General features: G+C 50.9%; 2 protein-coding genes and 1 long non-coding RNA gene across 5 annotated transcripts; 2 read left to right on the top strand and 1 right to left on the bottom strand.

Moving 5' to 3' along the window:
* The first annotated feature begins 4,121 nt into the window (after nt 1–4,121).
* Nucleotides 4,122–52,125, top strand: GATAD2B (GATA zinc finger domain containing 2B). 3 transcript variants are annotated; one of them, XR_003255922.1, is made up of 12 exons: nt 21,243–21,313; nt 31,098–31,427; nt 37,763–37,892; nt 38,168–38,299; nt 38,668–38,799; nt 41,645–41,815; nt 43,925–44,240; nt 46,140–46,342; nt 47,472–47,582; nt 48,520–48,637; nt 49,436–49,791; nt 49,955–52,125. XR_003255922.1 is itself a non-coding variant. In XM_026080874.1 (11 exons), the coding sequence occupies exons 1-11, from the start codon at nt 4,389–4,391 to the stop codon at nt 49,567–49,569; spliced, it is 1,788 nt and encodes a 595-aa protein (XP_025936659.1). In that variant the 5' UTR covers nt 4,122–4,388; the 3' UTR covers nt 49,570–49,883. The 3 variants fall into 3 exon arrangements, 2 of the variants coding, with proteins under 2 accessions (XP_025936659.1, XP_025936658.1); XM_026080874.1 differs by lacking the exons at nt 21,243–21,313; nt 49,955–52,125 and adding an exon at nt 4,122–4,399 and having other exon boundaries at nt 49,436–49,883; XM_026080873.1 differs by lacking the exon at nt 49,955–52,125 and having other exon boundaries at nt 49,436–49,883.
* LOC112973228 lies at nt 31,437–34,239 on the top strand. The gene is made up of 2 exons (XR_003255923.1): nt 31,437–32,194; nt 32,330–34,239. It is a non-coding gene; the product is annotated as an uncharacterized LOC112973228 (long non-coding RNA).
* Nucleotides 52,126–53,997: 1,872 nt separating the features above from the next.
* On the bottom strand, nt 53,998–56,326 carry SLC27A3 (solute carrier family 27 member 3). Its single transcript, XM_026080905.1, has 9 exons — nt 56,050–56,326; nt 55,809–55,967; nt 55,611–55,735; nt 55,365–55,559; nt 55,170–55,260; nt 54,891–55,089; nt 54,710–54,807; nt 54,494–54,624; nt 53,998–54,411 (listed from the first exon to the last, which is right to left on the bottom strand). Exons 1-9 carry the CDS (start codon nt 56,324–56,326, stop codon nt 54,235–54,237), a joined length of 1,452 nt encoding a protein of 483 aa, XP_025936690.1. The 3' UTR covers nt 53,998–54,234.
* Nucleotides 56,327–56,624: the final 298 nt, after the last annotated feature.

Below are 56,624 nucleotides of genomic sequence, written 5' to 3'. Positions count from 1 at the left end.
GGGGGGGGGGGGGGGGGGGGGAACGTGCTCCGTCTGGTTCCCGTTGCGTGTGCGTGCGTGGGGTCCCCGGGGGAGAAGGTACGGGGAGGTGGGTGGCTCCTAGTCATAAGGAGCCACGGGATGGGATGGGAGCAGCAGTCTCCTCCTGCCACATCACCCCCCCCCACGTGGTGGGGGTCACAGGGGTGTGGGTTCCCCCCCTTTTCCTACGGATTTGGGGCTGGGTACAGTCTCTTCAGCGCTGCCATGGAGCCTGCTTCGGCGGGGAGCGTTTGTGCGAGCTGTTCCTCTAGCCCTGCCAGGAGAGCTGGGGATCTTTGCCCTTCGTGGTGGGGGGCCGTGGGGCAGACTGCTCCCCTTCCTCATCCGGGGGGACGCCTCGTTCCCCTTTGTTCCCTCCTCTTTTGTTGGGCTTCAGGAACAATTATTATTTGCTTCTGCATTACTGTTTTGGCATTTCCCCATTCCCTTGTTACGGTGGTGGTGGGAATTGGTGATTGTCTTTCCCTGCTTCGGTCTGCTCTCATTTGGGAAATCCAGGTTTTCTGTCCTGAGGGATTCTGCCTTCTTTCTTTGCGCCCTTCCGGATGCTGCTTCCCCACATTAAAAACAGGAGAGGGACAGCCAAGAAAACTTTCACCTCTCTGCTTTAACACCAAGCAGGAGAGTCCAGTAACTGCCTAGTTCCCTTCCTGTGGCTGTGCGCTGCCCCCTCCCATGTGGGCAGCGTGAGGAGCCGTGCCCGCACCCCTGCCCGTTTTGGTGTGGAGCAGGGGGGCAGCCGAGCGGTGGGGAGGATGCGCTGGGTTCATCTCAGGATCCGAGCGGAGCCTGGGAGGATGGCTTCGGTGCTGAAAAAGCTGCTTCTCGGGAGATCTGGGCATAGGCCCTTCCTAAGCGTTGGAAATCTGGGTGGCACAGTTTCTTTCCCCTTTCCTCAGTTTCCCAAAATAAGGGTGTTTGAGCAGTTTAAAATTGCTCTCCCTTCTTCTGTATTCCTGGTTCGAAATAAGGGTCTCTTTGACGGGGGGGAGGGGGAGACTTTGACAGGAAGAGGAGGAGGAGGTGATGGTGGTTTGGGCAAGCGGAGGGTAGCTGAAAGCAGGGAGGAAGAGCGACAGCATATGGATGCGATCTTATTGATTTGCTTTAACTGACTTGCCTTCCTCGCCTTCTGTTTGCTTAAATCCCCCCCTCCCTCCCCAAAAGGGAATTTTTTTGAGCCTGTCTTGACTACTGACAACCTGGAGGAGGAAGGGGGGGATGAGTCTGTGCGGGGAACTGCGTCCTTGTGGAAGAAGGTGTGGGAGGTTTTGACTCTTATTTCTCAGTGTTCCTTGGTGGGGGGAGGGTTAGGATTGCAACAACAAGCRGTTCGAGAGGACGGTGGTTTTAAAGGATTGTGCATGGTTGACTAAAGGCGAATGAGCGTGTTCCTCCTTTTGGCTGTGCAGGGAGCCAAGGGCTGCCTGTAGTATTTTGTCTGTCTAGGTGTGCTGGGAGTGCTCCCCTTCCCTTGAAATTCTGGCAGTCCGCGTGCGCTGTTCCCTGGTTGCTCACGTAACCGAATTTTAAATGGCCCACGCGCTGCTGCTGTCATTGGTGGCAAATACTACTCAGCTTAAACATCTGTACGTGGACATCTGCGTCGCTCGGTTCGGTCTCCGCGCCCCTCGCGTGCTGCCTGGCCGGGGTGCTCTTTGTGCCCTGTCTGCCCTCGGGTTAAAGCCGCATCTTCGGCATGTCTGGACAGGGTTGCAGCCCGTTGTGCGCAGCAGAGTTCATATCCCCTTGGACAGATGTCTGTAGGAATCGGTGTGTCTAGCTCTGATTTAGGAGCATGCTTGGAATTTGTTGCATTCCTTGTTCTCTTGGTCACAGAAGAGTTACTAATCATCTGCTGATGGAAAATGGAAGCTTTAGGAGCTTAAAAGGCCTCTTTGGACTGGTGACCTGCTTTCTGAGTAGTTAAGGTCTTCAGCACTAGGTGCAACCTTAGCTTCAGTGCTTTTCCTGATCACGAGGCCGCCTGAAACTGAGTGTGACACGCAGCTGACAGGGAGCATCCATCTTTGCAGGGCTGTGGTTTGCCTTTACCTAGTATGGCCTGGCTTCCTGTTTAGATGTCTAAATGGTTTCTGTGAATTCTGACAATCGGCTTGGAACGAGCGGCTCCTCGCGAGGCTCCGACTGCTCGCACAAAGGAGCCACTGCTCTGTCTTCTTGCAAACACATCTGGGAGGGGGAGAGCAGAAATATCTACTCAGCAGAGTTAATTAAACTTAAGATGCTCTTGAAAGTGTCTTTTCTGCCAATGTTTTCTTCTGGGGAAGAGACACAGGGCTTATGATAAGCCACTTAGAATATGCACAGGGTTTAAAATTAGAGGTGTGTTTCCTGGATTCATTCACTTAGTTTCTTTCATCACTCGCTAGTCCCTTCAGCATTTCGGAAAAAACAACCGGTGAGGCTTTTTTGTGCGATTCCTTGCTAGCTTCAGCTCTTGGGTGGGGGGAGAACAAAGCACAATGAACTGCTGCTCCCTGATGCGCTGACCTCTACGGGGAGGGGGATGTTTAAAGCATACTGTTATACTGAGGTCCTTGCATACCTTATAACTTGCTCCTTTTTTTGCAGCCAGTTTATAAGGAATGTGAGCCTTTGTCTAGCAAGCGGTCCCACTGGTCCCAGGTTGGAAAGAGTCCTGTTGCATAGCATCCTGAGCCATGTTAACTCGTAAGAATTGCTGCTATTGGATTTTTTAAACATTTTGGCAATAAAAAGAGCTAAGGATACGGAAAGAAAAATCCATGGTTTTTTTACAGCCCAGTCTATTACCCTATGGAGGATGACTTTTGTTTTTAAAGGGGCATTTGGTTCAGAAAGTGCTGCTCTGCTCTGAGAGTTGCCAGGTGCCATTTGAAGCTGCTCGTGTATAAGTATTGAACCCGCAGCTCCACGTAATGTTTGTATTGAGGCACAACAGCAAAATGTTTCTGTTGTAGTAAAAAAAAAAAAAAAAAAAAAAAAGGCTATAAATCTAATCCCAGTGTAAAGCTACCCACCTCTTGCTCGCAGAAATTCAACCTATCAGACAATGCCACATGCTGTTGCAGTTTTATAGCATTGGATAAACCACTGAAAGATGCATAAGAAACTTCGTTTTGCACATAGCTGTAGTGCGTTCTCTTGTGCTGAAACCTCGCTGGCGCTTCTGTGTGCACATTTAAAGTGTGAACGCAGTTTGAGGATCCATTTGCTTCTTCTAATTCTGTAACTCTTAAATGCCGCTAGCAATCCCTTCACAGAAAGCAGCGTTTTTTTGGTAGCTCCAAAAGTATTGAGAGACAATAGCCAGACTCACGTATTTCTTAATCTCCTTAATCTCAAGATAGTTCAGAGAAGCCCGGTTAGAGATCACTGGGGTTGCGTTTACAGTGATTTTTGTTTGCGGATTTTTTTTTTTAACAGCTGGGATGTTGTATTGCTATTCCATAAGTTAGTTTACATAATCTTGGTGCAATACCCAAAACAATAGGGCCTAGGCAATAGGAGGTTGCAATGATTCCATATTTCTTTCTTTTACTACTATTGGCTAAACTTTAAGTAGTTTCTCTTGATCAATTTTAAGTGTCAATATAGTAATTCAGGTAACTTTCTGTTAAAAAATGAAAATAAAATCATAAATATTGTCAGGGTACACCAGACCCTTTCTTAGCAATTGTGAATGAGTCATTAAGAGAATGTGAGTGTCAACCTCTAAAACAGCAGGTAGCTGATACATCTGGGTGGGAAAAGGCGTATTTTGCCATGGCATGTTCTTAGTGTAAGAAGTGGAGTTGAAACTTATCTGGGTCATTTGAAAAAATATATATATACTTTTTTTTTTTAAACTGAAGAACATCATTAATTTGAAATTGGGACTATGAAGTAGTGTAGTGAAAGATTCCGATGCATTTTCAGAGCACTTAAACCTGTGCAGTGTAGCCATCGGCGTCGCGTTTTTGAAGCTGGCCAAGGTGGTGGTGTGGAATGGGACGTCCCAGGTTGCCCGTGTTCTCCATGTGTCTAACGCTCACAGTGCGCTCCAGTGCAATTTGGGTGGACTACCATATTTTTACTGTGACAACACCATTTCCGGAGCTGTGGTGTCTCTCCAGGAAAGCTGTTTTTACTGCTGCTGGCTCAGGCTTCTCTCTCCTTGCTCTCCTTAAGTGACTGCTGTAATGGATCTCCTGCTCCACCTTCTTGCTTTTGACACAGTGGAAGCAGCAGAGTAAGGTTTCAAGTTTGTCAGTGAGTCCGGGCCAGGAGCAACAAAGCTTCATTTCCGGAGGGATGCTGGTGGCCCACTGAGACGGCAGATCTGCCAGCCACCGCTCCGTCCCATGCAGAGAAGGTGAGAAAGCCTCAGGATATGGGGTGTTTTTTTGTGTTTTTTTTTTTTTTGTTAGCTGAAAATTAATGAACATGATGCTTAGATAACCTAAACCGGAATTAGGTGCCTGGTGGTTGTTCTGGTGTGCTCTGGCTATCGATAACGTAGCTGAGGCTAATAGTGACTCTTCCCCCGGCATTCCTAACTGAATACAACATACCTGCAAGGCGTCACTTGTGTGTCGGAGGCATGGGCTGAAAAGCACGTTTTTATGCTCTTTTCTGGACCTCAAGCTAAACTGAAAGCTAAACTTCAAATATTGCTGTGCTCAAAATATATCAAACCTGATTTGGAGCAGAATAATTTCCCTGGATAATTAGGCAGAGGGTAGAACTTACCCCAGTGTAATAGTGTTGTCTAGGCCCAATTCTGTGGCTTAAATCAGTGGGCTGTACGGACGGATGAACATCATCTGGGGAGCAAAGCAGGCGCGCGTGCAGCTGGGACACTCGCGGGGAGAGGGGCACCGCTGGGGTGTCGGGAGGGAAGGGTGAGCTGCTGAGGGCTTGTGCTCTGGGCGCGATGGAAAGCTCGGCGAGAGCGTTGGTACCGTCGTCGAGCTGGTCTGCTTTTTCATCTATTATTTCCTTGGAGGGGTTCCTTTTCCTTTGCCGTCTCCTAATCAGATGCTGAAATTCTTGAAGAATGCCGTTAAAATCTTATTCATTGGAATCAAGGAACACTGAAGTGGTTTCAGGTTGTATTCTCACTGATTTCCCCCCACACCCCTTTCCGTGTGCCCCATATAAATGGGGAAATGAGCTCTATGCAAATGCACGTAGCCAACAGAAGAGTAAGGTTCTCCCCCCTGGTTTGTTTTAACAATTCTTGGTGCTGCTTGTAACAAAACAAAGTCGTGTTTTCAAGCAGAGCTCTGGCCTATGCGCTGATAGTACTGTTCTGAGATACAAGGGCTTCCTTATTGTGACTAATAAATTCCCTCCTTTCGTCTGCCTCGTACGGTACAACAGCAGAGAGGCAGCGGTTATCCCAGGTAGTGTTTTTTAGTGCTTTAGCTTTGTCATGGGCTTCGTTAGACTCATAGTCCTCGGAAAGCTCGTCCCCATCCATGGGAAATGAATGTGTAAGGAATGTTGAGGAAGAGACTACAGCGTTGGGATTTATTCTTTTTTATTCTCCTTGATTTTGTTACAAACATGGCATATCGTTTATAATTGCTCACTCTAAGCCCTTGGAAAAAAGGGTTTATTTAAGACAGTGTGTTGAGGAAAGAGGGATAATGGTAAACTTCAGATTGCAATTAGTTTTGTAACTCTGTCCCTTGAACATGGAATATTATCTGGTTATTTGTGATAATGGTATCCAGAATATGTCTGAAATCCTTCTGAAGACTAGCATCAGTATTTGGAATTCAAGTGCCATATAAATGTGAGGGTGTTAGAAGAGCAGCTTCCAAGCCTCCTGTCTAAAATTAGAATGAAGAACTGTGCTGAAGTGCAGAGGAATCTATAAAGAACCTCAGGGGCTTTTTTTCCACGCAGCCTTAGCGAAGTGGGAGTCAATATGACCATTTCGTATCGGTCCTACGGCTTAGGCTAGAAGTTCTGCGGAGCCGCATCCATTTTGTTTTATTTTTAATTGAAGTCTTTCAGCTTTACAGTGGCAGCAGGTATTTCCAGCTAGGTGGTGCCTACCAAGGCAGGCTTTTAAGTGCATAAATGGCTTAATAGTATTTCCCTGGATGTAGGGTGTTACTGTCCAGATCCGAGTGTTTCACTTCTTGGGGTGAGCCTGAAATTGCCCAGTCCCCACGCTAGATTAGGGACAGTCCTTGCTTGCGCAGCGATCATGAGGCCCGTCTCGTTCCTGGAGGTCCGAGCACCCCGCCGGATGATTGAAGGAGCCACGAGAGGGGAGAAATGCATTAAAAGAACATTAAGGTTGTGACCGAAGATGAAAGCTAAAGGGATTCTCGGCTAAGGCTGAAATGGACTGTGTCTCCTCCGGCACCTCGGCGCGACAGGGAGGAAGGGGGAAAGGTGTCCTGTTGTGCGCAGAGGCATTGGAGGAGCTGTGGTAGAATTTGCCCTTAACTGCACATTTCCTTGCTTTTATTGGTTTTCATCGCAGCAGTTGGCATTCTCCTAGCAGTTCTTTTCCTGTGTAAATTTTTCATGCCTTTTCTTTAAAGGCAAACATTGCTGCTGTTGAATATGCAAATGTCTTGTACTGTAGGTGGAGTGACTGGTGCCCGCTGCCTCTGAGCATGCTTGCTGCCGGAGCTGCGCATCCACGGCTCTCGGCGCTGGTGGCAAAATAGCAGCTCTGCACAGCCGCGCCGTTCTTCTGGGTGGGGAAAGGAGGTGATAACGATAATACGGTAATTTGTGGTCGTGTCCTCTTCAGTTTAACTGAGGAGTTAAAATGCCTTAAACGGTAGCATTTTAACATCCGCCTGGAGTTCGTGCCTGGTGAAGTCCGTAGTAGCGCTGCTCCTCCTGACCCCACCACGGTTCAACGCGGTGTTCTGGGGCACGTTGCAAAATGGTCAAAAAAAATGGGGCAAAAAGCCCCAACCACCTGAAGCTAGTAAGTGTGTTTTTCCAGAGGATCCTGGGTGTAGGCCTCATTTTCTCAGAAATCTTAGAAAATGAATGCGAGAGTCCCATTTCTTTGAAAACGGTCCTTAACCAAAACCTGTCTGTCATCTTGGAAAAAAGGAAACCACCGTTTATTGCTTGTTTTCCATCTCTTGTACGTCAACTTTTGGTTATGCCCTATACTAAGTATCAGAGTAGAGCACCTGTGTTTTTTGATATGAGAAGATAAAACATTGAAATTCTACATTTCATTCATTTAATGTGCTAGTTCAGCATCATGGGCTTAGAAGCATTATCTTTACCAAACCTGCATAAAGATGAGTATTTTCAAACAGGCAACTGGAAGGGAGCAAGAAACCTTTCTCTATAGGGTGTCTTAAAACGGTGCCTTTCTCTGTCCAACTGTTGGAGCCTTAAATTTTGGTCTCGGATGGACGTTCCTGCCTTCAAGCCACACAAGTCCCTGTAGTCTGTCTTCTAGGGAGCAGCCGGGTGCCTCTCTCCTCTCCCCAATGTGGAGATGTCCCAAGAAGCAAACTAGGGAAATAGTGTCCCGGAGGAAAGAGGCCTGAACGCTCTCTGCTCTTGTGCCAAGCCAACGTGTTGGGCCGCTTCTTATCCCTCTTCCCCTCACGTGTCCGAATACCTTCTTGTTGTGCCCTTTCCAACAAGGAATCTATGGAGTCGGGTTTTCTTCAGGTTCTTAGCTCTGCTGCAAGGAAGGAGGATGTGTTCTTGCTGTGCTTAAAATGCCTCTTGTCCGAGGCTGACGGTGACTCTCCTCTTCCCCCCAAACTGCTCGAGCTGGTGAAGTGCTCTAGAGTTCATGCTGGTTCCCTGCTCTGCAGCGCGCGTGGGAAACTTTCTCATCGGCATCCCTGCCCGAACGCTGGCTGTGCGTGGCGCTCCGCGCTACTTTGGTATCGAGTCCTACATTCGAGGAGTATGGGAGACATTAAGTGAGATGGATAACCTGAAATTCTCCTGGAGACAAGATTTTTATTGCTGACAAGTTCTTGGTTTAACAGTTTGCTTGTCTTTTTTTTTCTTTTCCTGACTGCCTAACACAGTTTGTATGAGAAGAAAGATAATTCACTTTAATGAATTATAAAACTTGTTTCACTGCAGTGGGTCTTCATTTTTCCTTTTGTCTGCAGCAGAGTCACTGTTTGAGTAGAATAAAATTAACTTAATCTCTGAAAAGACAAAAGAACTGAAACTCCTTGCTGCTGAGAGGACTTGAGGGAGGGAGGAGACAGGACATTATCTCGAAGGCCCCGTATGCTCTGCCAATCATAATGTTTTGGATTTTTTTTGTTATCTAGCTTTTTAAATTTAAACACTTTGCCATTTAAAAATGATTTATGTGTACATGTATAAAACGCTTTTTTGCTTTTCCAGTCAATGTGAGCTGTATGCAGGTATCCAGAAACAAGCCGGATAGAGTTGATGAAACTGTCTGTTGCGTATTTACAAATATCTGCAGTTGTAGTCTTTCGCTTTTACGCTCTGGCTATCAAGTGTTTTTAGTAATGAACTAAAATACTTGATGAAAAAGTTACTTTCCCTTTATGCTGCAGTAACTTGCTGTTTTATCACAGGGAGTTTTTAGAAAAACGCTGTAATGCGCGTGCGAAGCTTGGACCGCTTTCCCTTTGCCTTAGTTACGTAGCCCAAGGAAGGTCCGTCTCGGGGCTGCGAGGCTGGGGAGTGGGGCCCTTAGACCCGAAAACGTGCTCGCGGGTCAGCCCAGCGGCTCCCGGTTTTAAGTTGCCTTTAAACGGCGGCTCGTGCCGATCCACCGGACTCTGCGCTGAAGCGCTGGGTGCCGCCAGCGCAGGTGGAGACGAAGCCGCCGCCGTGTCGGAGCGATGCTCTCGGCGTGCCAAGCGAACGTCTTCGCAGCACGCCCCGGAGAGCGCCCTCGCCTGCCTCGGTAACCCACCAGGAGGGGACGAGCTTCAGGTTTCTTGTTTTTAAGAGGAAATTTTGAGTGAAAGGAAATCGATCAGACAGATGCAGACTTTGAGAGAGTTTCAAAATGGTTGCTTAGTAATAGTCCCTTGTTGTTGAATAAGTCCAAATCTAATGCATTTTCCCCTTCTATGAATCATTCCCTAACTTGCTTGTTATTAAAGTCCCTGATTCTAATTTAATTTTGGAGACTTGACAATTTTAAATACCTACTAGTGCTGTGTGATTCTGAATTGGCATTTCAATAGCTTATTGTTTCAGGGTTTGCAACAATTTCAACAAACTCGCGGCCGTATGGAAGAAAGCCGTGTTTAAATATGCACAAATACAGTCACTGGAGTATCTCTGCTTTGAATTCGGAGGCATCATTTCTAGAATTCCTCCTGGTTTAATGTAACGCTGTATATTTAGTAGCCCTGTAACGACACATGCAGCAGAGGCATGAGAGGATGCGTATCCATTACAATATACCTTTATGCTGCAAGAGGGGAAAGATGCTGGTATACTTGCTTTTAAGAGTGTCTTTAAGGGAAGGTCAGATCCTGAAAGTCTGCTGTTTAGCAATGCAGTTTTACACTACTTATCTTTTGGGTTCAGCTATGTTTAACCAGCGCATTTCGGTGAGATTTGGATAGATTGAAGCAACGATAGGTTAGGAAGCTTGTTGCAAGTCACCAAGGACGTCTTAATAAATTGCTGGGCACCACACGCGGTTTCTGATGCTTCCTTGGTGTGCTGGCGTGTCGACTTTCCTGATGGCTTGCGAGTCGGGTTCATTTGGCCCACCAGCAGCCGTCAGACGTCTCGCTTTCTCTTTCCTGTGCGTGTTTTTGTTGCCTGTGTGGGTTTTTTTGGTTTTTTTTAATCACGCTTACATTTTTATGCTAATGATGCTTGGTTTTTCACTCTCGTTTAGTCTGCTCCTCCAAAGTTTGTGGACCTGCAGTGTTGCTCTGTACACCAGTGGCTAGTTTTACAGTGCAGCGCTGACCCTTACTGAAAACAAGTGGACTCAGAAGTCAGCAGCTACTGGACGTTGTCGGCTTCCCACACTCTGTGGTGAGGATAGAAATAGGACGGCTGTCCATTCATCTTCCTGTGGGATAACACTGCTATGAAAATATTACATTGCGAGTAGTTCTTGTTGTCATGGACTGCTACCAGTCCGTGAAAATTGCCGTGGATATTAAAACCAAGGGTGTGAGGGGAACTAACCTTGGCATTATGCTGAAAATTTCTAAGGAGATAAGCAAGTCAAAGGACATATTTAAGCCTTGTTTGTGTTGTATTTTAGAGAGTATTTATAATTTCCGAGGGGTTAACCCCAGACCTGAACTGAACTGAAGTAATAGGGTTACGCCAGTGATGACTAGCCCTTCCAGAATAAAATAACTTTGGATTATGCTGAGGCAGTCCTGGCTATCTGTTCCTGCTGAACGTTGCTCTGCTTCATGCAAGTTTGCTGGTGAAACCTTGTTTTCACTTAACCAATTCCTTTGCTTTGAGATGTCAGGCTTTGAAGTTGCATTGAATGGGAGTTTAGGTTTCTAGTTTAAAAAAATTTCTCTGCTTTCCTCATGTAGTTGTGTTCCAATTTTACCAAAACATTTTTCAAATTACTTAGTGTAAGTCTGAAGCTGTGTTATGATGATGATGATCACTTGCTTGTTATTAGTTAATGACAAGGAAGGAAAAAGTCCAAAAAACATGAAGAAGAGGGAAGGGGGGAGTGGGGTTCGGGATCCCTCTCTTTTGGAAGAGAAAGGCAGCTCAAATGACAGATTTATAACCTAAGGACACCTCAGGTGGGGAATAAGCAGCGAGGGAACAGAAGAGTTCTCGTGCAATGCGCCCTGTTCTGATGGATTGCTTTACTGCCGAAAATCATCCTGTTTGGGTCCTGCTATATTTGAGACTTTCCTGTGTTCCTCGCCATAGTGAAGATCAGCGCTTGGATAATGCTCCACTGCACCAGATTTTTTCAGAAAAATAATTAGGAGGGATTTATAGTTTTTTAGATGTGTCGAGGTTAATTACAAGTAGCAACAATACAACTCTCTATCCTGACCTGCATTTTATTACTTCGGTTCTTCTGTGGAATCTCCCCTCAAGATTCAGCCTAAGATTTAGGCAGTGCTAACAAATGATGTTGCCGTATCCCTGTCCTTCAGTGATACTGGGATGTTATTGTTTTGAATTGCTGTCTTTATTACTATTCTTATATTTACAACACCAGCTGTCTGTTGCTGGATGTTTTGTTCTGGTTGAATTTAAAATTTAATAGAATTATTGTAATTAACTCTCTTTCATCCTCCTCAAAAACTGTCATGACATCTACTGCTCTTTTGAGTTGTGGGCTTTCTTCCTGTTGTAATTTCATGAGATATGTTTGTATATGAAGGCAGGCTTCGTGCTGTCTTCACACCAGGTGTCGGAAGTCTTCTGGGCTACGTCTCGTTATGAATGTGTACCTTCAAACCTAGCTGTTCTGTGTATCCGGACCCCTCTCCGGTGTGGCTGAACGCGAGAGACTCGGCTGGCCCCTGTCCCGGCGACGGGAACATCGGCCACCTTTGTCGCTTATTTTGGGGTTGTGATATCGTCGTTGTTTTGTGGGCTGGTGCGCAGCATCCAAACTGAGCTAACTCTTGCCCTGCCGTTACTTATGTGCAGTGAGATGTTAGTCCTTTGAAAAGTGACTGTATAAATTAAACTTGCCAAGTATTTAGTCCCAATAAATTAACTCTAAGTGATCACATCTGGTATATCCTACTCTTCTGGTCAGCTACCTCTCTCTTACCTTTCTGATTAGTTACCTGGGAAAACTTGAAGGTTTGTCGCGCTCGAGACCCTTGCCACCTGTCCTTTGTGTATTATATATAAGAATCACTGTAAAAGCATAAATGAAGAGAATACAAGGACTTCTGGGCTAATCACCCAGCAGAGCAGGCAGGAATCAGGAGAGATTTCTCAGCTATGGATCACCTGCAGATAATGAATTGGGTTCGGGAAACAGAGCTGCATAAAAGCAGCTATTGTTAGCACTTTTGCAGACTTAGTCAAAGGCCTTTTCATAGTGGAAATAGAAGCACCCAGAGGATGGGTCCTTATGAAAGGACCCCAAAATTCAATTAAATGAATAGTTCAGTGATGTTTTACCAATACCTTTCCCCTCCTGGTCATAAAGATCTTTCAGAAACCTTGGAAGGGCAGGATAAAGGAGGGGGCAGTAGGAGAGATGTAAAGCATCTCAGCCAACCCCAATTTGTGGAAAACAGTTTTATCTTTGCTGAATCTCTGCAAGCCTTAAAACAATGATCAAAGGTCTGGAGGAAGGTGAGGAGTATGGAAAAGTGTGAAACAGTCTTTAAAATCAGAGAATGGAAATGGCTGAGGACAGGGAAAAACTGCTGAAGAAACTTTTTGCTTTGGTGGGTCGATGTAGATGAAGAGGTGAGATAAAGAAGGCTGAGTGTAGGATGGAGATTTCCCTAGGGGGAACTAGGTTTTAGAGAACTAGGTGTTTAAGGTAGTGTAATCTCCTTGATACCGGCTCCCTTTTCTCCATGACATAGTGAAGAAATAAAAAGCTGCACATGCAAGACTGGGCAGAGATTCTCCCTGCAGCTCAGAGCAAAGTGTAAATACTGGTATATCATTGCAAACCAGAATGAGAACAAGCCTTCCGAAGATGGGAAACTGGTGCATTGATCATCTGGCCGTATTAAACTTAAGCGTTATTTCAGTTTCTACAATGTGCCTGATGTAAACTCGGAGCTAAGATATGCAATGTATGAAATCAGAGTCTTGGATGTAAATTGACACAATGCTAGCTCTTCAAACCATCAAAAGATAGGTCAGTTTTTTTAACTTATGTCAAGGACAAACAGCTTTAAGTCTTTTTTAACCACCTATATTGCAGTAGCTTCCAGAAAGATATGTTGGGGTTTGTGTATGTTCATTGTAGCTAAAAATCAAGCTGCTTTTACTTATCCTTCCAGCTTGAAGTACCCAGCTTTGAAATCCTTGGCTGGGGGTGAGATGGAAAAATAACTTGTTCAGCAAGCATCAAATACGGACTCGGTTTGGGGGAAATAAATTTCAGATGTGAAGACCCAGCTGACAATACATTGCTTAGGTACGAGTGTTTAGAGAGAGCCAGCAAAAACATCTCAATTCAGAGTTTAAACTGAGGAGAGGGTCAGTTTTTCTGCAGTCAGGCCCAAGCAGGGCTCTGTGGCAGATAAGGCCGGTCTGTGGAGGGAAATGAAAAGTCGGGGCGGTGATGTACGAGAGGGGCAATGCCGATGAAACGGCTAGCAGCCTCCAGTGCCGGCTGAACTTGGGAAGCGTCTTCTGGCTACTGCCAGGTTGGTCTTCTCAGGGACTGGTCTAGGAACAGCCATGGCACGGCTGCTGCGTGCTGTGGAAGGAGAAGGTTGTCGTTTTGGTAAGAGCTTGTAGTTGGGAGGAGACCGCGAGGAAGCGCTCTTTGCTCTTCCGCTAGGTAGATGGCTCCCGTATTTCTAGCGTCCAAGCAGATGCTGTCGGGTAGGAAGCTGGTGGAAGGCGAGGGAGAGCTCTGTGGGGGAAGCCGCCTAAGGGGCTCTAAGGAGCCCATCTCCGGGCGGATGGGCTGCATGGGTGGGTGATGACGTGAACCGTGGCGCATCTCAGGGGCCGAGGGCTTCTTCCAGAGGCCTCCGCTTCCTAACGTGATATATTCTTGGAGGGACACAATCCTTCCCCCCGCCCAGGTTCCCAAAACATATAGTTTCTTCAAGCAGAACAACAAATCTTGGTTAAGATTTCTGAAGGATTCTGAACTGTTCTAAATAACATATTTGGACTGTCTTTTAAAGTGCTGATTTCTTATTCTGTGATTCACTCCTCCCTCCTGTCTTCAGCGACCTGGCACTTGGTCTGCTGTTCAACACTTTCAGTGGACACGTAGCCTGAAAATGAATCTTATTGGGGCCCAAATGACCACCTCATTAGTTTATAAATCTATGGTAACTACCATGTAATTACAGCCTAATTAGTTATTTCCCCCTTTGTAAACTAAATTGTTCCATTTTATCTAATAAGGCAAACTCGGATAGTACCATTGCTTACAGTGGTGTTGAAACTCTGGTTTAATTACCAGATTCTCTGCAGCCCGTAGGTTGACTAAATACATGATAGTTACTGAGTATTACAGATTACATGGTTGTTTGTGCACTGTGTAATAGGTTTATTTTTAGAAGATGATTTGATAATGCTTTCAGCATGTAAAACCAGTGAAACCTGTGTGTGCTATCTTGAAAAAGATGTAATTTGCAAGTTGGTCACTTAGGCTTGCTCCGCAAATAAATGAAATATAGTACCAATATTTAATTACATTCAGGGAGTCTCTCCAAATTTACTATAGCACTCTTGTTAACCTTTGATTATCACAATCTTGTAATTTGCAACCAAAACCAGAATGTCCCATTTCACCAGGTATTTCAGCTTATGTTAACGCAAACAATTTCCATCCAAACTGTTGACACACTGGATTGCTATTTTGTGTTTTGCAAACAAAACTTTGTGCAAGGTTTTGAAGTAATCTGTTGGTTCATCGGCTTTGGAAAATACTTGAACATACTCATTAATGGAGTGGATTTTGGACAAGTCTGTTTGCAGTAAAGGGTGCAGCATGGGGAGACTGGTGAGCCTTAGGTCTTTGACTTGGATAGGATAAGAATAAGTGATAAAATGTATTGAAAATATATTATGAAAACAATAAGCGTGTTCAAAATCTGTTCCAAACCTGCTTTTTAACCTATTACCAGTGCCTGCCAGAAGTGTAAAAGTAGGAGTTTGTGCGCGGTGAGCGTCAGCAGCGCAGCCGGCTCTGCGTCGCTTTCTCATTCACGCGCCCCATTCTGACTTGCGAAGACATGGGCAATATTGGCTTTATTTCTGCTGTAGGCTTTAGAAAAAAACAGAATTCAATATTCACATCAGTTCTGTGGGTGTGGGGTTTTTCTGTTTGTTTGTTTTTAAGTTGATTATGAAAAGTTGCTTGCGGCTTAGTCAACAAAGTCGGACTAAGAGAGATGTGACCTGTCTCTGTCCTTGTTGCTTTCTGAGGAACTGCTTGGTATGCTGGAAACTTAAAATACGTGCTAATCCTTTAATGAGGCCTCAAACCTGTCAAGATCACGCTCACTACTTGGCTACCTTACTTCAGTACCATGCTAGATCAGGCAAGAACAGCACAATTGCACAAATCTATAAAGCATAATGGTCAAAATGTTTTATTAGAATTGATTATAAACAGTTTGTGGGTGCTGCTAGTCATAGCTCAGTTCCATATGTGAGGCTGAAAAAGAAACGGAGATAGCTATTATTAAAGCTATATGGAAGACTCTTCTTACTATAGCCAAAGGATGGATTTGCTATAGGTGGATGCAAAAAGACTTGCATTTGAGCAGCAATTTTTCCCCTGTTGATTTTTTTTTTTGTAGTATTTAAAGAAAACCCTACGTAATATGGGACATGTAGACTTCTGCTCTTTGAGCTGTTCAGTGCAAATTGTGGAGCAAGTCTTTCTTATGGTATAAATTTCTTTGGAAATTGATTAGAAGCCTGTCTCTGTGGGTTTCTGAATTGAAGGCACCTGAGCTGAAGTGTGAGCAACTGTTGCTGGTATAAATGGATAGGTTGAGAAATGGGGTTGAGGGTTTCATGGTTTGTCTTCTCTTCTCCCCTACTGCCTCGCTGACCTTAAAGTGTCTTACTTGAACAGTTCTGCGTTCTGTTTAGTGTTGAGGATCGATTTGTTCGGACACTGCTTTGGAAATGCAATTCAGCAACTAAAGAGAGTAAAAATAATCTACTGGATTTGTGTATTATAAGTAAGAGTAGCTAAAGCATGAAATACGATGAATCTCATTCTACATCTGGATGTGCAAGACCGTGTGTGTTTTGGTGTCAGTAGCAGCTGGGTACCAGTGTCTGAAAGTAAATGTGCTCCAGTGCCGCTCTCCTTTACACCAAAGTTGTTGGTGGCTTGTTCCTTTTTGGGAGAATGATACGGATTGAGAAGTCAGGAGTGTATTTAACCTCTGTTGGTAGATGTTAACCTGAAAGTGCCAATGCCGTATTTATCGTGAAAGCGGTGAAGACCTGTTGTAAACGCATTATAAGCTAATGTCCTCTTAACTAATTCATGTTGCTGAATTTGCATCCAGCTTCAGGACAGTGGGTTTTGATAGGCTGAAGCTCCCAGCAGATGTTTTCTGGGAACAGCTGTTGAGAACAAGTCTGCTGTAGTTTGCGCTGTGTTGCCTCATGGTGGCCAAATATTCTTTTGCTACCTTGCTATTTTTGTACCAAATAGTTGTAGGACTTTATTCTGGTGGTGAAACAGTCTTGGTAAGAGCAGGGTTCATGGGTGTTCAGTGGCTGGAGGAGGTTGGCTCACAGTTCTCAGGAATCTCACAGGCTTTTTTTACACCACTGAGTAAATTTTCATGGTCATGAGGTTCCTCAGATGCCCACAGCTTTTATGTTGCTTCCTAATCATGAAGTTACCTCTCATCCAGTCACTCTCTATGAGGTCATTTCTGACTCTTTCTCCGCGTGGCCTTCGGTTCCGTTCGCTTCCTTTCTTGCATTTCATCTTCAGTCATTTGCTTCCACCTGTAGAATTCAGAGCATCATTTCCTCTGAAATAGGGATCCTGCTTTTCTTTAGCCCTATACAAAGCATTGTGTAGGTGTGCTGCAATACGAGGAGCTACGGGAATTTGTCTTTGAAACTTAGTTTTACACACATGTAGTACTTCAGCTTAAGGCTTGATTAAATCTGCTTTCTCTGTAGGAGTCCAATCTCAGGTAAAGTGAGTGGGTTGAGTGGCACCTGTATGTGTTTTGAAGACGTGGGCATCACTAGATACCCTGGGCGATGCTCCGAACTCCGCAGGTACCATCTCTTTGTATCTCCATGTATGCATTAGTCTGAGTAAGAATGCTCAAAGGGAGATGACAGGCTTGGGTCTAGGTGCTCTTTGGGGAGGACCACAGGAGATGAGACTRGCAGGCCAGCGTGTCTCGGCTGTGTGCTTGAAAACGACTGGGGCAGCGAAACCTGACTAGAGGGGGAATGGGGTGTCCGAGGTCCTGTACAGCGGCCTGAACGAGTGGGGAACAACCGCCGGCTGGCCAAAACTCTGGTGTCCTAGTTTTAGGAGGGACAGGCGGGGAAGGGTTGGTGGTAGACACAGCAGCAAAATGGTGAGACCCCAGAGCTGAAGCCTTCAAAGGCCTTGGAGCCCTAGCCTGGGAGGCCTGGGGCCTCAAGGCTTGGTGTGGCGGACCTCTGATGAGAGAGGAGTGCAGACCTCGCTAGGAGGAGGCTGGATCATTTATTTCTGGATAAGAAGGGAAATCAAATCCAAACCAACAGCTAGGATGTCTGAAACCATCTGGATGTCTGAAACCAGGTGGCTCAGGACAGCATAGTCGGAGAGCGGACTGATGGGGTGGGATTGGGCTCCAGACTCCGTGGCGTTTGTTCTCTTGGTGTTGGGAGATGCCCTTCTCCGAGGAGCAGGGATGCATCTGTGTGTGCTGCTAGTTCACCCTTGGACCGTGGTTGCGTGGCTTGGGCTGTCCTGGCTCCGCGGAGGTTTCTGAGCTCTGCCGACGTTACGGGCGTTGAGAGAAGGGAGGCTGCGCGCCCGTGAGATGAGTGGAGGAAAGAGGTGCCGCTCCTCCGTGGTCCGTCTCCTCCGGCAGCGCCCCGTGCTCAGGGAGCGCTGCTGGGACCTGGCCGTGCAGGTGCGATCCCACATCTGGGAGATGTTTCGAGGATGCAGCGATAGACCGGGGCCAAGGCGAGCGGCGCGCCGTCCCCGGCAGGCTCCTGGGGGCGGCAGGTCTGCGGCGGGTCGCCGCCGCTGCCGAGGGCGTCTTGGGAAGCGCCGAGCTGCCGCCGCGCCACGGAGGAAACGGTTTGACGCCTTCCACGATCCGACGCTCCGGCGAAGCGGCTTCCCCCGGCCTCGGGTCCGAGGGTGCCGAGGAGGCGCCAGCCGCCGGGGCCGAGGGCTCCGCTCCTGGGGCGGTGTCTCTACCGACCGATTCTCCATGTTGATGGAATCTCTCTCTTTTTTTTTTTTATCTACCTATATCTTATTTTGTAATATTTTATTTCCTCCAGTTTCAAACTATGTCCATGATTCATTCAGCCACTCCCCGAATAGATTTTACTTTTATGATAGTCTCTTGAAATGCCAATATAAACAAGGTAAGTAGGGCTGCCAAAAAACAATTTTCTCCTTTATTATGCTACCTTTTCAATTCTAATTAACTTTTTTTTTTAAAAAAAAAAAGGCTGTTTTGGGACCTAAACAGTTAAAATAACATTGGAGGAAAAGAGCTCTCATGAATGAAGACAAAGTTTGGCGAGGTGCCAGGAGCTGCTGGCGCGGTGGGGGAGGGGGGCGGCAGCTAACTGACTTTTATACCACAAACGACTTAAAAAAAAATTAAGAGATAATTCCATGTCCTGAGGTTACAAACCGGCTGCAACTGGTTTTTTTTCTTTCTTTTTTTTTTTCCTTTTCCCCTGCCCCCGCTAGGCATCATGGGTAAAAGTAAGCATCCCCCTTTTCTTTTGTTTAATATAACAGTACAGCGCATGATTGGCAGGGAAGTGCCCGTTTTGAGACAGGGTTTCTGCAGGTCCCCAGAGGGGGATGGCACGCGGGGCCGCCCATGCTCTTCGGAGAGGGCTCCTCGTAAAAAAGGCGCTCTCGCTCTCCCTCCCTCCCTCCCCCGGCTCGCTCGCCTCTCTCTTTCCCCCCTTCTTTTCTCTCTGTCTCTAATTTTCTTGACAACTAGAGGAGGCAGCAGGAATATTGTACCTGTAAGTATTCTTTAGACTGTCCTTTTTTTTTCTTTTTTTTTTTAACAGACAAAAGGCTCTTTGTGGATTATCAGATCTGCTTTTTCTCTCCTTTTTTTTTTTTTTTAACATGAGTTTGGAAGCTAAATGTAATGTCTTTACAGAATATTTTAAGGAGAAAACTAGCACTGTTGCTTGTATTTGCTGTTGGAGCGGTTCCCTCCCCCCTTTCCCCCTACCCTGCAAAAAAAATCCCACCTCCGCTCAGGTTCCTCGGCGCTAGCATCGGTATTCGCGTGCAGTTGCTGAATGCGACCCTCCCCGGGCTAAAGCTGCACGGGAAGGCTTATTTCGGGTATTAAAAAAAAAAAAAAAATTCTTTTGTCTGTAGTGCTGATGGTTTGATGTAATAGCTTCCCCCCCCCTTTTTTCCCCCCCCCTTTTCATGTCAGCTCCAGCCCCTCTCCGTGAATGGAGGCAGCCAGCTGACGGCGAGCGCTGGCCCGGCGCCAGGCGGGAGCTGCGTGTGCGTGTGCAGTGTACACAGCGCACAAAGGGAAGGCCTGCAGTCGAGGAAATCACGGGCTATTATATAAGGGAGCCTGCGTCATCCCTGCTTGCTCAGGCTGACGGATGGGGAGTAGAGGTGGAGGAGGATTAAGGCGACCGCTCTCTCCCCCCACCCCCCGCTCTGTTTTGCCCCGCTTTATTTTTCAATGACCGGTTTCGTCGAGGGTGGGGAGGTGTTTCCGAGCTTTCCCCAAAACGTGCCATTGCAGCCAAATTCCTCGTGAAGCAGGGGGAATATATATATATGTATTTTTTCCCCCCTTGGGGGTGGGGGGGCAAAAAGCATCTCTTTTCCCCCCCCCCAGTCTGCCAAGCTCCGCTTGTGCTCTGGAGGGGTGACGCGTAAGGAGTGTCGTGGTGGATACAGCAGCTTTGCTTGCTCCTGGAACTCTTTCTAATAAATCAACCTTGCTAAAAACGAGAACTCGGGAATGGCAGATAAGAGCGTAAATATTATCATTTGCTCCCTCTCCTTTTCCTTGATGGTTGTCGGTGATTGGAAAAGAAGTACTTTTTTGCATACCATCTGCTCCACACAGTTAGGTTCGTACTGTACAAAAGTCAACACATGGCAGCAAAATTATAGCGTGTTCTGAGCTTCCAGGCGCCTGGACRGGGCCGATTTGGGTTCGTTCTGCTGGGGCTGGTGTTGTGTTTCATTAGCTGTTAACTGCCGTGCAATTCCTATACTCCACTGCAGTTATGGGCATTTTGCTCAGTGAGAGCGAGTTGATTTAGAAGTTGTAATATTGTCTTACCGACCACGGCGATTCTGTCCATTCATTTTTATTTGCTTTCTAGATGTGTTGTACCTCTCGGAGCTCGAATTTGTGGGAGAAAGGAGAATTAAGCATGCACGTTAATGAATAGAAGTGTCGTAACGTTGCTGTTGTCTTTATGCGAGTACTTACGTTTGCTCTGATCATTCAGATCTGAGGAACTGGTTAGGAAGGGAAAACAGCGGAACTGTTTAACGAGTTTGCGCTGAAATGACTATAAGAATTTATGGTCTGCTGCAATCTAGAGACAGCTCCCTGATTCTGTTGAAAACTAGTCTCACGGTTTGTCTTCTAAAATATTTCCTTTGTCTTATTTTTGACTCTTGTGTATCTAAATAGTAGTGAAAAACCCTTGCTTAACCCCCCAATTTATGAATGACTTCTTTTTTTTCTGTAACACTTGGTGAATTTTTAAAGAATCTGTCAGTGATTTTCTCTTTGTTAAGGGTCTGTTTAGGATTGTGTGTTTCTTTAGACTGATGCATGTTCTGTTCTTGATAAAATCTTTGTGATAGGCCTACATGTTTTCTTTCTTACCTGCAAAAAAATTCCTTCACGCAGTTGTAGCATAGTATTTCTCTTTGCAGCTTACACAATAATACGAACTGAGTGTAGTATTTCTTGACAACTTACAATCTGTAGCATCAGGATTCAAAGAGCAGCACGTTTTTATTTGATAGCGTTTTTTTTTGTGTGTGTGTGTCAGTGTTCTTGCAGATCTCTCTTCAGACTGCCTAGCCGTTAAGTCATAATTACCTTTTTGGGTTATTATCCTTTTTATAGTATTGTATGGAAATGCTCGTCTTGGGAGCCAGCCATTTTGTGTGTGCTGTGTTGAAATGCATTTTACGACATAGATGTTGGTTTGTATTCAGCCTAGATGGAAGTTAAGATGTTGTAGCGTTGCATATGTCAGGCTCTCGTGAGCCCCTAGACAAATGATTTCATCATACGGTGCTGGTTAGCTGCCCCAGCAGGTTCAGAATGAGAAGCCAAAATGTGTGAAATCTTTAGTTTACATATGGGCTTGTTCTGTTTTTWAAGTGTGCAACTGGAATATTGGAAGTCAGATGTGCGAAAGTGGCTTTTGAACAGCAAGACTGGAGCGTATTAAGGTAAGTTGGACCTTGTTTCATTAGTGTGTATAAATATGATTTCTGCTCCATAAGCTTACCAGAATAGGCCAAATCCAGCTGAAGATTTAAACAGCTTTTATTCCATTGATATACTATTTTTAAATATATTAAGTAAGATATGGCACAATTCTTGTTGTTTCAAGTTACCAAGATGGTGGCAGAGCTTTTTGGATTGATATCTCCCTAATCAGTTAGTTGTGCACCATTGAAAAACATAACGCTTTTCACCAGCCTGTGCCTAGGCTGGGTGCACAGCTCAAGTTTTCTTTCTCTGCAAATATTATGGATAATGTGGGAATGCTGTTTTTGAATTGAATGTTGGTGCAAATACCTGAGTGGCCGAGTCAAGAAGCTGCTATAGCACAGTGTTAAGTCTTTTGTATGTGAGTAGAGCGGGTTACTTCTTTTCCCCAAACCCTGTATGTTACGAATGTATTTGTTCTAGTAATCCAACTTGTTTGCTTTTTTTTGAACTAATACAGCTCCAAATGCTTCTGAATTGTGTTTGAAGTGTCTGTTTTCCCTTGGGTTTTATTTAATCGGCCATGTGAGTGTGCGTGCGCGCGCATGTGTGTACATGCACTGCTTCTGAAGTCTCTGCTCCCCGTGGGGTTGAATCCATTTGGCTGTGTAGTTCCTGTTGGTGAACTGGGGCAAAATCTTGTATGCTGTTGTCTGAAATCGAGGCTAAAGTTGGAAGCAATGCGGAGACGCTGATTTGGGCTGAGAGTCCGGCACTCCTCAAATGGCAGAAGGGAGATTTTGCTACTGGGCGTCTCACTCTTGCTCCCCTGGGTTGCCTGTGCTAAGGGTCTGCTTCGATAGCGTGGAAGAGCAAAAATACTGGGATTTACTGAACATTGCAGTCTCATTTACTGGACGCGCGTGTCAGCGACTGAAGGATTGGGTCCTTCTCGTTGAAGATGGTGACTGAAACCTGTTCTTGTCTGTTTGGAAATTAGGGGCTTCTCTGCCCTTCCACGCAGCATCACTCACTCGGCAGTGCCTGCGCTTTTGGAAGGGACGTTGCTGTATGTTTCTGTGCTTTCTTCCCTATCGGGCTGGAAAAAAAGGTGGCCTGTTCTTCCGAGGCATCGTGAAGGTGTGGTGGGCTTTGCACGTGGATGAGCTTGCGCTCGCTGCCCTTGGGAAGAGCAGAAATTAGTCTCTTGCAAAATAGTCCTCTCAAAGTGTTTAGGATGCTTCCAATCTCCTGAAATTATTGTAGAGGCCTGTCTACAGCTACGTTCTGTTCTCACTTCTCTATTAGTGGCATTGGCAGTTGTCCTTTACCACTACTTCCTACTAGGAGTTTTCAGATAACATTTTCAAAGGACTGTGCAAACTTATTCCTCATTTAAGCATTGCTGTGTTTCTTTTGGTACCAGTCCTCTCTTTCCCTTTTCCATAGGGGTCTAACCAGACGCTAGTGGCCTGCTTGCTTTGTGGATTTTCGCTCCTATGTGGATATATACATACGCATGAACATGTGTGCGTAATACGTTCGCGCGTACTCCATCGCTCCCGCAAAATGCTCAGTGTCTGCTGGGTCTGACCACCGCACTGTAATGCAGAGGGGGGTTAGCAGGATGCTGTTACTGGGAGCCCGAGGTTCCTACCGGCCTCCTGGACAAGTAATCTGCGTAGATAAACTACCCAGAGCAACTTCCTCGCTGCTGCTCTCTCCCTCTTCGCCGGAGCTGGGCGATTCAGCGTGCTTTAGGGGTCTCCTTGTGCCCTGTGGAGCACCGCGAGTGCCCTAAACCGGGGGAGGACCGATGGATGTGCTTGTGGCGCTTAGTCCTCCGAGAAGGGTCGGCTGGGCCAGCGCTGTCTTCTCCACTTACCTGGCTTGGCGTTGCCAGGGCCAGGCCTCCACGTTGATGCAACTGTCCAAAGTTGCCTCATTAACCCTGTCTGTGCATCCGCCGCTTACAGAGGCGATTCCTTACCTGAATGGTGAAGGAACGAGAGCAAAGATAAACGTGAGCTCCGCATGTAGCACATCTCCCTTGGCTCCGCGTCGCGCTGCGCGCGGGTCCCTCGGACGTGCTGCCCGGCCGGTGACGTGGCGCCTCTTGCCGAGGCCTTGCTGCTTCCCTTTGTGGAAGACCAGTGGCTTCCTGAGGAACGGCACGAGGGCCGGCCTCTGGTTTGTGCTTCTCTTCTCCGTCACGGACGCTCACGCTCCCTGCCTTGGAGGCAGGAGCCCGGGTAGGCAGCCCTGCTGCTGGCGACGTCTGCGCGACAGCTCTGCTCGTAGTGACTCCTTGTGCTGCTTGAGCAGAGATGACTAAGGAAGGTGGAAACCGCTTGTTATTGGGTGGGGGAGGAGGGACTGGTGAGACCTGGTGTCGCTGGAGACACGTGGCCAGGGAATTTTTTCCTTTAAGAAATGTCAGGCTTGGTCTGTTGAGGAGTCCGTCTTACCTCTGGTGTCCATGACGGTGGCCAGTATAAACAGCCTCACAGGAAGGCATCAGTAACGTTGCCAAAAGTATTTTGGAGTACTCTGCAAAACGTTTTCGTCCTTGCTGGTTCGGAGAGGAGGCAGCTTTGAGATTCCTCACGGCGTTGTCCGTAGAGGAGGAGGAAAGGAGGAAATCGTTTGCTTTGCCTGGCTTGAGGATGGAGCAGCAGAGCGTCCCGCCTGCAGCAACGCCTTGGTCTTGGCTGATGCATGCTTCATGGGATGATCCTGCACGGCCGACGGGCACCTGGAGGAGGGCGGGAAGCCCAGGCCGAGGAGCTCGAAGTCCTGCAGTGGAAGGTGTCTGGGCTTCCTGCCGCAGCTTCTGGGCGTCCTGGCCTTGGCCTCAGCTTCTCTCTACCAGTTCTTGGACCCCTGGATGAGAAGGGGGAAGTGTAGGTTGCACCTCGCAGTCTGGATCATATTCAAAGGTATAAACTGGAGAGTTTCTGTCTCTGTTTTTTCTGCACCTGCAAGCACTGGTCTGAAGCCTCCCTCTCTGCCCTTAGAGAGGTCGGGCGATGCCTGTTCCTACAGGAGATTGTTGATCATGTGCCATTTTGTTTTCTAAAGTTTTCTTTCTGGGTGTTGCCAGTAGTTGGTCGGGTAGATAGAACAGCACAGACTGTCAAGCGGAGACGTTTTCATGGTTTTCTTTCAGCTTCGTGTGTAAGCTTGCCCATCGATTAGTTCTAGAGGGTCTGAGTATTGGGTGGATGGTGCGGTTGGTCATGTAGGACTCGAGGAAGGCAAAGCTGTGGGTTAACAAAATGAAGGAGCTCTGAAAAGAGCATGTGATGGGGTTGTCATGTTCTGGAGCTCCAGCTTCACTGAATAAGCTCAAGTTGAAGCTCACTTTCGCTACTGCTGCCAACTTTCTGTTGCTCGGTGCCATCTTCAAGTAAATCTCAGAATGACACTTAATCTGTACAGCCTTGTATAGGTTGCATGTTAAGAATTGTGTATAACTAGTCCCTAGATATACTTGCTTCTCTAGTATAATATTCATTTTTTAGCTGAGCTCACTTGTTCCAGCTTTTAAAATAGTGGGCTTTTTTTTTTTTGCATGGTGTGTGCAATTGTGGGTGCTGTATCAAATATAAATAGAAAATTGGGCTGCTGCTTTGTTTGTCTGGGAATGGAAAACCTGTATTTCTAGCACCAGAGAAGTGAAACTGCCTAAAGCTAAAAGAACATATAGAAGAGCACATGATGCTGAAACTAATGACTGCCTTGCCACTGACTGTGCTGCACTTCAGCTAAACGACCTGCGCATCTGCACGGGCTGCCTCGGTGGTGGGTCTCTGCGTGCTAGGCCGCTGGGTGCGCGCTTTCGCCAAAATTTGCTTAGCTTGGCTCCTTCCACTTCTCCCCTCACCTATAAATCTGCCAGCTGCTGTTGCGTTCTTGTACTGAACTGCCACACAGAACAAGGCAATATTCTGCCTGGTATCTAATGCACCTGCGGGGACACTGTGAACCAGAATGAAGCTGGGTTGCAGAGGCTGAAAACCAGTGAAGCTGCGGCTCAAGGTGGCAGGGGCTGCGGAGAGGAAGGCTCCTGCGCTTGTAAGCCAGGAAGGGTTGTGGAAACTGGCTGATGCTAGATGACGGCAGAGAGTGGAGAAAGAGGTCTGGAGTTAGGCTAGGCGGCAATAATATTTAGCACATGCTGAAGTGTAGGATTCGGGGTCCCGAAGTCTTTGGTAAGAGCGTCTGTGCATCAAGTGACCGTCTATTTACGTAAGGAAGTTACTGACAGTGGGTRGAGAACAAGGATGATGTTCCCGTTACCGTTTTGCGCGGCTTGTTTTCCAGGTTTGCCTTCTAGGAATCTGAGCAAAAAGCCCTTTTGGAGCAGTTTTTCCTCCAGCGTCTGGAGAGGAGGAAAGACACGGCCAGTCTTGTCTTGCACGCTCTCCAGCTGAAGATGTTGCGTTTCGCGTAGCTTTTCCTCAAAGAGGGAGTGTAGTCAGTGCCTCGGGAGGAAGATTGACGATGAGCAAAAAGAGCAAATGGGTCGTGGTAAGGAGGAGGAGTAGACTCGGGAGGTGGGAATCACTGTCGGTACTTGCCATGCCTCTAACTTCTGCCCCGAGTCTTTGCAGGCTGAGCTGAGCAGGGTGTCTTGCCTTCTCGTCTGGCCTCCTTCTCCYGAGGAGTCTCTTAACTTCTGAATGTTGGTTCCAAACTGACGCTGGCGTTTTGTAGATAGTCAGTAAAGCCTGCTCACCTACAGAGGTGCAATTGGAGATAATTACAGCCTGTATCAAGTCAGAAACAAAACAGGTTTTATAGCTCTTCTGTTTTCCCTTAGGGGATTTTGCCACCATTTGAGGAGTTTGTTCCCCCCCATTTATAAGTTCCTTTAGGGAAGTGAAATGGAGAGCCTACTTCCCTGGATGCACAAGAACTCTGGGAGTGATTTATGGGAAGATTGCTGGAGTGGGTGGCAGGAGACAGGTCTGAATCATCTGGTCTGTGTTACTGTGTTGATGGTGATGTGCTCTGGTGCCCATTGCCTCTTGTCATTCAGGTGCGACTCGAACGCAAGCGTATTGTCTAATGCAGCTGAATGGCGTGATTTGAGGTGTCTCCATGTGCATCCCCTTAGAGTGGTCCTATTCCTGTCCAATTTAACCCAGCTGACTTCTGAAAGGCCTCTCAAATTCAGAGGGGAAGAATTCTGCTCTTGCTCCAGTTTATAATTCCAGATTACTGATAAAGAGCTAGATCTTCAATAGCCAGTCCTTGGTTTCAAAATCACTCGCAAGTCAAACTGGAGAGGTTTAATCTCTGTTTTTAATTTGGGTTACTTTGACACAAAGCAGATGAATACTGAAGTTCTTAACTGTCTGACCTTCAGACTTGTTAAATAGCCAGCGGTTTAAAGGATTCCTGTCCATTTCTGCTAATTTTGGATCAAGTAGAACGCTCTCCTCTGGCTTGCCCTTTCCTGCTGTTCAGCTGAGGAAAGGGGAAGGTGTTCTGGAAATTCCTAGGACTCCTAGTAAAGCTGCAGTTTCTCCCTCCCTCCCTTCCCCCATCCTCRCAACTGAGTGTTAACACTGAAGGGCCCCATTCAATAAAGAATCCAAAGCCTAACTTAATTTTTATTGAATCTGGCTGAAAGTGCATGCTCCTTACCAAGCCTGGAATGTCTCTTCTTGAAAGGATTAAATAGCTATGGTACCCATTTCTGACGACGGAGGTTTTGATTTGTTTCTCGTAAAGAAGCCACTTACTTCAAAGGGGAGGGCTTTTTGAAACCCTTGAGATACCATCTACTCACGTCTTTGCGAGCAGGGGTTTGCTCATGGCACGCTGAGTTCCCTTCCTCCCGTAGCAGGTAGGTCTCTATATGGTAACCGATGCTGTCAAAATCCAGCCGACTGTTGGCCATAGCGTTTTGGAGGCTRATGTATTCTTTCATTTCAGCGCTTGTGGGCCAAAACATTGATTTCCCACTTCTGATGTGTTCCCGCTGACTTCCAGGTCCCATGACACAGTGTTTCCTTAACTTGCCAAAARGTGAACTGCTCTTTCTGTGACTCTGTGCTAGTGGCTCACAGCAAAGCTGGAAGATCGCGGGAAAGCTGTGCGTCTTGGGGATGTGGTAGCGCTCTTGTGATAGAGCAGCATCACTAGGTCCGTGCGAAAGAGGTACACCAAAACTCACTTCGCTCAGCTCTGAAACGATGGGAAAGGTAGGCTGTCTGGGCCAGCCCTTTCCCGTTGGGAACAGGAGGTGGAACGGAGACCTTCTGACTTGCAGAGAGGCTGAGGAAAGGCATCGTTCTCCTTGCACAGCGCTGCTGTGTTCCCTTTGCGGACTCGCTGGTGGTGGCAGCGTTGCTTTTGGCACATGCTCCAGCTGAGCTGGAGGCTCTGGAGAAGACACCTGGCTGCTGTGCTGCTCCAGCATGGCTCTTCCCTCCGCCGCATGGCACAAGCACCAGGATGAACGCATCCTAACCGCCCTTCCTGGCCCGAGACCCACACCAGAGCCTGGCTACTGCCGAGCCTGACTCGAGCGCAATAACTCACGAGGGCGCCTGTGCTGTTTGGGACGGCTGCTCCCAGTACCTCCATCGCTGGCTTCCTTTCCTTCACTGACTCCGATTTGTGAGAGGTGTTACGCTCCGCGCCGCTGTGCTCTTGCAGGCAGCACTTTGCAACTTCCTTCTACTTCAAGGTGCGCAGAGGCAGCTCCAGAATAGCAGTTACTCGCCGGTAATTTCATTCTGTTTTCCCATGTAGCAGTTCAAACTGACAGTGTCTGAGGTGGATCTTTAAAGGAAACAAACAGCCTGGAAACACTGGGAGAGCTGTGCTTTAGCTTGCTTAAATAACCGTCTCCAAAGGGCGGCTGTTCTGTCTGAAACGCCATCAGTGCGCGGCGGAAATATAATCYGCAGGACAGGAGAGCTCACTTCTTGACCACAACAATCAAGTGTCTGTCCATGACAGCATCATGGAAAAGAGACACCTTGAGGTGCAGGCTTTTCTTTTCTTTTCTTTTTTTTTTAAAACAGGTAAATTTTTACTAAGCTCCAGTGGGTTTTTTTTCCTTGCATAGGTGCATCTTGCTGCCCTTCTGATGTCCAGGAACAGATCGTTGTGTCTTCAGGAAGTCTGAATCTCCTCTGTGCACTCTAGCATTGTTTTATTTTTCTGCTTGCCAGCAAATATTATGGCTATATTTGTCTTAGTGCCAGAACATGTGACATGAAATATCTATGTGCATGAAGCAGTGCAAGGTTTTTGAGTACCAAGACATAATTCAGTGAAATTGCTTCAGATTGCTTGTCAGTTAAGGTGGTATCAACTTTCCTATGCTCTGTGTGTGTGTTTTAAGAGTGCATCCAGTTTACATCCCAATATGGAGCCCGTTTAACAGGGATGATACGGCTTTTCAATAGGGAAGTGCCTGCAGAGTGACTTTGCTCACGGCTGGCTACGTGCTATTATCTAGGGAGGTTTGGTTAATATGTCCTAAAGCAAACAGTGAAGGCTGCCGCTCTAGTGACAGCTGGTTAGAAGGTRTGGATGCTCCCTTTCCATGCATCAGCCTCTGGCTGCCAAGCGTCTGGACTCCTTGCTCCTCCTTACCTGCTTTCATCTCCCAAGAGCGTTAAGTGGAGGAAGCTATCACGGAGGCCCTTTTGCTGCCGCGTTACTTGGAGCGAGGCGTTTTCGCAGCAGCTGGCTCCAGCGCTGGGTACGGGGAGGGTTCTTGCTGTCCCGTGGTGTCTTAAATAACCCACCAGCGCTCGCGTCTTCAATTTAACCTGGGGTCAATTGTTGGGGATGGGAGTGGAGAGCCGCATTTCATGCGTCTTCCAAAGCGCCTCCTGAGCTTGTCCGTGCTTGCCTTTCTATATTTGGTTACAGTATACMTGAATTCTCCTGCAGAGAGACTAGACTGTTGAAGATGTCTAAGGTGTTCACTCGTAATATGGCAACCTGTCTGAGATCAGACCAGTGCCAGAGGGGTGGTTGGATTTTTTTTTTTCTATTGCATTGCAAATTTTCACTTGTTTTCTTGCTGCCTAAGGTGACTGTACCCCGTCGTTAACAGAGTAATGCTTCTGTGACACAGCTCGTATCCCTGAAACCATATTGCTGCCTTGATGCTGTAGCTTGACTTGTGTGAGGGCTGTACTTTTAAACGCATATAATTATAGGGGATTTATAACTGATCCAGAACAATGTCTCCCTGGCAGAAATTTGGCTTTGTGAGGCTTTATCTTGTGAGTGACTTGAAGCCAAATTTAGTAATGGCTGTACAGGCTCCACCTTAAGAGAGTATGTAGTAGCAGAGGTGACTGAGATTCGGGTGCTTTGGCATCATCTTTTTGTTCAGAGCATGCAGACATTAATAATAAAGTGAATGGAAACGAGACTGAATGCGTGAACTAATCTCTTTCCCTGTGCTCTATATAGCTGCCTTGGCATCACGTTACAGTATGCCCAAATAATTGGGCTCCCTCTGGCAGCTGCCAGGGAGCTCAAAATGTCCGATTCTTCAGGGCCGCGCTCGCAGCCTGGCGTGGAGGAGGACACTTGGGGCCACGACTCCGGCTCCTTCTTTGTCTGTCTCGCGCGCGTGGCGAAACGCTTTTCTYTGCGGCTCGCTTCCTCCCGCGCGCTGCCGTAAGCTGTTGGCGCCCAGAACCCGGTGGGAAAAGTTGCYGGTGTTCTCGCCGTTCCTCCCTTTAATTCGTATTGCTTTAAACCCCCGTGTTGTTTGTCGTCGCCCCCCGCCCCGATCTGCTCGTCGGTACGTAAAGACCCTCCGAGCTGCTCCGTCTGGGCAGCCCGTCGGAAGTGGGCCCTCTTTGCAGGCGGAGATCTCTCGACTTTCTCGTAGCCGTCTTCCGAGCAGCCTGGGAGCGGGAAGATCGGATGATGCTGGGCGCCGGGGCTCAGCCCCTCCGCTGCGTCTGCTGGCCCCGGGGCATTCCTGCACCTGGAGGAGAGGCCGGCTCAGCCGGGAAGGGAAGCGAGGAGCGAGAGTGGGTGGGGACCGGACCGTCTGGCGCGCGTTAACCTCTTCGGTGGGAAGGAAGGGAAGGTGYGCCGCGTTCCTCCCGGACTGGCAGGATAACTTAACTGAAGAGCAGGTGACTGCAGCAAAATGGCATGGTAGGGGATTCTCTTTACTTTCAAAGAGGAAAAGTTTTGTGCCTGCCTCTCGTTAGAGGAAGATTCAGAGCATTCGGTCCTCATCCGAGGAGCTTTCTTCAAAGGAAAAAGCATTCTGCCCTCCCCACCACCGGAACACCCCCCCCGCCCCCCAATCTGTTTTTCTTTCTGGTACGAAAGCCCTTAGCACGGGCTGTGTCTCCGAATGATTTTGGTGTTTTTCAGCTTCCCTTTCTAGTAAATCTTGCCGTGCAGTAGGCAGCCGCCTTTTAGTGTCGGACGAGGGCTTGTGCCCCTGTTCTCAGGGGCTCCAGGGTGCTCTCGCCATTCAGGTGTGTGCGGTTAATCTGCGYCGCTTGGGAAACTCCCTGTCTGGCTGGTTTGGGATTGGGAACAGAAGCGCGCAACATGCTGTTAACAGGTTAATGCATGCACGCGCGTGGGAGGTCAGCGCTCCGGGCACCGCATCAGTGGTACGCTCTTCCCGGGAAAGCAGGGCGCAGAGGTCCGTGCTGCCCAGGGAATGCCCAAGCGCAGCGCCGCTCTTTAGCGAGATTTTACGTATGAGTTACGCCAGGTCGGCTACAGCTGCTTTCCGTTTGCCATGTTACTGATTTTGTTCTTTTGCCAACCTCTGCCCTGCAGGATGGACAGAATGACAGAGGATGCTTTGCGCCTGAACCTCTTAAAACGGAGCTTGGACCAAGCGGATGACCGGGATGATGTCCTGGCAAAAAGGTTGAAAATGGAAGGACATGAGGCGATGGAACGCCTGAAGATGCTGGCACTGCTGAAGAGGAAAGACCTCTCAGGCATTGAGGTGCCCCATGAGCTCCCAGTAAAACAGGATGGTGTGAAAGTCTATGAAGAAAAGCTGAATGGGAGCCTTAGGCCCCATGGGGATGGCAGGACTGCAGGGAGGCCAGGGAAGGAAAACATTAACGATGAGCCGGTGGATATGAGCGCAAGGAGAAGGTAAGTGCCAAATGACTCGAGTCTGTAGCTAGCCTATTATTAATGCTCTGTTCAGCCAGATGTGAGATCCCAAGTCAGAAATTAAATCAACATTTCATGGTCCTGGAGACTTGGGGGAGTCTTCCTGGTGTCTTGGTGTCTGTGAGGTGCCTCTGGCTGAAATCTGAGCAACAGAGGCTGCTCTCCCAATAGAGTTTCTCTGGAAACATTCAGTGCTGTGCTTTTATTGTTTTTACTTCTGCTATCCTTCTTACTCTACCCCAAAAACAGATGGATGTTGTTTCTTCTCTTCCTTTATCCGTGCATTTAGTATTGTGAGTTAAAACAGTTGGGTGGCAGCAACGCAGCCCCTGCCAGTGTGTGCGAAGGAGGAGGGATCCCACTCCAGTTAGAGTTTTTATTAGCATCTACAAAAGTGACAGCTAAAGTCCTTTATTTAGCTGGCAGCCAAATCTAATGCAAGTGCATGGACAATCGCTCTCAAACCTGACCCTGGCCAGGCTAGTGACTCTGAGAGGAAGAAGTAATTATTTTTCCCTGCTGAGCCTGAGACTGCTCATGAAAAGCAATTGCCTGAGTTATCAAGTGCTGGTGAGTTATGTCTGTTTTCTAGGAGGAGCGTTGGTATTCCTTGCGTTCTCTGTATTTGCATCTGTCTGATGCGCAGTGCGCGCACACCTGACTTTTATCATGGATGAACTCTAGCTGCTTCTTCAGTCAACACCTGCAGTCACATTTTGTGCAAAGGAGTGCAAGTTTGTAGGGCCGTAAGTGAACTTGCAGTGTGCAGCATTGATGCATCCTGCCTCTTTGTTTTTATTTCGCTCCTCTTTGGAGGAAGAAAGAAACAAATGTTAAATGATTTTGTTTTTCTGCTTGATTTGGATACTGAGTCAATCTAGACTTGGCAAACAGGCTAAGCAACTGAACAGAGGAGTCCTACTTGGACTAAGTGCAGTGTTGGACCTTCCTGTGATGTCTTCTTGATGCTTTAAATGAATGACAGCACTTTGAGGAACCAGGTATTCGTAGTGACTTGGAGTGAAGTGTATTTAAAAGAAGCGGTAGTAATTCCTGTGCAGAGATGCAGCCTGCAGCGACAGAAGCTTTCTTTGCAGGCCAGTCAGGTGCCGGGGTCCCAGCTGGTTGGATGCATCTTTGCGTGTGGTCTGGAAGGTTGTCTTCTCTAGCAGAAATGCTTTACGTGTTAGGGCAGGATGAATTCCTCTTCGTGGCTCCTTTAAAGATGCCTTGTTTGGTGAAAGGACGTGTGTTGCCAGCATTGTTTGTTCTCGGTCTCCCGTCCTTCAAGTTAAAAGGAACTGGATTGTGATTCAGCAAAACTTAAATTGTCGTGACTGCTGTGTTGTATGGGGGCTTTTCTGTCTTGATGGTGGCTTTTGGATAAAGAGGGCATGCTTTCCGCATGTCTGGGGGCTCCTGTCCTACCTGGAGCTAATGAGCAGCTGGTGGAAGGGGGGCTTGAAGGCAAGGGATCTCTGTTGCTCTTGCAGTATGTGGGTACTCCTAGTATATTGTACGTTATAAAAGATTAATGCCTTTGCTGGCACTTGCTTATCTGTCAAATCCTGGCTTGCAGAGAATCAGAAGTGGTGAAGAGACCTGAAGTGCCAGAAGTGGGAAGGAGAMTATCGCTTGCATTTTTCTTTAATGAAAATATGTGGCTTAACTCAGTCCAGTTGCCCGTGCCCTTGGTTTAGCCTCTTACAGTGTGATGAACCGTATGTGGTCAGGCACAAACATTACTGTAGTACTCCACAGCGTGGTATTTGTGCGCTCGGGGAAGCRTTCAGATACGAGCAGCACCCTTCTCGGGCGTGCGGGGTTTATGCGTGTCCTGCTGCGAGCGTGGTGCCATGCTGCCGCACCTCTGACAAGTGCTGTTCTCCGGAGGAGCCTGCAGGAGCACGGCCCGATGCGAGCGGGTTGTGCGGTCTTGCTGCCCCGCTAAGCTGCGACTTTGCCCTAGCCGGTCCGTTCGCTTAAGGTTAATGTTGTTTTATAGTTTGAAGGGGAGATCCAGCATGGCCTGGCGGAGGTGGCCCCAGGACTCGTGAGCTCCCATCGCGGCGCTCTGGCTCGCTTGCCGCACAGCTTTTGGGTGAGACTGTGTGTGTGTGATACAGATAATATCCAGCCACTTCACAAATGTTTTTAGGCTCTAGAGGTGTTAAACGGTGTAGGAACAGAGGTGGCCCTGAGTRAGTTAATACACAGGTTTCCTTCCTACTGAAGGAATAACGAGCAAGCCTGGCACGGAGGAGCACTCTGTGCGCTGACTTCACGCTTGGAGTTGTTCAGTTGAGTTGCTTCGACGTTGTACAAGAAGTGGAGAATCCAGTTGGACACCAGAACTGGACACAGACACGTGCGACGTGGAAGCCAGCCATGTTGCCTTGGGTCGTATTCTTGAAATCCTGAATTTCTCATAATGTATTTTGTTCCAAGGAAGCGTTGGGGGTGAAAGATGCAACCACGAAAAGAGGGCCGCCTTCAGAAATAAACAGCGATTCAAATTCAATCAGCCTTAAGAAGAGGGAGAAGAAAATTGCCAGAAGTTTTGAAATAATTTAGCATGAAAAAGTCTCTAGCAATAGAAATATGGTTAGGTAGTATTTGACTTTCCTGGCCGGCTGATAAGGGGCCATTAAGCTAGAGCTCTCCTGGGGAACGGCTCCGTGTCTTTTCACCTTTGTCTGCCTCCTGCATCGTCGGCGTAGCTTCTCCTCCAGTCGTTTTGCTGTAATTATGCCCTTGCCTTGACAAAAGTAAATAAAACAATGCTGACATATCCAGCAGCTCTCTGCAGATGGCCCTGTTTTCCCCTGTCTGGCTTTGACGTTGCCTTTTTTTTTTTTTTTTTGTCAACGGCATGTAAATAAAGCAGCCCAGACGTATCCGAATGCTTGTCCAAAATAATGGCCAGAAGCAGTAATGGCATTTAGGCATTTAAGCAAAGCCTGAACTAAAACACAATGCTCAATTGCTCCGGGCGTGCTTGAGATAGGGCTGGAGATGGAAGGGGGCACTCCAGGAGCAAGAAGAGCTGCCGTAGTTGGAGGTGGACATGAAGAGCGCGTAGGCGGCCAGCGTTTTGTCCCCCGTAGAGGGGAGCCGCCGCTGGACCCGAGCGAGGTGCTGGAGGTGGCCCGGGAGCTGGCGGCCGCAGCGTTTAACACGCGGGTTTTGCACTGGCGGGGCTTTGCTCGCGTTCAGGTAGCCGCGTTGGCGTGGCGAGCCCGAGATGGCTATGGCTTTGCTCAAAGGTAAGCTCGGTGTTTAACCGGCTTCAGCCTGTCTCTTCCGAGGCTTGTCAGCAGTTTAGGGTGCTGTTGCTCAGAGCAAGCGCGTCCCCAGATTTGCAGCAAAACACGTGGACCCGTTTTGGCGACTGCCTGGCGTGATGCAGCGGCCGTGGGCCAAGATCGGCTGTGAGGGGAGAAGASACCCTTTGCCGCGAGCAGAAGCCTGATGCATTTTATATTTACTTTGAATACCACAGAGCCTCCTGTCCAAATGCTTGGTCATCAACATATCGACATCTGAAACCCAGTCTGGGGAACGGTAAGCTGCGAGATGACCTGGGATACTCGGTTAATTGTGAGGGCGTGTTTATTCCAGAGCAGTTTCATGTATAGACGTGCCCGAAGTAGTCGTTTGGCAATAGGCATTTGGGGTAGCTAGGAGCAGAATCCTGCTAAAGCACCGCGAGGGGTTGGACAACCCGAGAGCTGTCTCGGATTCATCAAGAAGGAGCTTTTGTTCTTGGTTAGCTGAACGTGAAACTCCTCGGATGCAGATCCGTTTGCCTGGACTTCGTCTCCATAGGATGTTCTGGGCCTTCTCTGCCAACTGTGCCGCTAGGACGCAGGCTGCGTAGCCAGCTAGACACCCAGTTGGGAGCTGTCAGCAGCAAGTGTCCCTCGCTTCGAGGTGTGCCCCGAGGCTCGCGCCCRGAGACGGGCGTCTCGAGCAGGCCAGCTGCGGGGAACCGAAGGGGACCGGCAAGCCAGAAGGCACAAACAGATTGCAGGAGCGAGCCGGGCAGGCGGCGCGTGCAACGCGCAAGGCTTTGAACACCAGAAGCTTTGTTCTTAACCACGCGAGGTGGCTGAACATGTATAAAATATGGAGGCAGATTGTGAAACGCATCCTCCCACTCCGCGCGGCTTTCCAGCTCCAGGGTTGCTGCGGCATGGTCCATCTTTCTGTCTGTCCATGCTGCTCGCCGAGGGGTGGCCGTTCAGGCTGGGGCTGTCCACAGCCTCCCTCTCTCCTGGAGGCACCAGCTCTCCTCTTCCCTCTGCGGAGCCGAGGAATCATTCCCACGGCTCCGCAGAGGGAGCAGCAGTTCGGAAGCTCCTGGTTTGGATCCTGTGTGCAGTGTCCGTGGGGTACTGAAATGAGATGTATAAAAGAAGAGGATATCTACTGATCAGAAAACCCTGTGTTCATATGACACTTTAAGTCTGTAATGGCCCACAAAGAGGTTATTGAGGACTCTAAAATAATATGTGTAGAARTATCACGCAGAGCAGCATCCCCTGTTCTTTTGGGCTCAGCAAAGTGCTTTCATGTCCCCCCCCCTCCCCTCCCCTTTTCTTTATTTTTTATTTTTTGGATGCTTTGGAACCATGTTGCTGGGGGCATTTCCCTAGATGAGCAGCCACCCACAGACTCTTCTGCACCAATGGGATTTGCAGTGGACAAACCACCCTCATCTTCCAGGGCTTGTTAACTCTGTCGGAGCTGGCAGAGAGCTTGTCTTACGGCAGTAAGTCACGTTGATGTCGCTTGTCGTGACTGTAGCACGCCGAGCAGCGAAGCTCGCTTCCGAACTCGCTCATCCGGCAGCGTCGGAGATGTGCAGGAGCGAGAACAAACCAGTCTTCAGTGTCTTCTCCTGTCCCTGCCTGGACTTTGTGCTCTGATGGCTGCTCAGGATGGTCGGGCCCGTACTGCCTAACACAGAAATCGCCAAAGGTGGCAGACAGTAAAGTTTCCAAGTTCTTTATGGGAAATGTGGGGTAAACTGGTCAGTAGGGACAGGGAGGAGGAGGCGGCTAAGCAACGCTAATGCTCAGAAATGCCTGCGAAGGCGGCAGCGGCGGCTGCCACGTCCAGGAGCTGAAGCTGCTGAACGCTCTCGCCGAGCTGCCGCCGCACCGAGGGCTCTGCGAACCAGTCGGCTGCTCGGGACGCGGTTCTTGCTCGGGACAGAGCTTTCTATAACCTTTGCCTAAAAGCCCCTGCGAGCCGTATGTGCGGCTCCTAATGTCCTGTCTGCAGTCAAGCCTGGGAATTTGGACCCAGTTTCGTACTTCCTTCTGGGTTTTCAGAGCTAGAAGTTTCAGATAAGATAATCTGCGCATCTCCTCCCTCCCCCTGCAGCCTCAAACCAAAGACCTTCCAGCCAGTCTGAGGAGCGATAAGTCTGTCTGCCTCTGCGGCAACATGCCTGATACCTTTATAGCTGCGGTTACTACTTACACTGGGCTGCTTAGCATTTTCCCAAGGCTCTCCAGGCACTATTACATTAAACTGGTGATAGTTAAAGGGCTTTTATTAGCGTCTCCTTACGCTGAACGATGCCACAGCGAAGGATGCAGCGCTTGGATACTGTTGGATGATGGCATTGATTTTTCCAGTGCCGGGCTGTTGTAGCTGCTTGCTCCTTTCATTTACTGATTTCTAGGTCACAGTTCAATTGGGTCTTTTGACTCTGTGCAGGATGTTTTTCAGATTTTCCTTTATGGATGACCTTTGGAAATAGGTTTGTGTTAATATGGCTTTGGAATATCTACATTTTTGTTAAACTGGGGATGTATCCCATTCTTATCTCAAGCATCACGCAAGTGGTGGTGATCTCTTTGAGTAAGTATGAACAAAAACAGGCAAAAGTATCTCTGCAGTTATGCTTGCCTGTTCTCTCTTATCTCGGCACCTGGTTGCAGTTGTCTCTTCCTATTTGGTTACTATACAGCTCATTATTAACACATGGACAGACCTGTCTCAGATAGGGTTTGTACCACATGTTTGCTTACCTTGCACTTAGAGCAGTCCACCTTTTACCCTGGTGAAGAAAACATTTTGAATGAGCCTTTCCCACTCTAAGCGTGATCACTTGTGAGCAGCGAATGCTTTTCCTGCTCTGAAGCTGGGGGGTCGCTCGTGTTTGTCATCTCTGCAGATATAAATAGAAGTGCCAAACTCCAATGTGGATCTGTGGCGGAGGGGAGTTTCCAGCCCGCAGGTTTGCTGTTGATGCCTTGGTGTTGTGGCTCATTCTTTTTTTTCTTCGTTCTGTTATGCAGTGACCAGGACAGGGGTCGATTAACCCCTTCACCAGATATAATTGTCCTCTCCGATAATGAGGCATCCAGTCCCCGTTCCAGCTCTCGTATGGAAGAAAGACTTAAGGCAGCAAATCTTGAAATGTTTAAGGTAAGGGATTTCTCAGCCGTTCTCAGGAAGAGCGGTGGCTACTACAGAGGGGAGCCCTGCTGCTGCGAAGGGAGCGCTTCCGAAGGACTCGGGAGCTAAGGGGCCTTTCTGAACAACGCATTGGGCTTCTGGTCATAACGGTCCAGCCCCTGTTCAGTTGCCTGTGGTACGAGCTCTGGCTTGTCTAATGCTTCCTCATGCTCTCTTGTTACCAATCCATAGCAGCAGGTTTCAGCTGTGTAACTTTTGAATGTTTTTTTTCTGGGTGTTTGCAGGGTAAAAGCATAGAGGAGCGACAGCAGCTTATCAAACAGCTTCGGGATGAGCTCCGACTGGAGGAGGCCAGGCTTGTGTTGCTGAAGAAACTGCGGCAAAGTCAGCTGCAAAAGGAGAATGTGGTGCAGAAGGTGAAGCTCTGAGCAGTGTCATTGGGGGCTGGGCTGTGGGTGGTAGGTACTTGTGCTCGTGGAAGCCTGTTAGCAGACCCATGCTAAAGACTTGCTCTGTTGGTGTTGGACCTTCTTTTCCTCTGCTTTTTTGGTAGGCACTTGTTCTGATGCCAGAGTGATATTTATTACTGTAGTGTGGCTGTAGCAAATCCATAGTCCAGCGCAGCTTGCTGCCCTTGAGGTCAGCYGAGAGGGTAAATTTGTGCAGCTCTGAAGTATTAGTATTTGATTTATCATTGATTAGGCTGGTCAACGTTGGGTCTTTCAATGGATTTCTTTCCTAAGCACTGTGTGTTGATGCTAATATTCATTCTCTCTCAATCTAGACTCCTGTTGTCCAGAATGCGGCGTCTATTGTCCAGCCATCTCCTGCTCATGTGGGACAGCAGGGACTGTCCAAGCTTCCCTCCAGGCCCGGAGCTCAGGGGGTTGAGCCTCAGAACTTAAGGACATTACAGGTGAGCCTTCCTGATGCTGTCTTCTGTTAATGCAGCATTTTTGTGCAAAGGACTATGATTCTGCTTGGTGCATGCCTGACGCTGCACGTTCATCTCTGCACAGTTAAAATGAATGCATCTGTTGCATGCAAGTCAGTTGCCCTGATTGACTGAGATGCTTTTTCCAAGAGGAAGATAAATGTTGGCAGTTCTCAGTACCGTGAATAGAACAGTCTGTCTTGTGTGGTCCCAAAGCCATGGAAGTAAAAGCAGTGACCACTGTTAGAGATCAGATAACTAGACTAGGCTGCAGTCCTGATGTTCCACAGTTGGTATGGGAAAATCTCTTTACAGGTAAGGTTGTCTCTAAAGCTGATGATCTGAGACTGAGGCATCTCCATGGTACTTTGTGTCTGTCCCAGATTTTTGCCCCTTCTGGTTTCGTAATGCATGATGTGAACGTGGTGTTCTGGTTGGTACTCGGCCACTTCAGAAGTAGTAGCTTTTCAGTAGAGAGGTTTGGAGGGTAATACTGCCAACAATGCAGGGTCACATGAGATGGAAGGGGCTGATTTATTGAAAAGGTGATGCTGATAACCCTGAAAAAAGTTGTCTGCTGCTTGGTAATGCATACAAAGTGCAAGTTCTGGGCTTATAGGAAGAAAAGTTTTAGCCTGCACTTAGCAGCAGAACGACTGGTCAGCAGAACTGTGTTTTGAGACAGTACAGGATGGCCGGAGGAAGACGGTGAAGAAAAATGCAAACAAAACATGCAATTGAAATGTTTGCCTTCTTTGGGAAAGTGCTATAGACAGAGCAGGGTGCTGTCTGACACGGATACCTTTCTGTATGTGTGCTGGAAGAATGCTAATTCTAGATGTCACAGTTGTTTAATGTTGCACAGATAAACAAAAAGCCAACAGTATGAGCTCACTGGAAGGAGGGCGCTCAGAGTGTGCGTGTGGAGTGCGGTGTTTACGCTAATGAGCGATAGGGATTTTTTTTTTCTTGGCACTTCATCCAGCTCTGCTGTAGGGCATGGAGTTCCCTGCCATCTTGAGGCATTCTCTCCTACCCTGTCCCCAAGAATTCCTGTTCGCTAGCTGATAACTTCAGGCGGAATGGCCCTGCTCTGTTGGAGGTGCTCTCGAGCCTGGGTTGAACGCGTGCTCCTTCCGGAGGAAGCCCTGCGTGCTGCTCTAGGCATGCATTCCTCAGAGCCTGGTCAAGGTGACCACTAAAAAGTGTCCTTAGACTAGGGTTGCCTCAAGTAAGTACAGGATTTAAAACTGCTTGCAAACTTGCACTTTGCTCTTTGCCTGCTCTGGGTCAGAGGCAGCCTGGTGAGTTTCCTGCCGTTAGACTCCATTCGGTTGGGGCTCAGGCAGGAGAGGAACCGCGGTGGTTCACCCTGGCAGAGCCCTGGCAAGGTTCTCTGCCTGAATGAACGTCTTCAGTGGGAAAGCAGAGCTCCAGAGCATCACAAAACGCACTTTGGCCTTTTGGCAGGAGGCTGACGGTTGCATTTCTTTGCCTGGGTGTTAGAATATACAAAATCCCAGTGATGCACTCGGGAAGCAGCGCTCCGTCAGGCGCTGGCAGAGGGCTGGGAAGATGGTGCCTGGGAAGCACGTGAACAAATTGAGGTGATACTCCAGTGTCTAACTGCCTGTAGCTTTCTCTCAAGCTTTTGCCAAAGACTTTCATTTCAGTCTTGCTGATCATTTACTCCCCCGTTAACCATCTCTTTTGTTTGGGACATTTGTTTTCTTTGCTATGGCAACGATTCTGGGGTCAAGTCTATTGTGACTTCGCAGTGGGATCAGACTGGTAAAGGAAACGGGCTTTAAGGAAGGAGGAAATACATTGTTTGCACAGTCTTTGTGAAGATTTTCTTATGTGTGACAATGAAGAACCTCATACAGAACAAGTAGGAAAAAAATTGTCAGACATGAGATGTTTAAAGTTTTAAGATTGTCTTTGACAAAAAAATCCAGCCCTTTTACCTGTCGTTTTCCCATTTGAACCATTATGGTGGTGTTCAGAAATGTGAAGAACTTGTTCTGAGCTGTGTGTGTTATGTGAAGCCTGGGCAGGTCTCTCGGTCTTGACCTGTGGTCAGTTGGCTGTAATCGTTGTATCGTATTTTTGACTGTGTGATTTCCACAACCGCAATTCAAGATTTGTAATGCACCTCTGTGTTCCTGTACTGAAGGCAAAGCCCATCTCCCTGTTAGTCAGAAGTCTCCTAACTGTTTTGCTTGCGGCTCAGGCACCATTGCAAGCATGGTGAATTCTGGCGCTTGCTTTTAATAGCTTTGGTGTAGCTGGCAAACTACCTGCTTTTTTTTCTTTTGGTGTTTTTTTTTTTTTTTCCCCCTCCTCTTCACCTTGTATTTTTACATGTTGATCAAATGAGCCTGGTTTGTTTTTAACACAGAGGGTTTGAAATATAGGCCATGGAAGTGTGTCTTGGGATGCTTCAAGGAGATGAAAAGTCTCAGCCTAGACCATGGAGGTCCTCTTCCTAGTGAGCTGGTTGGCTGCTTGGAAGTGATTGCTCCACCAGATTAATACTCCTTTTCTTGAGTTGCATGAAATTCCAACCTCTTTACAGAAAATATGAATACGTTAATCTGAGAAGCCCTTGTTACAGGCAAAATGGAACAAGATTATTTTAATAAACAATTAGAGGAAAAGTTGTGTTCAGTTCTTCAAGTGGTATCTCAATGGGCCATGCTGGAAAGTAACTTGAATTTCAGATTAGTGGAAATGCTCAGTTGTTGCAGAGCCTGATCAGGGAACTAAAAGTCCTGGTTTGCCTCAAGACCTTTGTTTTCCTATTTCTTGTTTCTTTTCTTGACAGGGTCACAGTGTCATTAGGTCTGCCACAAATACGACTCTGCCCCATATGCTTATGTCGCAGCGTGTGATTGCTCCAAACCCTGCCCAATTACAAGGGCAGCGTGTTCCTCCTAAACCTGGCCTCATCCGCACTACAACTCCAAGCATGAATCCAGCCATCAACTACCAACCGGTAGGTTACTTCTCTGTTGCCAGTTTGGGGCTTCGTTGCCTAGTGGGTTAGTAAGAAAGGAAAAGAGGAAGCGACTTCTGAGCCTGATTAATCCCGTGGAGATGTTCAGAGCTCAGAATGAAGATGTTAGAGCAAAGCTTACAGATGGAAATGTATCTGAAGCCTGGACAAAGACAAATGTTCTTGACCTGCATGAAAGAATGGAACGATAAATAATGAAAAACTTCCTATTGTGGAGCTGCCAGCTCCCAAAGAGATTGTTCATCAAAACCAAACACTGGACTAGTCTCCTGCTGCAGTGACAGTCCTGAAGACCCTAGTGAAGCAGGGTGACTAGCTGTGAGAAGGTCTAGTTGCTCTTTCTGTAGGTGTGTAGTCAGTAGTGTGTCAGTAATGAGTTGTGCGGTTTCTTTTTATGCTTCTCTCTGACAGAAGCGTGCAGCAAGCTCCCTGCAATCCAGGAGCAGGACACTTAAAACCATTCGTTTTACTTTCAAAAGTCAGACCATTTAAGACTGTGAACGGAGAGGAAAAGAATAGCATTTTCCACTTCTAGCACTGGTCTCCTCAATGCTGCATAAAGCCATAAAATTTTTCTCTTGCATTATTTTCCTGCTGCTTGTTCATGCAGGATTTGTGGTTGTCCCATTGTCCCGTTACTGTCCCGAAAGCTTGCCGCCGGGCCCGAGCGTACCGACTTGTTTCCCGGGATGCGTTTCCCCGTTCTGTGGCACAGTCTTCGTTCCTTGTCCCAGACTGTAACATTTGGCTGAGATGCCTCACGTTCGCACAGGCCCAGGCTAACGACCACTGTCAGCTCCTGTTAGGGTTAGTTAGCTAGTTCTTAAGCCGTTTCATCTGTCCTAACAATGGTATAGTACAAACTTGTAAATTATAAACATGACTACACAACAGTCCAGAAGTCTTGCATCTAAACAACTGTCAAACCTAATTACATGCTTGGTTGATACTACTCTTCCTTTTAAGTTCATTRCTGTTAATTTATCATCTTTTTGTTTAAGTCTGCATCAGTTACCCCGATCAGCTCTGCCATTATTTTGCCTGCACCTGTGTCAGATTAACTGGTTTGGGATTAACTTGGTTGTCTGCCTCTTTTTCCCAATCAGCAAAGCATTAGCAGTATTCTGTTTAATCAGGTTTCCCCACCACTGCCACCTTTTTTTTTTTTAATCTTTTATATGTTGTTCTTGATCAGCATGAGCTTGTCGCCTCAGCCTTGGTAACTGACACTTTGAATTGCTGAGCGAGTTTGCGACTGTTTGGGATTTTCCCCTTTGCGTGCATTGAAATGTTCCTACCCCAAGAAGCAGGCAGGGTGTACGAAAGGCTGACAGCAGCAGYGCCTGTGCTTAAATAGGTTGCAGGCTGATGGCTTCATTTCACAAAAGCCTGTGGAAGCTGCATCATCAGGTCAGCAGAAGTCTTTGTGCTTTGTTACTGTCACGTGCCAGAGGAATCCGGGGACTGAGAATCCAAATGAACGGAGGATGCAGAAGAGAGCTACTGGAAATGGAAGAGGAGGGAATTGGCACACTCCGAGCACCTGTGTGGGAGGGGATGGACACCATCTGGCAGTGGGGATGCTGCTTGGGCGCGTGCCAGATCAACGAAGCAAAAGGTGGAGGAGCATAACTTGACAGTGAACAATGGTGCCAGCGAGTGAATCACGGCGCTCGGTGCTGCCTACACGCCACGCGAGGCTGACGCTGGGTCCTGAGCGCCGGCCGAGCCCGGGCTCCGTGCACGCGTTCCCTGACTGTCAAACTCCTTCGGCTGCTCTGGATGCCGAGTCTCTTCTGCGCCGACTCTATCGCGTCGCAGGTCCTTGCCTCCCCGGCATCGGTGTTGCTGATGGCTTTATTGCAGAGGCCGAGGCGTGCTCCCTGCTCCTGGATCCTAGCATGGCTCCTCTCTCCCCAGGTCCCTTTGGTAACATTCGCAGACAGAGGGAGGATTGTAAGAAGGCTGTCTGGCTTCTCCAAGCTACCTTTAGTATCTCAGCCGTAGTAAGGGACAATGTGAGCGCAAGTCTCTCTTCTGGCATAGGTATCAGAGCTGTATTAATCCGCATCTCCTCTTTCTCTGCAGCAATCAAGTTCTTCTGTTCCTTGCCAGCGTACGTCGTCTTCAGCCATCTATATGAATCTTGCCTCTCACATCCAGCCTGGCACTGTGAACAGGGTGTCGTCTCCGCTCCCCAGCCCCAGTGCTCTGAACGATGCCGCCAATTCCCAGGCGGCTGCCAAGCTTGCCCTGCGCAAGCAACTGGAAAAGACACTGCTGGAGATTCCACCCCCGAAGCCGCCCGCACCCCTGCTTCACTTCCTGCCCAGCGCGGCCAACAGCGAGTTCATCTACATGGTGGGGCTGGAGGAGGTGGTACAAAGTGTTATCGACAGCCAAGGTAAGCTCTGGGGAGAGGCGGCGGTGAGCGCTCTGCTGCTGAGACCACAYGCGGTCCTGCTGTCAGACCTCTGCTTTCCGTTTCGGCACTGGCAGTGCCATCTCGTGTCATCTCTTTTGAATCCCCTCCGGTGCTTTGCAAAACGCTGAAATCTGTGGCTCAGACTGTAAAGAGAAGGTTGCTGCTCTTGCATGGTGCTGGACTCGTCCTTCTTGCTGCGGTTTTTCCCAGTCTAAGAGCGTGGCCGCCTCCGCCGCTGGGGAGCCATGCGACTGCTGACCCCTGCGGGCATGGAGCCTGCGTGACGGCACCGTGCTGCCGGCTGGGAGCGTGGGGAGAGCAGAGCCTCTCCCGGCAGCAGCCTTGCTGCGCGGAGCCCGCAGCCGGCGTCGGCGCCCTGCGGCTCRCGGGGCGGCACAACCTGCCTCGCGGGGACTGCGCCCTGGGCAGGACCCTCCGGGCAGCTCCCTCTCCCCGGGCGTTTCGGAGCTGAGATTCAGAGTGGTGGAAGCCCCGCGGAGCCGCGGGCTCTCCCGTCTGGCCGCCGCTCCCGTCCCTGCGGAGAGCGGCTCCGACTCTGGGCGAGCAGCCTGCCTGCGCCAGTGCCGCCTCCCGAACCCAAGCGGCGGCGGCGGTTCGAACCCTCGCCCTGGCGCGGCTCTGCCGCCCGTTGCCATGGGAACGGGAAGAGCAGCCGGTGGCCGAGTTGTAGGAACTCGGTTACGTCAATTCCCCGGTGGCGTTTYGTGGCGTTTTGGGGGCGACGTCTCCCGCCAAGGCGGGAGGGGAGAGGTCTGCGGAGCAGCTGCCCCGGGGGGTGAAGGGGTGACCCGGGGTGGCTGCCCCGGGGACGAGGCTTCCGGGCTCATGGGGCTCCGGATGGGAGGCTCCTTGCGATGGTCCCTGCCGATGCCCCGCAGCAGCACTTTAGTGGTGGTTAACAGCTCTCAGCTGCGTTTTGGAGGGTTTTAGCCCTTGGAAACCCCCACCACCACCACCACCAGCTCACACCTTGCTGCTCTGTCGGCGTTGTAACCTCCCAGCGAGGCTGGACCGAGTCTCTGCTCTCTCGCTGCTTATTCCAGCACAGAGTAGTTGAGGTGGAGGCGCCTCTGGAGGTCTCTAGTCCAATCCCCTGCTCAAAGCAGGGCCATCTTCAAAGGACGAGCAGGTTGCTGAGGGCCTGCTCTGCTTCCCACCCCCCACCTCGGTGTCTCACCGGGCTTTGTGAATAGTTGGGTTTTTTTGCATCCAGTCAGAATTTGCTTCGGCTTGTGACTGCTGCCTCTTGTCCTTTCACTGTGCACCTYTGMAAAGAGCCTGGCTCTGTCGCCTCCAGACCTGGCAGACAGACCACGGTCAGTGTCTCCCCTGAGCCTTCTCTTCTTTGGGCTAAACAAGCGCTGTCAGCCTCTCCTYGTATGTGCTCCAGCTTTCTGGCCATCCTGGTGGCCCTCCAGTGCCCTCTCTCCGGTTCGTTACCATCCCTTTTGTACTGGGAGCGCGAATCTGCACACGGCGCTCMAAGTGCAGCCTCAGAAGGGCTGAGTAGAGGGGAATAATCTCTTCCCTTAACCCTTTGCTGCTCCCTTGCCGATGCAGCCCAGTGTGTGGTTAGCCTTGGCTGCTGCAGGCGCGCGCCGCAGGCCTGTGTTCGACTTGACTAGCAGGACCCCCAGCTCCTTTTCTGTAGAGCTGCTCCCCACCTAGCTGGTCCCCAGCCTGTGCTGCGCCCCGGGGTTGTTCTGTCCCTGGTGTAGGACCTCTCATGTGTCTCTGTAGACACCGAGCTCTGTTATTCCAGCTCTTGCCCGCAGTGAGGTTGGATGTTGAAGCAAAGCTGTGCTGAGAGAATCTGTTTATATGTTGGCCTTAACTCCTCTTCCTGGTGACTTCCAGGGAAAAGCTGTGCATCCCTCCTGCGTGTGGAGCCCTTTGTCTGTGCTCAGTGCCGCACCGACTTCACCCCTCACTGGAAGCAGGAGAAAAATGGGAAGATCCTGTGTGAGCAATGCATGACTTCCAATCAGAAGAAGGCACTGAAGGCAGAGCACACCAACCGGCTGAAGAACGCCTTTGTGAAAGCTTTGCAGCAGGAGCAGGCGAGTACACAGCCCTTCCGCCGGCTGCGTGGCAGAGCGCGTTTGCTCCAGGAGAGCCCGGGTAGTCCCCGGAGGAGCCAGCCCTAACGTGGGTTCCCAGATCTGCTGCTCCCTTCTCTTTGGGTGTCTCCGAACAGCATGTCGTGGCAGTTGGGGTTCCTCTTGCGTTGGCTTGGGGAGTTTCAGTTCTCCATTGGGATGCCCAGCCTTGGTCCAGCATGGAAAGCTTTTAACAAACGCAGCGCGATGCTGGTGCTAAGTGTCCGGCACCRCTCGCTCCTGCGGTGAGTGGGGCATTGCAGGAGCGGCTGCTCCTTTCCCTCTGTGTGTGGTGTGTTTCCCCGCTGGATTTGTAACTCGTTCCATTGACAGCAGTAGGAGGCAGAGTGGGTTGAAAACTGAGTCAGGACAGCTGGCTTCTGTTCCCAGTTTTGCCACGGACTTCCTGGAACTCTCGGGAAGTCACTTAACCGCTTGCTGCCCATTCACTTATCTGTAAAACGGGGGGATCCGATAAACTGACGTTGGAGAAGGTGTTCAGAGGCCCTGGGATACCACAGGAATAAACCAAAATCATCATTTGTGAACTGTGAAAACTAAACGTGAGGTGGAATCTGACTGCTGACAAATAGGACAGGCCCGTTTTGGAGTAAGAAGAGTCGTTGTCTTTGGGCTGTTTGTAGCAAGTGAGTGCGGAGATAAAAAGCTGTTCATGTTGGCTGTAGCAAGACTGCAGTTCCAGGAACACCTTGGAAAAGCAATCGAGTTTTAAGTGGGTAGCAAGACTTCAAATAAACCAGTGATTGCACAGTATGAGGAGGAGAGGCTGTGGGAGGAACCTACTTCCCCCTTCTCCTAAAATACTACCCACTATAATCTGTGTCAGTGTCTTGTTGGTCTGTTCGTGGCACCGGAGGGGTCAGCTCCGACCTGGTTGGTGCAGGCGTGAATTGATGTGCGATCTCTGACTTCCTGCGTTGCTACTGCAGGAGTTTGAATCTCGCCAGAGGGGCTGTGGACGTGGAGGAGCAAGCGGTCGTTTCTGGGGCAGGGTTGTTTCTAACGGCAGAGGGGCGCGAGGTCTAACCAGGCTGTGTGTGCGCCTCTAAAACGCCTCTCTCTCTTTCAGGAAATCGAGCAGAGGCTACAGCAGCAGGCAGCCTTGTCTCCCACCGCAGCTCCTGCCGTCTCCAGTGTCAGCAAACAAGAGAACATCATGAGGCACCACACGCTCCGGCAGGTGAGCAGCTCTCGCTCTTTCATAGCTCCTACGCGAGGCTCCCGACCAAGGCGGGAGCGTGACTCGTGCTGTTTGTAGGCCGAATGAGTTCTTTTGGTTTGGATCTGGATGGACACAGCGAGAGCTCTGTGTAGAGAAAGGAGGCCGTGAGCACCCTGCGCTGCTGGGAGAGGTGCCTTCCCTCTGTTCCCAAAGCAGGTTTTGGGTCTGGCTGCCCTTTGAAGTTTGGGCACTTCGCTTTTTCCTCTGAACTTTAAGGTTGCTTTTAACCTTAGTCCTTTGACTAGGATTAGTCTGTGCAATGTGTTAATTAGATGCTCTTCAGTGGCTCGTCCCGGGGCAGCGTGCTTGCAGGCCAGGCTAATGGGCACGGCATCCTAATGTCTCCCTTCTTCTGCAGCCGTCTCCACCTCTCCCACCCGTTTACTTCACTTCTTAGTACTAACAGTGACTGTAGCTGCCGCTGTCTCCTTGCCCCCTATTTCTGCCTTCAAATTCTTGCCTCTGTTACTCCCAGGCCATCCAGTGGGGGAGCTCGAAGCACAGCCCGGGACCGCGTTAGCGGGTTGCATATCTCATGCGGGAAACATTGTTTGCAGGTCACGCTACCGGGCAAAGGCCATGGTTGATTCTTCACTATTCTGCAGCCTGGCTTGTAGCTCAGTTAGCATCTGCTTCCAGGCTTACTGCTGACTGCCTGGCCGTCTTGGTACCTTCCTGAATTTCGATCTATCGGAGTTAGAGTTCAAAATTGTACTCTAGACTCTTGCCAAGAAAACGAACTCTGCCTGACTTGCCTGTACGTGGGAGCCGTAGTGCGATGTGGTTTCTGCAGCCCCGGCTGTGTGATAGGAGTCCCTGCTGGTCCGGGAGAAGGCAGGTGCGGTGTCTAGTGGTACATGCTCACTGCCTCCTTGTCTGTTCTCTCCTTCCCCAGGCTCCACAGCCCCAGAGCACTCTGCAGCGTGGCATTCCCACTTCTGCCCGCTCGATGCTTTCCAACTTTGCTCAGGCACCCCAGCTGTCTGTGGCGGGTGGTCTCCTTGGTATGCCAGGTAACGTCCCGATCCTGCTAGAGCAGAGGGAGGAAGGGGGCTTTAGTCCAGGCAGTGCGCGACAGGTCGGTCTGCGGTCCGGGCAGTGGCTTGATTTCAGGGGCTGGCGTCACTAGCGCAGGCTGGCTGCGACCGCGGTGCTCCCCTTCCCTGCCCCAACGGCACTGCAGACCCCCGTAAGGAGACTGGGTTTGGGTTAAAGCGCTGTAGCCCGGGTAAAAGCCGAGGGGATCCCGGTGCGCTGCTGCTTGCAGCCGCTGGGCTCGGTCTCGGACAGGCGGGCTCGTAACGGGGGATGTGGGGCTGACCCGAACGCAGCCCCGCGCGTGGGGCCGTGGTACCCCCGCAGCACCCGTCCCGCTGAGGCTTCCTAGCGAGCCGTGCGGCTGCACCCTGCCGCCGGGCTCCGCGCGGGCTGCCCGGGGCCCCGGGGAGGAGGAGGAGGAGGAGGAGGAGGAGGAGGAGGAGGGCGCCCTCCGGACCCCCACGAAGGGAGCTGCTGCCGAAGGCAACGCAGAGGCACAAGCTGAAAACGGAGGCTGAAACCGAGAGGGGGGTGAAATCGAGGTTGGGGGGCCTTCGGCACGAGGGGGTGAAGGTCCCTCCGCAGCGCGGCCGGGGCGGGTGCCTTCCTCTTGGCGCTGGCTTGCACGGGGAGCGGGCGCCGCTGCTGAAGGAGCCTCCTCCTCCTCCTCCCTCTGCGAGAGAAGCTGCTGTGTCGCGTCGCGTCGCGCCGGGGTTCGTGCAGCTTCGCGCGTCTTAGAGGAGTCCCCACCTGCTTTTCTCTCCCCTCTCCAGGTGTTAACATTGCGTACCTGAACGCTGGGATCGGAGGCCACAAAGCGTCGAGTTTGGCGGACCGGCAGCGGGAATACCTTTTAGATATGATCCCACCCCGGTCTATATCGCAGTCCATCAGCGGACAGAAATAACGCCTATTGACCGTTCCCCTTCCTCCCCACTTCCGTCGCATGCAGTGCCTGTACTGGTGCCTACCGTACACGGGGAAAAAGACAAAAAAAAAGAAACAAAAAAACACAAAAAACAAACAAACAAAAAAAAAAAACATTTCAAACCTTCAGCGACCTGTCCTTTTCCAAACCTTAACTTCTTTGGTTTTCTATAGCAGTGAGAGGTCACTTCCTTTGCCCAAGGTCAGAACAACGTCTGCTTGAAATCAGCACTATACATGTGTTAAAGCTTGTTTTATGCTATTTTTTGTAATGACAAAGCATAGAATTTTTAATTGTGTTGTGTTTTTGTTTTTGTTTTTTTTCCTTTGCTAAATGGACGGTTAAACATTTTTTTCCTTTCCAGAGACTTGTAAGGGCATCCACTCTGCATAAAGTGACCGTTTTTTAAAGGGCAGCCTGTGCTGACTCACGGGGAAACTGGGGCACGGAGATGCAGTGGGCCGGAGCCTGGACAGCCGTCCGCCGCCGCCGGTAGGGCGCTCTCTTTCCTTTGCCCGGCAGGAGCGGCGAGGAGATGCTCCGCATCCAGCCCAGCGTCGACCCCTGACGTCCTAGCTGGCGTGCGGCGCCGGCGGAAGGGAGCCCGCTTTGCCCCCGCGCGCGGCATCGGCGACGGACGGCGCCGGGAGCCCCGCCGGCTCTGCCGACGCGCTGGGACGACCGGCCGAGGCACGCAGGGCGCGGAGGGGGCCGGAGGCGCCGTGGGGAGCTGCCGGCGGGAGCGCGCGGCGGGTTGGCGTAGCGGCGGCACTTCTCGGCGCTCGCGAGCGGAAGACCGAGAGCGGACTGTGACCCACCGACGGGCTCGGCGGCCGCGGGCCCCGGTGAGTCCCCTCCTCTCCCCGTGCGCCCCGGAGCAGCGCTCGGTCGCCGCCGCTCGTGAAGCCGCAGCGGGTCCCCGTGGGCGACGGTGCCGGCGCCGCACGGATGCGGGTCGGAGCCGCCGTCCTCGCTCCCCCGGGCAGGAGCTGGGGTCCGAGCGGCGGCAGCGACCCCAAAGCGAGAATAAGCGGCGAGAGTCGTCCGAGAAACGCTCGATTTGCACTTAACCTTCACACTAACAGGCCCTCCCCTCCTCTTCCTCCTCGCGCCCTCCTCTTCCTCCTTGCCCTCCGCAGGCGAGAGCTTTAGAGAGCAGAAGTCCTGGGCGCTGGCGGAGGCCCGTGGCCACGGTGGTGGGCGCCGGCCGGCCCCGCGGCAGCCCGCCGGGGACGGAGCAAAGCGAACGCGTGGCGGTTTGCTGCTTCCGAGGAGCAGAGCCCTGCAAGTGGCTGGAAGGAGTTTCCCGAGTTTTGTGTTGGGTTTTTCTTTTTTTTTCTTTCTCTTTTCCTGATGTTTTTAAAAAAAAAAATTTTTTTTTTTTTTACTTGTGCAATTTTTCAGTGCTAAGTCACCCGTGTGGAGTTGCTTTTACTGGGGTGCCCGGAAGCCGCCGTCGCTTCCCGCGGCACCGGCTCCCCCCCGCTCTGGCGTCCGCCCCCCCGATTCAATGAGCACTTAGGCCCCGCGGGGGGGGCGGGCGCCCGTCCCTCCCCGCCTGGGGCCCTCCAGAGGCAAAAGGATTTTTTTTCTTTTTTTTTTTAATTTTGGAAACTAGTGAAGCGTAGTGGCGCATATATATATATACATATATATATATTTTTGTGTTTTTGTTTTAATCTCGTTTAGCCGGCGCGGCTCCCCTCTTCCACCCCCTCCGGGCCATTGCGCTTCTTTTCAGATCTCTGTGTATCTCCTTTTATTGCCCTGTCGTGCTTTGACGGGAGCACTTGGACTAACCGTTTTTTCTCCTTGGATAAACCTGAGAAGGTTTGTTTTTCTGTTGTTGTTTTTTATCGGCTTGTCCTCCACCCCCCCAGCTCTCCCCCCCTCCTGCCGGGCCGGGGTGGATTCCCGTCGCGGCCCCCGCCGCCCCTCTCCCCACCTCCGTCAAGTGCCACTTCTCCCCCGATCAGGTGTTGCCGAGAGGTACGAGGTGACCCGGGCGCATTGGTTGAGATTGAAGTTTAAAACTTAAAGAAACAAAACAAAACAAACAAAAAAAAGTGCAATACTTAGCGATGAGTCTCTCCCGCCGGCGTCGGCGGAAGCGGCGAGCGGTCGGAGAAGGAGTCGGCGACTCCATGGTGCTACGCGCGACGCCCCGGGGACGGGAGCGGAGCCCCTTCCCGCCCGCCCCAGCGCCCGGCTCCCCTCGGACCACCGGGAATGGCATTTCCGAGCCGCCCGCGGCCCCCGGACCCGGGAGCCCCGCGGTGCCGGCGTTCCCGCACCGGCGTTCCCRTGCCGTGCTGGGCCTTCGCCCCCGGCCCGGGAGCTGCGGGGGAGCCGGGTCCTTGCTGTGTCTGTGATCTGCACAGGTTAATTTTCTTCTCCTACTTTTTGTTTTTTGGTGTTTTTTTTTTCCTTTTGGTCTTAACCGCAGCGCGTGAACACCCTCCTCCCTCCCCGCGTCGTGTCCCCTCCCCTACGGATGTGATGTATGGTAGAAAATCGTCCCTTTTTTTTTTTTTTTTAAATAMAAAAATAAGGAATTCTTTTTTTTCCTGCTTTTGTTAGCTTTTCTTTTACAGCTAGTTGTAGATCCGCTTGTGAAAATGCTTATTGGGTTTTTTTATTTTTATTTTGGGTTTGTTTTTTTTTGTTCCTCCAACGGCATAACCTGTCCCTTCCCGCCTCTTCTCTAACCTCCCCCCCATCGTCTCCCCCCAACCCCAACGAGATCTTAATTAGCTTATGATATTGCTGCCGAAATGTTATAACAAGGACTCATTCGTGTATATAAGCTATTTCTTGACACATTAAAAAAAAAATAAAAAAAATTGTACATTTTTTAAAAAATTAGAAAAAAAAAAAAAAAAAAAAACAAAACAGCCTAGCCATGGATATTGTGGAAGTTGTTACGTCCTTTTTGTAGTGTGACCTCTTGTGTATGACATGAACCGTGCAAAAGGGTGGTTTCCGGCGGGTCGGGGCGGGTAGGGAAGCAGAGCGGGCGGCTGCGGCGGGCCGCGGGCCGGGGCTGGCGCGGCCCCCGGCCCGGCTCCCCCCGCCTGCGGCAATGCACTGGTGGCAGCTGCCACCTCCCAAATCTGTGCCTTTCACACACCCTCAACTAGGACCCTACGCGCTACCAGCACCCCCAGCGGAGCGGAGCGGAGGCAGGACGGGGCTCCCCCCGCGCTGGGCTGCCGCCGCGCCGGGGAGCGGGGCCGGGGTGGGGACGAGTATTATAAACTGTAACTGTATTTGCACTGTTTTTATTATTGCATTGGCATATATACAATATACATCTATAACAACCTGCGGTGTGCGGCCTCCTTCATGTTCCCCCGACGGCGCGGCAMGGCGCCGAGCCTGCTCCCCCCCCCCGGGGGGCTTCGCCCTGCCCTGGGACCCCGCTCCGGCCCCGGCGCCTCTCCCGGCCGGGGCGCAGGGAGCGTTTCGGGGCGGCACCGGGACGTCGCCCCTTGCCCGCGCCGGAGGCGGCAGCGCTGCCCTTCCCCGGCCCCCTCCTCGCCGCCCCCGCGAGTCCCTCAAGAGGATTTTGGGTGCTGGGGGGGGCGCGGTGGGGCCCTTGCAATCGCCCCCCGCGAGGGTCCGTCCCCCCCCTCCCCGGCTGCTCCGACTGGTGCCCGAATCGCTGCCGCCCTCTGCCCCAGCCTGGCTCCATCCGGCCCTCGGCTCCGTCCGGCCCTCGTCCCGCTCTGCCGGGGCTTTTCCGGCGGCGCAACCCGGCGGCAGGAGGGGGACGGTCGCGAGCCGCCCCAGCCGCACGCCCGCAGCCGCGATAACCAGGGGAGGGGCCCGGGAAACCAGGCCTTTTGCACAACTTAAAGGGTTTTTTTTTTGGTTGGTTTTTTTTTTTTGCATTGTGTTTGAAATCTGGTTTAAAAAGGAAAAAAAAAAAGCTGTTTAAATACTGCCAACTGATTATGCAGTGACTGATTAAAAATAATAAGCTAATTTTTGGAGAAAGGATTAAAAAAAAAACTTTGTAATATTTATCACTTGCAAGCTATGTTTAATAAAGAAAGGAATGGTTTATAACTTTTCACGAGGCTGGTGTGCTGCATTTGGGCCGCGCGACGCCCCGGGGGCATGAGCGGGAGTTGCGCGTCCCGGCTCGCTCGTGAGGCTTTCGGGGCGAGAAGCGCCCCAGCGGCAACAGGGACGCGGCATCCCGGCCGGAGAGGAGCCGGGACCAGTCCCCGGCACTTTCCGTGGGGAAAAGCCGCTTCCCAGCCGGCAGCTCCGAGGCTGAGCGGGAACCGGGCCAGGATCGGTCTCCCGAATTGCTGCTTTGGGATTTCTTCTTCTCTGTTTTTTGGAGGGGGGGGGGGTGTCCTGCACCCTCCGCTCCCCCCTGGGCTCCGGCTTTCCCAGCCCCATCCSGCAGGTTCAGCTGGCGGCTCCACATCCTCCCAGGGCCCCCAAGGCCGAGAGAGCCGGGCAGCAAAGCGTGCTACAAAACAGTCTTTATTTACCCTCCTGGAAGATGGGAAGTGGCTGCGTCCGTACGCACACGGAGCAGGTGCGGAGGAGCCGGGTGCAGAAGCCCCCCGGGGAGGGGGCAGGCGCGGGGACGGGGACRGGGAYGGCRCCRGGAGCCCCGGGCAGAGCCTAGATGCGGACGCGGCCGGCGACGACGTCCTCCCAGCGCGCGGGGCCCAGGGGCACGTAGGCTTCGGCGGCCTCGTCCAGCAGGAAGAGGGGGTCGGGGACGCGGGCCGGGTCGAAGCCCTCCTGGGCCAGGCGCACCTTCCGCTGCTTGAAGGTCTCCGTCACCTCCAGGCGCTCCTGCGGAGGCCGAGCGGGACGGGAGCACCGGCGCCCCGGCCGCCCCCGCGTCCCCCCCCCTCCCCGGCCGCCCCGCCGGTACCTGCAGCCGGAGGAAGCGGGGCCGGGCGTAGGGGGGCAGGAGCTCCTCCACGTGCCGGTAGAGCCCGGCGCCGTCCAGGCGGCATCCGGGTCGCAGCACCAGCGCCGCCATCCCGGCGCGGCCCTCGTGGCCTGCGGGAAGGAGGGCAGAGCTGGTGGGGCTGCGTCGGGGGACGTGGGGTGGTTTGGGGGGGGGGGGGGGGACACGTGCCGGTACCTGGCACGGTGACGCCGTAGACGGTGGCTTCTTGCAGGGCCGCGTGGGCCACCAGGGCCTCGGCCACCTCGGTGGTGGCCACGTTCTCACCTTTCCACCTGGGGGGACACGGGGGGGGGGGGGCTGAGCGGGCGCCCGGCGCTCCGAGGGGGTACAGGACGCCCCGGGGGGCCGGCGGCACCTGTACGTGTCGCCAGTGCGGTCGCGGAAGCGGACAAACTGGGCCGCATCCTGCTCCATGAGGTCGCCGGTGCTGAAGTAGGTGTCGCCCTCGGTGAAGACCCCCCGGAGCAGCTTCTGCTCCGAGAGCTCCCGGCTGCCGGCGTAGCCCAGGAAGGGGGTCCGCGGCGTCACTGGGGCGATGAGCAGCCCCGTCTCGCCTGCGGGGACAGGGACGGGTGACGGGGCAGCCACCAGTGATGTGTCCCCCTGCCCGGCCAGGTGCCACCACGCTACTCACCGGGACCCACGCGGATGCAGCGCCCGGCCGCGTCCCGCACTGGGGCGCCCTCGGCCACGTCGTAGCGCACGAGCTCGAAGGGCGAGAAGAGCTGGGGGGGGGCAGATGGGGGTCAAGGTCAAGGTCAGGGTCAGGGTCAGGGTCAGGGTCGGGTCAGGGCGTTCCCACGCTCGGCCCTGCCGCCACTGCGCGCACCTTGTAGATGAAGCTGCTGCGCCCCACGGCGCCCGGCGTCCCCGTGTAGTTGAAGAGGGTGACGTTGCCCTCGGTCATGCCGTAGGTCTCCACGATGCGGATGGCCCCGAAGCGCCGCAGGAAGGCTCGCCACACGTCGGCCCGCAGCCCGCTGCCCACCGCCAGCCGCAGCCCGTGCTCCCGCTCGCCGGGGCGCTGCGGGGGCCGCGTCAGTGCCGCCCCCCCCCCTTCCCCAGCCCCGCTCACCTGGGGCTGGTTGACCAGGTAGCGGCAGAGCTCCCCGATGTACTGGAAGACGGTGACGCCCTCGGCGCGGCAGTCGTCCCAGAACTGGCTGGCTGAGAACTTCTGCTTCAGCACACAGGTGGCCCCTGGGGGAGGCGATGGGTCAGACGCTGGCCCCCCCCCCCCCAAGCCACCCTGCAGCCCCACAGCCGTGCTCACCGATGCCGATGCAGCCCACGACGCCCAGCAGCGAGCCGGCCATGTGGTAGAGGGGCAGCGCCACGTAGACCACGTCCTCGCTGCGGGCGCCCACCAGCTCGTAGAAGCTCAGGCACATGATGGACTTGAGGTGGCTGACGCGGGCGGCTTTGGGCAGCCCTGGCAGGAGGGAGATGGGAGACGGTGTCGAGCCCTGGGCCCCCATCCCGGCTCGCCTGGGCGGCCCAGCTGGGGCACCCACCGGTGGTGCCCGAGGTGAAGATGTAGAGGCARGTGTCGTTCATGTCCTCGGGCACCCAGACGTCCTCGGGCGCCAGCTCCTCGGAGGCCTCGTCCAGGAGGGGCTGGAGGGCAACGACACTGGGCGGGTAGGGCCCGGCGCCCAGCACCCACACCGTGATGTCCTCCTCCTGCAGGCTGGGCAGGATGGGCTCCACCGTGGCAAACAGGTCTGGGGGCACAGGCCGGAGTGGGGGCTGGCCCTGCCCCCCCCTCCCCCCCCTCCCCAGCCCCACCATGGCCCCCCAGGCCCATCCTGCAGGGATTGAGCTTGGGGACATCCCGGGCTCCAAGACTCCCATGGGGCAAATGGGTGGGTCAAGTCGCCCCTGCAAGCTCCCCTTTCCCTCCATGCTAGAGCTGCCCCTGGCCCTTGCGCCCCTGAGGCTGGTGGTGCCCCCAGTGCCGGAGCCACCCTGGGCCCCCAGAGGCCACTACCACTCCCCACAACTCCCGGTGTCCCCAGACCCTTTTGCAACCTCCGGTGTCCCCAGACCCTTTTTGCAATCCCCGGTGTCCCCAGACCCTTTGCAACTC

Source organism: Apteryx rowi, unplaced genomic scaffold, assembly GCF_003343035.1.
Source record: "Apteryx rowi isolate R43461 unplaced genomic scaffold, aptRow1 scaffold_530, whole genome shotgun sequence".
Classification (NCBI taxonomy): domain Eukaryota; kingdom Metazoa; phylum Chordata; class Aves; order Apterygiformes; family Apterygidae; genus Apteryx; species Apteryx rowi.
This window is presented reverse-complemented; position numbering and strand designations above follow the sequence as displayed.

What these genes read in the sequence shown, in the direction of transcription:
- GATAD2B (XM_026080874.1), top strand. An exon ending in AGAACTTAAGGACATTACAG is followed by an intron (nt 38,800 to 41,644) that starts GTGAGCCTTCCT and finishes TTTTCTTGACAG; the next exon opens with GGTCACAGTGTCATTAGGTC. An exon ending in AAGTGTTATCGACAGCCAAG is followed by an intron (nt 44,241 to 46,139) that starts GTAAGCTCTGGG and finishes GGTGACTTCCAG; the next exon opens with GGAAAAGCTGTGCATCCCTC.